The sequence below is a fragment of the Somniosus microcephalus genome, chromosome 4 (assembly GCF_052327205.1).
Source record: "Somniosus microcephalus isolate GS21.2 chromosome 4, FLI_Smic_1.0, whole genome shotgun sequence".
Lineage (NCBI taxonomy): Eukaryota > Metazoa > Chordata > Chondrichthyes > Squaliformes > Somniosidae > Somniosus > Somniosus microcephalus.
In genome coordinates, this window is record NC_140990.1 from 34,119,752 (window position 1) to 34,191,840 (window position 72,089).

At 49.0% G+C, this 72,089-nt stretch overlaps 1 pseudogene and 1 gene segment (V, D, J or C); both read left to right on the top strand.

Moving 5' to 3' along the window:
- Positions 1-15,022: 15,022 nt before the first annotated feature.
- Positions 15,023-15,491, top strand: LOC147118593 (T cell receptor alpha variable 9-1-like). The segment is given in 2 exon segments: positions 15,023-15,038; positions 15,124-15,491. Coding segments are annotated over 2 exon segments (384 nt in total).
- A 9,495-nt stretch (positions 15,492-24,986) lies between these two features.
- LOC147118594 (uncharacterized) lies at positions 24,987-29,483 on the top strand (annotated as a pseudogene).
- The last annotated feature ends 42,606 nt before the right edge of the window (positions 29,484-72,089 follow it).

Here is a 72,089-nt window from a genome sequence, read left to right on the forward strand (position 1 = left end):
CGGAAGATCTTTAAGAAGTGTTCAGACAGCGCCCTCCTGTGTTCCTACAACCCTCACATAGAGCATTGGAACAACAAACACAGAGAAACACACATACTGACATAGACACAGAAACTCATAGAACATAAGAACATAAGAAATAGGAGCAGGAGTAGGCCAATCGGCCCCTCGAGCCTGCTCCGCCATTCAATAAGATCATGGCTGATCTGATCCTAACCGCCAATCCACTATCACAGAACCATCTCCTGAATCTAACAGAATTAGACACACGAAATAGGAGCAGGATCAGGCTACACGGCCCCTGGGCCCGCTCCGCTACCCACAGGGCCATGTCCGATCCGAACCTAGACTCATGTCCAAATTCCTGCCCGCTCCCCGTAACCCTTAATTCCCTTTACTTCTAGGAAACTGTCTATTTCTGTTTTAAATTTATGTAATGATGTAGCTTCTACAGCTTTTTGGGGCAGCATATTCCATGGACCTACCACCCTCTGAGTGAAGTAGTTCCTCCTCATCTCAGTTTTGAAAGAGCAGCCCCTTATTCTTAGACTATGCCGCCTAGTTCTAGTTTCACCCATCATCGGGAACATCCTCCCCGCATCCACCCGATCCAACCCCTTCACAATCTTATATGTTTCAATAAGATCGCCTCTCATTCTTCTGAACTCCAATGAGTAGAGTCCCAATCTACTCAACCTCTCCTCATATGTCCATCCCCTCATCCCCGGGATTAACCGAGTGAACCTTCTTTGTACTGACTCAGGCAAATAAACATACACAGACAAACAAGCACAGATAAACACAGACACACACACTGAGACACAGACAGAGACAGATAAACACACACTGAAAAACATGCAGAGATGAACACAAACAGCCAGATAAACACATAGAGAAACACAGACTGAAACGTTCGAGAGTAAACTGCGGTTAATGGGAAATTCTGAGGTAGTGATAGATATTGTGACAATATCGCGTTCGATTTTCATTTCTACAAAAGGAACTTTTCTCATCGATTCCTCATTAACTGTCTGCATCGCGTTCAAAACACGGGTAAAATGGGAAATCTTTTGAAGAATTAACTTCAATCGAAGGGATTTCTTCCTGCTGAGGAGTAGTTCCGGGAGGTGCCCAGTACATTGTGGGTGAGGCCGGTAACGGTCAGACTGAATCCTCACCCATTCCCGGGATCAGATGATAAGATGTCAGGGACAAAGCAGAACAGCACAGGGAGCCGGTGTGCCGGGGCTGCAGGCAGTGAAACATTTGCAGGGATTTGGGCAAAGAGCTGGGGAGTGGGACCAATTGATTGCTCTTTTAAAGAGCGAGTTAGACGCGATGGGCCGATTGGCCTCCTTCTGTGCTGTATCATCTATAATTCTATAAGTCACTCGCCAAACGGAATTTGACATATATCGCCGTTCCACCTTTATCCCTGGGTCCAAATCCTGGAACTCCCCACCTAACAGCACTGTGGGAGCACCTTCACCGCACGGACTGCAGTGGTTCAAGGAGAAGGCCCACCACCGCCTTCTCAAGGGCAGCTAGGGATGGGCAATAAATGCCAGCCTTGACATCGACGCCCACATCTCAAGAATGGATACAGAAAACGAAGAGCAACAGCGGGTGGATTAGGACAATCACCATGTGAAATCTTTCTTGGCTTCTGTCATTCGTTCTTTCTTTCACTATGACTTTATTTTTCTCTTCCGTTTCTTGTTCTTTCTCTATTTCATTCTTTCTCTCCTCTCTCCCACGTTCTATCGTTCAATCAATTTCATTACTTCAATTTCTTCTTTCGCAATATTAAAACCGTTCAACAGTTAAATTGCATCACGCGAATATTTTCTTTTTTTGAACAAGCTGGGTGAGTTTTGAAGGGAGGGGTGAATTACCAAAGAGAAAACCCGCCCAGAACAATATTCTTCCTCTCCTCCTTTACTCTACTGAGTGACATTCTGAGTGATGCGGCTAGATGACGTAGGACGAAGTAGAGAAACTGCATCTGAAGAGTCATCGCTCCTGTTAAACTGCTGTTCGCCAATTAATGCATTCAGTACCTTGACTGGGCAAAGAATTGCACGAGATACTTCCCTCACCTTCTTTTATACCTTCCAGTCGAACACTTGCTCACTTTACTCCATATAACAGATTGCAACAGGAAATATAAATGCTGTCCCAAGGATTGTTTGTGAATATACAATAGAACCCATGCCATGCCGTCACCTTGTTATATTGTGGCTGGTGATCGGTAGGTATGGCCAAGCCTTGTATCTGTTTGCATAAATGTGATGTAATAGACTTTCTAACTGAGCAGGAACGTGCGAATTGATACATTTTGGTGGGAAGAACGAGGAGAGGCAATATAAACTAAATAGCACAATTCTAAAGGGGGTGCATGAACAGAGAGACCTGGGGGTATATGTTCACAAATCTTTGAAGGTGGCGGTTGAGAAAGCGGTTAAAAAAGCATACTGGATACTGGGCTTCATAAGTAGAGGTACAGAGTACAAAAGCAAGGAAGTTATGATGAACCTTTATAAAACACTGGTTCGGCCTCAACTGGAATATTGTTTCCAATTCTGGGCACCTCAAATTAGGAAGGATGTGAAGGCCTTAGAGATGGTGCAGAAAAGGTTCACAAGAATGGTTCCAGGGATGAGGGTCTTCAGTCACGTGGATAGACTGGAAAGGTGCGGTTTTTCTCCTTAGAGCAGAGAAGGTTGAGAGGAGATTTGATAGAGCTGTTCAAAATCATGGGGGGTCTGGACAGAGTAGATAGAGAGGAAGGGTCGAGAAGCAGAGGACACAGATTTAAGGTGATTGGCAGAAGAACCAAAGGCGACATGAGGAAAAACTTTTTTACGCAGCGAGTGGTTAGGATCTGGAATGCACTGCCTGAAAGGGTGGTGGAGGCAGATTCAATCACCGCTTTCAAAAGGGAATTGGATAAGTACCTGAAGGAAAAAAAATGTAGGGCTACGGAGAAAGGGCAGGGAGTGGGACTAACTGAAGTGCTCTTGCAGAGAGCCGGCACGGGCTCGGCCGTCCGAATGGCCTCCTTCTGTGCTCTAACCATCTATGATTCATACAAACATAGAAACATAGAAGATAGGAGCAGGAGTAGGCCATTCGGCCCTTCGAGCCTGCTCCGCCATTCAATGAGATCATGGCTGATCATCCAAATTCAGTACCCTGTCCCTGCCTTCTCCCCATATCCCTTGATCCCTTTAGCCTTAAGAAATATATCCAACTCTGTCTTGAATATATTTAATGAACTGGCCTCCACCGCCCTCTGTGGCAGAGAATTCCATAGGTTCACCACTCTCTGGGTGAAGAAATTCCTCCTCATTTCAGTCCTAAATCGCTTACCCCTTATCCTTAGACTATGACCCCTGGTTCTGGACTCCCCGGCCATCAGAAACATCCTTCCTGCATCTAGTCTGTCCAGGCCTGACAGAATTTTATAGGTTTCGATGAGATCCCCTCTCAATCTTCTAAACTCCAGCGAGTATAGGCCCAATCGACACAATCTCTCCTCATATGTCATTCCTGCCATCCCAGGTATCAGCCTGGTGAATTCTCGCTGCACTCCTTCCATGGCAAGAACGTCCTTCCTCGGATAAGGCGACCAAAACTGCACACCAGTACCTTAACCAATCGGACTGCAGCGGTTCAAGGCGGTGGCTCACCACTACCTTCTCAAGGGCAGTTAGGTATGCCCACATCCCATGAACGAATAAAAAAACTACGGATGACAGACAAATAGACGGACGGACAGAACGTACTGATAACACATTTTTATTTCTTTACGATATTATTTTTCTATTCCTCGGTTTATACACAGGGTGACGAAGAGAAAGGAAGAGAAAAGAACAGAGTAATGACAAGACATTAATACATAGACGGGTGGAAATAGAGATACAGAAAGACAGAGAGACAGACAGTCTGATAAAAAATTGTGCAGGCAGAGACATCAATGAATGGAAGACAGTTGTGTAAATAGTGGAATGTACAGACAGACACAGATGTATAAATAAATAAACCAGCCAAATAACAACGTTGGAAGGGCCCAAATAAGGAAAACCCCAAACTCCATAATGGCCGCAGTCTCCCCACACTGGGACCCCGCACTTCACCCGGTGCCTCCTCTCAGTGGCAGCTTTCAGACTGAAGGGGAGAATTGGAAATGTTTCTGTCAGCACACGGAGTCCCCGTCATTTCCTGAGTCAAACCAAGCGCCTGGTTTCAATAAGCTGCCGGTGATCATTGAGACTGTCTGTGTTTATCATCACTGCCCGCGGCCTCGGCACACAGGCTCCCAGACATCTGATCATCCGATCCCGGGAATGGGGGCGGATTCTGCCTGACTGTTACCGGCCTCACCCACAATGTCATGGACAGAAATAAACCCTTCGATGAAGGTTATTCTTCAAAAGGATTCCCAATTTAACTGTGTTTTGAAACCGATGCTCACATTTAATGAGGAATCGATTTCAGGTGTTCTTGCTGATAAAACAGAATCCATTTTATAGACATGGAAATCTGAGACGATATTGTCGCAATGTCTCTACCTCAGAGTAATCCATTAACGTCAGTTTACTCTCGAAATATTTTGCCTCTGTCTATGACTGTGTTTATCTGTCTGTGTGCCTGTGTGTTTATGTGTCTGTGTGTCTATGGGTGTGTTTATCTTTCTGTGTGTCTATGACTGTGTTTATCTGTCTGTGTGTCTCTGTGTGTGCTTATGTGTCTGTGTGTCTATGGGTGTGTTTATCTTTCTGTGTGTCTCAGTGTGTCTTTATGTGTCTGTTTCCATGTGTTTGTATCGCTCTGTGTGTCTTTGTGTGTGTTTATCTGCCTGTGTGTCTATATGTGTGTTTATCTATCTGTGTCTGTGTGTGTTTATCTGTCTGTATGTCTGTGTGTGTTTTTACCTGTCTGTGTGTCTATGTGTGTGTTTATCTGTCTGTGTGTGTGTTTATCTGTCTGTGTATCCATGTGTGTGTTTATCGGTCTGTGTTTCTTACTGGGGACTGTCTCTCCTGAATCATTGCCACCTTCCTCTTCAGACTATTGATTGTTGCTCCTTTGCCTGTTTTCTGGACAGTTTTCTCTGAGTTTGCGCACCAGCTGGGGAATGGGAATCTCGTGGGGTCACAGTTCAGCCGAGACTTCTTTATTAGTCTTGGGGCTCCGACAAGTAATGGAGCAGATTGGCTGTGGTGGGAACGAAGTGATACCGGGGACTGAATTGCTTTTGATTATTTTTCGCTTTTCACCTTACTGAGAGAGAGAAACAATAAGGGAGGGAGTGAGAAAGATACCGAGTTAATCAGCAAATGTCACCGAAACAAAGACACAGAGAGAGAGATAGAGAGAGGGAGAGAAAAGGAGAGAAAAACACCGAGCTAAATAGCGTGAGCGACAGCAAGACACAGATAGAGAGATGCAGAGAGCGACAGAGAGAGAGAGAGACAGACAGAGGGAGCGAGAGACTCAATCACATAGCTCGGCAAGGAAAGGGTTTGCAGGGAGACATCAGTCATTGTTCCACAACTAACACTGATTGGTGCACAGCTTATGTCAGTTCCGAGAGACCAGCCAATCCTGTCCCTGGGAAACGCCCCACCCCCCATTCTCCCAATAAGTGACGTCTCTCCCATATCTGAGTTTACTCTTTCATGTCAGACTAGAAGGGCCAACGTAATTAACGCGATCTGGTATTTTATGTCTAAATCTAAACCAGACACCATGTGCTCCCCATGTTCCTTACTGATAATAATGGTCGTGCTGCCCGGTGAGTACATGTGTAAGTGGTCATTGTGCGTTTCACGGATTATATTTACACCCAGACTTTTGACACATTCTGTGTTTTGTTTCAGGAACGAGTGGCAAAGAATCAGTGTCCCAGGATCCGTCTGAATTAACGGTTAAGGAAGGACAGACCATAATACTGAACTGCAGTTACTCGGTAGCTGCTGCAACTCTGTTCTGCTACATCCAGAAACCAGGGGAAGGTCCGAGATATTTACTGAGGATATATAGCTCGGGGACGGTAGACCAGTATCCAGAATTCCCAGGCCGGTTCTCTGCTGTTTTGCACAGAGACAGCAAAACGGTTCCTTTAAATATCACCGGAGTTCTTGTCTCCGACACCGCCGTGTATTTCTGTGCCATGAGCCCCAGAGATTTAGCGGATCCCGTAGAAAAACCCACACTGAGAGTTCCAGTTAGTGCTCACCAGAGGGCGCTCTCACCCCGATAAACAGCAGCAATCATTCAGCCTCCACAGTGAAAATCATAGGGAGATTCTTAAAAGAGCGACAAGTCACAACACTCAACAAGAACAGGTCAGGCCCACTGGGGGATTTTTAGGTGATTTCAACGCGTATTTATAATAAAAATGAACTTCACAAATCATGTGTGTGGCGCCGTACCTCCTCTTTTCTCCTTTCTCTATTGTGTACAATTCTAAGCAGCACACTTTAGGAAGGATGTCAAGGCCCTGGAGAGGGTGCAGAGGAGGTTGACCAGGGTGGTACCAGGGATGAGGGAATTCAGTTATGTGGAGAGATTGGAGAAGCTGGGATTGTTCCCCTTAGAGCAGAGAAGGTTAAGAGGAGACCTAATAGAAGTATTCAAAATTATGAGGGGTTTTGATCGAGCAAATATTTCCTCTGGCAAGTGGGTTGATAATCAGAGGGAATAGATTTAAAATAATGGGCAAAAGAACTAGAGGGGAAATGAAAAGATATTTCTTCACAAAGAGTGTTGTTAAAATATGCAATGCAAAGCCTGAAAGGGTGGTGGAATCAGATGTCATGGGAACTTGCAAAAACAATTGGACATGTACTTGAGGACTAATTTGCAGGGTTACGGAGAAAAATCTGGGATATGGGACTAAACAGGCACGATGGGCCGAATGCCCCATTCTGTGCTGTAAGATTCTCTGAATCTACGATGCTCCTTCCGTGCCTACCGGCAATATTGTGCAGCCCTTTACTCAACTCCCTGTCAGTGACCCGGACCCATTGATCGCGGCCTGTACACAGGGTTTATTTGATCAGAGTATGTTGCTGGGCCAGAGACAGTTTATACACAAGAATCAGATTTCACAAGCTAGTGATTGTGCTCTTTAAAACAGGCCCCAAGCACAGAGTTCCCCCAATGTCCATTGTCCTTCAGAATGTCTCTTTAATATTGGATTTTTTTCTGTCACCATTAACAATCCTGAGTTTCCGGGTTCCATTAACCAGACAAGGGTTTCGTTCGCACCCCCGGTCTCTAAAAGCGGAACCATTCCCCTATAAGGACACTGACTGTGGCCAGCTCGGGGGGTTTCCATTCACTGGCAGCCAGCTCACCACCTACCGGTCTCACAGCACCACTGGGGACACAAGGTAGTGAGGTGAGAGCATCCTGAGACAGGACAGCAGCTTATTGAGGGCGGGGATTAGAACGGGTGTCTTCAAATATCCAACCCCCCTTTTACAGTGCGGACAGCGACAATGCGGCTACTCAGCATCTGGGCTGTGTGGGAATATTTTCTGACAGGTAATTGTGGACCAAGCACATAAAAAACATAGAAGATAGGAGCAGGAGTAGGCCATTCGGCCCCTCGAGCCTGCTCCGCCATTCAATGAGATCATGGCTGATCATCCAAATTCAGTACCCTGTCCCTGCCTTCTCCCCATATCCCTTGATCCCTTTAGCCTTAAGAAATATATCTAACTCCTTCTTGAATATAGCTAATGATTTGGCCTCAACTGCCTTCTGTGGTAGAGAATTCCACAGGTTCACCACTCTCTGGGTGAAGAAATTCCTCCTCATCTCTGTCCTAAATGGCCTACCCCTTATCTTTAAACTGTGACCCCTGGTTCTGGATTTCATCTTTACTCTCATTTCCAAACATGGTTTGAATCTGAATTTTAAACACCCGCCGGCCTGATCTTTTCCTGTTTGAACTTGTTTTTCAGATCTGAGTCTTGGAGATTCTGTCACTCAGCCGCTGTCCTCAGGAGTTAAGACAGAAGGAGAATCGGTGACTTTAAACTGTAGCTGTGACACTAAATGGAGCACCTTTAATTGTTTATATTGGTACCAGAACCACCAGACACACAGCCCGAGTTTGTACTGTGGAAGAATCATGAAGGTGTTGAGCATAAAGCAGAATTTGATAAAACCCGTTTTTCTGCAGAAATCCAGACCTCGACTAAATTCACCAGTTGAACCATCTCGGGGCTGCAGCTGACCGACACTGCAGTTTATTACTGCGCCCTGAGACCACACTGATAGAAACCAGTTAAACCCTGGTACAGAACCCCCCGCCGCTTTGTAGATCAGAGGCTCCGTCTGCAGAAGCCGGATAGAAGGCTCACTTTGTGCTGTTTGCGGTGCCGGCTATCCTGAGAACTGTTTCCAACGTCTCTATTTTTCCGGATGGGTTCAGTCTGTGCAGTTTCCGCGTTGTTCTCCCTGTTACTCACTGGGGACTGTCTCTCCTGAATCATTGTCACCTTCATCTTCAGACTATTGGCTGTTGCTCCTTTGTCTGTTTTCTGGACAGTTTTTTCTGAGTTTGCGCACCAGCTGGGGAATGGGACTCTCGCGGGGTCACAGTTCAGCCAAGACTGCTTTATTCTGAAGGTGTTTGACTCCTCAATGGTTTATTAAATCGTTACTGAATGTGTTCCCGCCGGTCAGTACATTTCCTGCCGACTGGAGCACCAGGTCTGAGTGCGATTCTGACACTGAATGAGAACTGGTTTTATATTTGTTTGAAAGTTGAGGTGCCCATTACATGAAAAGGGTTTGGAAGCACCGTCCCGTCGAATATCTATTATGAAATTAGCAGCACGATTATTTTTATTAATAATGAACATGATGTTTCCTGTTCCGTGCTGTCAATTGGATTGTTGCTGATTTCTCTCTTTTTATATCGACACTCTCCTGTGAGAAGCACTCACAGTCCCCGTTTCTCACCACACTGCCCGCTGTCCCGTTGAACTTGTCACATTCCGGCAGTGTGTTTGTACGGGGCTCCCTCTGGTTCACTCTCTGTATAGAGTTAAAGGCCGATCACCTTTACTGTGTTTCAATGAGGTCTGTTCCGTGTACTCCACCACGGAGTCTGGTGCTTACTCGATACTTGTTCTTGTGAACCAGAGCAGAAAGGAGGTTGACTGCTAACAACCACCATTTCCCTCCCCGTGTGATTTATTTCCGCGCCTCATGTTAGTCTCAGGCAGACTTTAATCTAACGGGTTCAGCAGATATTTAGGGAAGGGGCTCCTATTCCCCTCCGAGCTATTGCCAACACGGCCGGATGATGGCGGTAAGATATTTTCTCGAAATGACAATATATCGGTTTGAATGTAGATGAAGATGTTCAGTTTATTTCACTCACTGTCACTAATCAGACTGAGGTGGTTGACGGGGGTCGGGTTTGATTAACTTTCTGATGGGGACACACGAGGGGAAGATTTCCTCTGGTCACTCTGTGGAATTCTCCTCTGAAATTGTTTTAACGAAATCGCAATCTCCTTCCTTTAGAATGCATTCATTATATCGTTAGAAATAGCGACCAGAAGAAACCTCAACCACAGTGTGGACACTTCGGTGTGAACACGAATGTTACAGGAGAATGAAGTTAATGTTCTCGATGAGTCGTCACACACCAGCATAAAATAAACACTCAGTGTGACAGGTTCGGCCCCGGTGAATATAATCCCACAATTAAGCAATGCTGAAGTTTTCCTCAGACCAAGGAATGCCCTCACTGAGTGACTGGCTCCACAGGTCGGTACTTTATGCTGTGACTGTCAGTATCTCGCTCAAACCCGCTATCAACTGGAAATTATAGAGACAAACCTTGCGGTAACACTGCCTGCGGCAGCCCCGCCCACAGCTTCCGTTCGCTGCTCTCGCTCTGACCCGCCTTGCCAGCCCTGTGTTTTTGGAGAGATTGCTGCAGCTGTTACGGGGCTGTAAACAGGAGGGAGGTTTTTGTACAGTGACTGTCGCGTTTCCTCTCAGTGTGCGGCTGTGTCGCACAGTAATACAGCGCCGTATCCGCGCTCTCCGTGCTCTCAATGACCAATTGGCCGCGTTTGTCCGCAGTGGAAAGATCCAATTCAAATCGGTTCCTTCTCTCCCTGCCAGCCGATATTCGCTTTATTACCCACTCCAGTCCCTGACTGGATTTCTGTTTGTACCAGTGCATGGCGCGAATGCTGGACATGTCATAGCTGCAGTTTATCTGCACCGAATCCCCGCTCCGGGCTGTTATCGCAGCGGAAGACTGTAGCACTCGGTCCGAGAGACATCGACCTGTAAAAACATTCAGATAATAAAACACAGGAGGAACGTGAAAATAAACACTGTGGGTTATTGAACTCAGCTCCTGTACCTACATGGTAGCAGCACCAGAATAACGAGTGATAGATTCACTTGTGCCGAGTAATACATCCTTGTAATAAAATGTCAAGAGGAAAGCGGCAGACAGCTCGCATCAGAAGACCCCGCACCGAGTGACAACATTGAACAGGCGGCTGATTAAAGTCAGCGCCGCCCAGTTAAAGTCTGAGTCACGTGGGTTTGCTGCTCTTGGATTGGCTGGAAATGGAGATTGTTCATCCGCGGCTCACATCCGGTCATGTCAGTTGTCTAATGACCAGCAAGTTCACCTCTTCCTTGTGGAGAGAAGTGAGGTGAACCCCATGTCTTTGTGATAGTTACTCTCTAAAGGGAAATTCCTGGCGCTGGGTGTTTGTAACCAAGTCAAGCTCTATATAACCCTTTCCTTACAGGATGGATTGAGCCTGTGGAACTGTGCCCCACAAAGAAGTCAACACATCCAGGACAGTCTGGTTAACCCTTTCTTTACACAATGAATGGAGCCTGTGGAACTGTACCCCACAAAGGAATTAACACATCCAGGACAGTCTGATTAACCCTTTCTTTACACAATGAATGGAGCCTGTGAAACTGTACCCCACAAAGAAGTCAACATATCCAGGACAGTCTGATTAATCCTTGCCTTAGAGGATGGATGGAGCCTGTGGAACTGTACCCCACAAAGAAGTTAACACATCCAGGACAGTCTGATTAACCCTTTCTTTACACAATGAATGGAGCCTGTGGAACTGTATCCCACAAAGAAGTTAACACATCCAGGACAGTCTGATTAACCCTTTCCTTAGAGGATGGATGGAGTCTGTGGAACTGTACCCCACAAAGAATTTAACACATCCAGGACAGTCTGATTAACCCTTTCTTTACACAATGAATGGCGCCTGTGGAACTGTACCCCACAAAGAAGTTAACACATCCAGGAGAGCCTGATTAACCCCTTCCTTAGAGGATGGATGTAGCCTGTGGAACTGTACCCCACAAATAAGTTAACACATCCAGGACAGTCTGATTAAACCTTTCTTTACACAATGAATGGAGCCTGTGGAACTGTACCCCACAAAGAAGTCAACACATCCAGGACAGTCTGATTAATCCTTGCCTTAGAGGATGGATGGAGCCTGTGGAACTGTACCCCACAAAGAAGTTAACACATCCAGGACAGTCTGATTAACCCTTTCTTTACACAATGAATGGAGCCTGTGGAACTGTATCCCACAAAGAAGTTAACACATCCAGGACAGTCTGATTAACCCTTTCCTTAGAGGATGGATGGAGTCTGTGGAACTGTACCCCACAAAGAATTTAACACATCCAGGACAGTCTGATTAACCCTTTCTTTACACAATGAATGGCGCCTGTGGAACTGTACCCCACAAAGAAGTTAACACATCCAGGAGAGCCTGATTAACCCCTTCCTTAGAGGATGGATGTAGCCTGTGGAACTGTACCCCACAAATAAGTTAACACATCCAGGACAGTCTGATTAAACCTTTCTTTACACAATGAATGGAGCCTGTGGAACTGTACTCCACAAAGAAGTTAACACATCCAGGGCAGTCTGATTAACCCTTTCTTTACACAATGAATGCAGCCTGTGGAACTATACCCCGACAAAGGAGTCAACACATTCAGGAGAGCAGAGGAGCGGTGTGGAGATTGTCTGTTAGACACCTGCAGGAGATATTGTAATGGAGCGCTCAGCCTTTGTCACACGGTGCCTCATTGCACAGTAATACACGCCAGCGTCTGATAGCGTGCTACTGTCCATACCGAGAATGTTATAACTTCTTGTCGGGTCGATGAAGAGTTTGAATGCTCCGTCAGTGGCGTTGCCCTGGATAGCAGATATGATAATTTTCGGGCCACGGTTCTGTAGTTGTCTGTACCAGAAGATACTGTCAGAGCCTCTGGTGGTCGCGTTGCACTGGATTTCAATCGATTGTCCCTCTTGTGCAAACACCTGCTGTGATTGGTGGATCACAGCCTCGCCGCCGATAACTGTCGACATAACAGAGACGGAAAATTAGACAAGAGAAATATATTTTAACTGCGAACGCTTTTCTGCAAATAACACTCACCGAAAATCAAAAAAGTGAAAGTTACAATTTCATTCATTGCGTTTTCCTGAATCTGCGCTCGGTAGATCAAGAATATTACTGGAAAATCGATTTAATTCCGGGCAATTCTGATGTGCAATCAATGATATTACATTCTATCAGGATGATGGTAAGTATCTCTTATATCCTCACTGAGGGCCGGGGAACAATGCAAGTGCTGACGCTTTATTCGCCCTGAAACGCCCTCTGGTGGCCCGGTTTCTCATTTATCCTCTTGAATAAAATCCACCAGGTTACCGTTAACCCATGGAGTACTGCCGGGGCAGTGAGTCAGACATTGACCTTTCACCTCTGGGACCTGGGGTCCAATCCATGCCAGGCAGAGGGCGATGAAGGTTTCCTCTCTCTCTGATGGGGGACTGGGTGGGTCAGTGGGTCAGACACTGACCTTTCACCCATTGGGACTTGGTTTGGAATCCAGTGGTGTCAGAAAGGATGGGGATCTATTGTATCTGATGGGGACTGAGCAGATCAGTTGGTTTAATGTTAATATTTCTCCTACATTCAAATAGAGCCCATAAAATGAGTAAAGGGCGCATTTGGTTTTGGATGGGAAGGTCTTGAAATTTACGGGGGAGTGTTTGAGGCTTGTTGTGGCAGGGCCGGGATATACCTGACTTGTGCTGTGTGCACTGGCTGCACAGTATCGACTACTCTCGCCTTCTAACCGCCGCCTAATCGAGTGTAATCTCCCGGGAATGGAATCCAAAAGAAGCACGTGGATATTTTCACTGCAATGAAAACTAGCGACGCATCAAAGCACCCCCTGTTCGAGTAAATACTTGTTATTCAAATCTGTCATGGAGGGAGAGACAGGGAGAGAAAATGAGGGAGAAACAGGGAAATCAACAGATGGAGATACAGGGAGATAAATTAAGGGAGAGACGGAGAGAGAAAAATGGAGAGACAGTGAGACAAATGAGAGAGAGACAGGGAGGGAAATTTACAGGGAGACAACAGAGGGACAGATGATAAGAAGTGGGAGAGAAACAGAGGGAAAGGCAGCGAGAGAGAAACAGATGCAGCAACAGGGAGACATACAGACTGAGAAACGAAGAGAAACAAATGAAGGCACAGTGAAAGAATCAGAAAGAGAAGGAAAGAGAGAGAGAAACAGACGTAGAGGCAGCGAGAGAAATGGTTGTAGGGACAGCGAGAGAAACGGATGTAGAGACAGTGAGATAAACAGAGAGCGACAGTGAGAGTAACAGATTTAGAAAGTGAGAGAAACAGATTAAGAGTAAATAAGAAGAACAGAGAGAGACCATGAGAGAAGAATTGTTTATGAATTCCAGGAAAAAAACAAATTACATAAATATATAAGATAGCACGTGATATGGAAAAGAGTTAATGCAGAAAATAACTTAAATTAAACAGTGGCAGTAGGACAAGTGTGCACAGGTTCAACTAGTAAATCGTAACTTTAGGACTGAGATGAAGAGATTGTTGGTCACACAGAGAGCGATTGACTTGGAATGGACTCTGGGCAAAGCGACAGAATCCAAGGGATGAGTTTAGTAACAAATAAAGGAAATTGTGGGGGTGGGATTTTCTGGAAGGATAAATTAAAATGGGTTGAACGGCGTTCCTCATCCGCGAGTGCCATGTAATCTTGCGATGAATCTGCCGCAGTGAACAGGCAAACACGACCAGGGTGCTCCCTCTGGTGGCGATGTGAGGTAATCGGCCCTCAGTTTGGGAAATCGTTTATTTCGCAAATTACTGATGGATGTTCTTGCATGATTACGTCACATTTTTCTTCTTCTTATTAGACACTTTAATGCAGATAATCATATACACGGTGTTAATGACAACTTTAGTGTAAATCCCGGTGATTCCCTGTGTTTATTTTTAATATCCAAGACATAACTGCTGAATGAATTCGCTCAAAACAATATGAAACCACACAGATTCCAACTCTGAGGTACCGCGTCTCATGATTCCTGCCTGTCTAATATACTGAGAGATTTGTTTAGTAACTGCTGCCATTTCAAACATGTCTCTGAGCTGCGGTAATCATATATTATCTATTATAACTGCAAATATTAATTGAGAATTTTGTCGTGTTGAAACGGGAGATTGAGACAAATTGGTTTTCTACACATTGCAACTTCATGGAACACGATAGAGAGAGAGAGAGACAGAGAGAATGGCAGAAAGAAAGAGACAGACAGGCGAACACCAGAGACAAAGAGAGAGAGAGACAGAGAAACAGAGAAAGCCAGCGAGACAGAAAGGGAAACAGACAGAAAAAGTAATTGGATCACAACTAACACTGATTGGTGCCCAACTGTCGCCTGTTCTGAGAGACCAGCCAATCCTGTCACTGCGAAACGCCCCTCAGTTTCCCAATAAGTGAAGCCTGCCCCTGACCTGAGATTACTCTATAATATCAAACTAGAAGGATCAACATAATTAAAACACTCTCTGATTTCCTGTCGAACTCTAAACCAGACACCATGTGCTCCCCGTGTTCCTTACTGATAATAATGGTTGTGCTGTCCGGTGAGTACATGTGTAAATGGTCATTGTGTGTTTCACGGATTATAGTTACACCCAGACTTTTGACACATTCTGTGTTTTGTTACAGGAACGAGTGGCAAAGATTCAGTGTCCCAGGATCCGTCTGAATTTAAGGTTCAGGAAGGTCAAACCGTAATACTGAACTGTAGTTACTCGACAACCTACACAGCCCCAAGTCTCTTCTGGTACATCCAATATCCCGGGGAAGCTCCACGATATTTGCTGAGGAGATATAACTCGGTGACGGGAGATAAGGCTCCAGATTTCACAGGGAGGTTCTCTGCTGTTTTGCCCAAAGAAAACAAAACGGTTCCGTTAAATATCGCCGCGGCTCTTGTCTCCGACAGCGCCGTGTATTTCTGTGCCATGAACCCCACACTGTTGCAGAGATATAGCGGATCCTGCACAAAAACCCACACTGAGAGTTCCAGTTAGTGCTCACCAGAGGGCGCTCTCACACCAATAAGCAATAATTCAGCCTCCACAGTGACAGCAACAAAACACAACACTCAACAGGAACAGGTGAGGTCCACTTGCGGAATTATATTAGTTTATGATTTCAACTCGCATTTATAATAAATTTAACTTCACCAATCTGATGGATGTTCTTGCATGATTACGTCACATTAAGGGGAGCCTTAAATCCCCTTGTATACTTTAAAAAAGAATGAAAGACTTCCATTTTTATAGCGCCATTAAAGACCACCGGACGTCCCAAAGCGCTTTACAGCCAATGAAATAATTTTGAAGTGTTGTCACTGTTGAAACGTCGGAAACGCGGCAGCCAGTTTGCGCACAGCAAGCTCCCACAAAAACCAATGTGATAATGACCAGATAATCTGCTTCAGTGATGCTGGTTGAGGGATAAATATTGGCCAGGGCACAGGGGATAAGTTCCCTGCTCTTCTTCGAATAGTTCCATGGGATCTTTTACATCCACCTAAAGGGAGCAGACGGGGCCTCGGTTTAAGTCTCATCCGAAAGATTTTCCAGTGCCTGTCTGCAATATTGTGCAGCCCTTTACACAGGGTTTATTTGATCAGAGTATGTTGCTGGGTCAGAGACAGTTTATACACAATGACCATATTTCACAAGGTTGTGATTGTGCTCTATAAAACAGGCCCCAAGCACAGAGTTCCCCCAATGTCCATTGTCCTTCAGAATGTCTCTATAGTGCCGGAATATTTTCTGTCAACATCTACAATCCCGAGTTTCCGTTTACAATAACCAGACAAGAGTTTCATTCCCACCCCAGTCAGTAAAAGCGGAACCATTCCCCTATAAGCACATTGATTGTAGCCCAGCTCGGGGTGTTTCCATTCACTGGCAGCCAGATCACCACCTTCCGGTCTCACAGCACCACTGGGGACACCAGGAAGTGAGGTGAGAGCATCCTGAGACACGACAGCAGATTATTGAGGATGGGAATTAGAACGGGTGTCTTCAAATATCCAACCCCCTTTTCATAGAGCGGACAGCGACAATGCGGCTACTCAGCATTTGGGCTGTGTGGGGAGCATTTCTGGCCGTTAATTATGGATCAAACGCATTTAATCTGCTTTCCTTTCCAACAGAGACACTGGAGCAGTCAGAGATCTCGGGCGTTGTGGGGCTGGAGGAGATTACAGAGATCGGGAGGGGCGAGGCCTTGGAGTGATTTGAAAACAAGGATGAGTATTTTAAAATCGAGGCGTTGTCAGACCGGAAGCCAATGTAGGTCAGCGAGCACAGGTGCGATGGGTGAACAGGACTTGGAAGGAGTTCGGATACAGGTATCAGAGTTTTGAAAGTGCTCAAGTTTACAGAGGGCGCAAGGTGGGAAACCGGCCAGTAGAGCGTTGGAATTGTCGAGTCTCGAGGTAACAAGGACACGGATGGTGGTTTCAGCAGAAGGTGAGCTAAAGTAGGGGCGGATTTAAAATGCTGTCACCCAATTAATGCTTTCGGTCCCTTTTAGTAGGAACAGACTTGCACGAGATACTTCCTCGCCTTCTGTTATACCTTCCTTTAGAACAGTGTCTTACTTTACTCAGTGTAGCTTATTGCAACGGGAAATAGAACTGTTATTCCAAGGGATTGTTGGTGGAGATATAATAGAGCCCACGTCGCTCCGTCACCTCGTTATATTGTGGCTGGTGTTCGGTAGGTATGACCATGCCTTGTGTCTGTTTGCACTAATGTGATGTTAGTAGACTTTCTATCTCAGTATTGTATTCAACCCTCAGTTAACTTTTATTCAGGGGAGATTCAGGCAATTTCAGTGTCACTGAAGGAGATGGTGTGAAAATAGACTGTAGCTACACAACAAAGCTCAATAACCCCGACCTGTACTGGTACCAGCAGCACGGGAACCTTGTTCCGTGTTTTATTTTGTATCGGGATAAGAGTGAAAAACTAAGGCGGATTTTGCGAAGGGAAGGTACGAGGCCGGCCAAACCAATACAGAAAGTAACTTATTTAACGATCACTTGAGCAGAAATGCAGGATTTTTGTCGGCTGAGCAGCACAGAGTTTAACATTAATCTGTCGCTGTTGAAAACCTCGACGAAATAAAACTGCCACAGACAAAGCCTTCAGTTCAAGGGAACCCGCCCTTGTCAATAAGAATCATGCACACACCTATACACACACACACACATATATGACCATACATATACACACACACACACATATATGACCATACATATACACACACACACGCCCATTCATGTACACACACACAGGCAACATAACCCAAGATAAACACAACTGGTTGACATGTTGTGGAGGATCTTTATTTATATTCAGCTGTGTTGTTTGAGACGGAAGATCTTTAAGAATTGTTCAGACAGCGCCCTCCTGTGTTCCTACAACCCTCACATAGAGCATTGGAACAACAAACACAGAGAAACACACATAGTGACATAGACACAGAAACTCATAGAACATAAGAACATAAGAAATAGGAGCAGGAGTAGGCCAATCGGCCCCTCGAGCCTGCTCCGCCATTCAATAAGATCATGGCTGATCTGATCCTAACCGCCAATCCACTATCACAGAACCATCTCCTGAATCTAACAGAATTAGACACACGAAATAGGAGCAGGATCAGGCTACACGGCCCCTGGGCCCGCTCCGCTACCCACAGGGCCATGACCGATCCGAACCTAGACTCATGTCCAAATTCCTGCCCGCTCCCCGTAACCCTTAATTCCCTTTACTTCTAGGAAACTGTCTATTTCTGTTTTAAATTTATGTAATGATGTAGCTTCTACAGCTTTTTGGGGCAGCATATTCCATGGACCTACCACCCTCTGAGTGAAGTAGTTCCTCCTCATCTCAGTTTTGAAAGAGCAGCCCCTTATTCTAAGACTATGCCGCCTAGTTCTAGTTTCACCCATCATCGGGAACATCCTCCCCGCATCCACCCGATCCAACCCCTTCACAATCTTATATGTTTCAATAAGATCGCCTCTCATTCTTCTGAACGCCAATGAGTAGAGTCCCAATCTACTCAACCTCTCCTCATATGTCCATCCCCTCATCCCCGGGATTAACCGAGTGAACCTTCTTTGTACTGACTCAGGCAAATAAACATACACAGACAAACAAGCACAGATAAACACAGACACACACACTGAGACATAGACAGAGACAGATAAACACACACTGAAAAACATGCAGAGATGAACACAAACAGCCAGATAAACACATAGAGAAACACAGACTGAAACGTTCGAGAGTAAACTGCGGTTAATGGGAAATTCTGAGGTAGTGATAGATATTGTGACAATATCGCGTTCGATTTTCATTTCTACAAAAGGAACTTTTCTCATCGATTCCTCATTAACTGTCTGCATCGCGTTCAAAACACGGGTAAAATGGGAAATCTTTTGAAGAATTAACTTCAATCGAAGGGATTTCTTCCTGCTGATGAGTAGTTCCGGGAGGTGCCCAGTACATTGTGGGTGAGGCCGGTAACGGTCAGACTGAATCCTCACCCATTCCCGGGATCAGATGATAAGATGTCAGGGACAAAGCAGAACAGCACAGGGAGCCGGTGTGCCGGGGCTGCAGGCAGTGAAACATTTGCAGGGATTTGGGCAAAGAGCTGGGGAGTGGGACCAATTGATTGCTCTTTTAAAGAGCGAGTTAGACGCGATGGGCCGATTGGCCTCCTTCTGTGCTGTATCATCTATAATTCTATAAGTCACTCGCCAAACGGAATTTGACATATATCGCCGTTCCACCTTTATCCCTGGGTCCAAATCCTGGAACTCCCCACCTAACAGCACTGTGGGAGCACCTTCACCGCACGGACTGCAGTGGTTCAAGGAGAAGGCCCACCACCGCCTTCTCAAGGGCAGCTAGGGATGGGCAATAAATGCCAGCCTTGACATCGACGCCCACATCTCAAGAATGGATACAGAAAACTAAGAGCAGCAGCGGGTGGATTAGGACAATCACCATGTGAAATCTCTCTTGGCTTCTGTCATTCGTTCTTTCTTTCACTATGACTTTATTTTTCTCTTCCGTTTCTTGTTCTTTCTCTATTTAATTCTTTCTCTCCTCTCTCCCACGTTCTATCGTTCAATCAATTTCATTACTTCAATTTCTTCTTTCGCAATATTAAAACCGTTCAACAGTTAAATTGCATCACGCGAATATTTTCTTTTTTTGAACAAGCTGGGTGAGTTTTGAAGGGAGGGGTGAATTACCAAAGAGAAAACCCGCCCAGAACAATATTCTTCCTCTCCTCCTTTACTCTACTGAGTGACATTCTGAGTGATGCGGCTAGATGACGTAGGACGAAGTAGAGAAACTGCATCTGAAGAGTCATCGCTCCTGTTAAACTGCTGTTCGCCAATTAATGCATTCAGTACCTTGACTGGGCAAAGAATTGCACGAGATACTTCCCTCACCTTCTTTTATACCTTCCAGTCGAACACTTGCTCACTTTACTCCATATAACAGATTGCAACAGGAAATATAAATGCTGTCCCAAGGATTGTTTGTGAATATACAATAGAACCCATGCCATGCCGTCACCTTGTTATATTGTGGCTGGTGATCGGTAGGTATGGCCAAGCCTTGTATCTGTTTGCATAAATGTGATGTAATAGACTTTCTAACTGAGCAGGAACGTGCGAATTGATACATTTTGGTGGGAAGAACGAGGAGAGGCAATATAAACTAAATAGCACAATTCTAAAGGGGGTGCATGAACAGAGAGACCTGGGGGTATATGTTCACAAATCTTTGAAGGTGGCGGTTGAGAAAGCGGTTAAAAAAGCATACTGGATACTGGGCTTCATAAGTAGAGGTACAGAGTACAAAAGCAAGGAAGTTATGATGAACCTTTATAAAACACTGGTTCGGCCTCAACTGGAATATTGTTTCCAATTCTGGGCACCTCAAATTAGGAAGGATGTGAAGGCCTTAGAGATGGTGCAGAAAAGATTCACAAGAATGGTTCCAGGGATGAGGGTCTTCAGTCACGTGGATAGACTGGAAAGGTGCGGTTTTTCTCCTTAGAGCAGAGAAGGTTGAGAGGAGATTTGATAGAGCTGTTCAAAATCATGGGGGGTCTGGACAGAGTAGATAGAGAGGAAGGGTCGAGAAGCAGAGGACACAGATTTAAGGTGATTGGCAGAAGAACCAAAGGCGACATGAGGAAAAACTTTTTTACGCAGCGAGTGGTTAGGATCTGGAATGCACTGCCTGAAAGGGTGGTGGAGGCAGATTCAATCACCGCTTTCAAAAGGGAATTGGATAAGTACCTGAAGGAAAAAAAATGTAGGGCTACGGAGAAAGGGCAGGGAGTGGGACTAGCTGAAGTGCTCTTGCAGAGAGCCGGCACGGGCTCGACGGTCCGAATGGCCTCCTTCTGTGCTCTAACCATCTATGATTCATAGAAACATAGAAACCTAGAAGATAGGAGCAGGAGTAGGCCATTCGGCCCTTCGAGCCTGCTCCGCCATTCAATGAGATCATGGCTGATCATCCAAATTCAGTACCCTGTCCCTGCCTTCTCCCCATATCCCTTGATCCCTTTAGCCTTAAGAAATATATCCAACTCTGTCTTGAATATATTTAATGAACTGGCCTCCACCGCCCTCTGTGGCAGAGAACTCCATAGGTTCACCACTCTCTGGGTGAAGAAATTCCTCCTCATTTCAGTCCTAAATCGCTTACCCCTTATCCTTAGACTATGACCCCTGGTTCTGGACTCCCCGGCCATCAGAAACATCCTTCCTGCATCTAGTCTGTCCAGGCCTGACATAATTTTATAGGTTTCGATGAGATCCCCTCTCAATCTTCTAAACTCCAACGAGTATAAGCCCAATCGACACAATCTCTCCTCATATGTCATTCCTGCCATCCCAGGTATCAGCCTGTTGAATTCTCGCTGCACTCCTTCCATGGTAAGAACGTCCTTCCTCGGATAAGGCGACCAAAACTGCACACAATACTCAAGGTGCGGTCTCACCAAGGCCCTGTACAACTGCAGCAAGACATCCTTGTTCTTGTACTCGAACCCTCTTGCTACAAAGGCCAACATACCATTTGCCTTCTTAACCGCCTGCTGCACCTGCATGCTTACCTTCAGCGACTGGTGCACAAGAACACCCAGGTCTCTTTGCACTTCCCCTTCTCCCACTCTATTGCCATTGAAATAATAATCGGCCTTCCTGTTTTTGCCACCAAAGTGGATAACCTCACATTTATCCACATTATAGTGCATTTGCCATGTTTCTGCCGAATCACCCAACCTGTCCAAATTGTACTGGAGTTTCACGACATCCTCCTCACAGCTTACCCTCCCACCCAGCTTTGTGTCGTCTGCAAATTTGGAGATATTACATCCAATTCCCTCGTCCAGATCATTAATATATATTGTGAACAGCTGGGGTCCTAGGACTGATCCTTGCGGTACCCCACTAGTCACTGCCTGCCACTCGGAAAACGACCCATTTATTCCAACTCTTTGCTTTCTGTCCGCCAACCAGTTTTCTATCCAAGTCAATACCTTGCCCCCAATCCCATGTGCCTTAATTTTGCACGCTAATCTCTTATGCGGGACCTTATCGAAAGCCTTCTGAAAGTCCAAATACACCACATCCACTGGTTCTCCCTTATCTATTTTACCAGTTACATCCTCAAAAAATTCCAGTAGATTAGTCAAGCATGATTTACCTTTTGTAAATCCATGTTGACTTTGTCCGATCCTGTCACTGTTTTCCAAGTGCTCTGCTATTACATCTTTTATAATGGACTCTAGCATTTTCCCCACTACCGATGTCAGGCTTACCATTCTATCATTCTATTTGCATTCAAAGATAACTTTTATTTCAGGGGAGATTCAGGCAGGTTCGGTGTCACAACCTCAGGCCGCGCTCTTTATGACTGAAGGAGATGCTGTTAAAATAGAGTGTAGTTACACAACAAGCCGCAGTGACCCCGATCTGTACTGATACCGACAGCACACGAAGCAGGCTCTGCGATTTATTTTGTACCGGAATAACAGGAGAAACGATGAGGCGGATTTTGCCACGGGAAGCTTCGATGCCGGCCAGGTCAACGCAGAAAAGAAGTTTCCTTTAATGATTACTCGAGCGGAAATCCAGGACTCCGCTGTATATTTCTGCGGGCTGAGAATCACAGAGTTTTAAAACTCATTTATCGCTGTACAAGCACCTCACCGAAATAAAACTGCCACAAACGGTGCCTTCAGTTCAAGGGAATCCGCCCTTGTTAATAAGTGTCAGCCATGGTTCAGCAATGATAAGCAATACACAGGGGAATAAACTTACAGTTGACTGTTAAATTGAATGTGGAAACCAATGGAATTAAGCTACAGTTTAATATTAAATTGGCTTATCTCTACAGTTAATTGGTAAAATTAATATGATTCCTAATACACTAGGCAACACAGTTATAGTTAATTTTAATTTAAACATGATAGCTAAAATACAGGGGAGCAATGTTACAGTTAATTATTTAATTGGATATGAAAAATAATACACTGGCATTAAAGATACAGTTCATTGTTAAATTGGACATGTTAAGTTATACACCGGGCAAAATGATACAATTAATTTTTCAATTGGATATGCTAACTGGCACACAGAGGAATAATATTACACTGTAAAGTCGGACATGATTACCAATAAAAGAGGAATAAAACTACAGTTAATTGTTAAAGGTATTATGATAACTAATACCCAGGGGAAGAAAGTTACAGTTAATTGATAAATTGGACACATAACCAATGCACGGGTTCGAATAATGGTACAGTTATCTATTAAATTATATATGAAAACCATCACACTGTGGATACCCTGACAGTTAATGGTTAGATTGGAGATGAAATCCAATAAACAGTGGATTAACGTTACAGTTAATTGTTAAATTGGACACGATAGGGAATAAAGTTACAATTATTTGCTCAATTGGACATGGTAACCAATACTGAAGGGAATAAAGCTACAGTTAATTGTTGATTTGGACATGGTAACTGATCTACATGTGTAAAGAGATGGGGAATTGTTAAGTTAGACATGGTAACTAATACACAGGGATAAAGTTACATTTGATTGTAAAATTGGACAGGATAATCAATACACGGTGTTTTAGCTACAGTTAATTTGTAAATTGGTTATGAATATTGATACTAAGCGCATTGCATAATGGATAATTGTTCAATTGAACATGATAATTAATACACAGGTTATTAGAGATATAGTTATTTTTGAAATAATTCATGAGAACTAATGCACAGGGTAAAAAAAGATATAGTTAGTTGTTAAACTGGCAATGATAACAAATACAGAGAGTACTAAAGGTATAGTTAGTTGTTAAATTGTTCATGTTAACTAATACAGAGGGAAATAGAGTTGCTGTTAATTGTTGAATTGGAAATCATAACCAATACACAAGGGAATCAACTTACAGGTAATTCATAAATTGGACATGAGAAACAACACAGGGGTATAAAGCTACAGGTAATTGTTAAATTGGACGTGAGAAACAATACAGGGGGATAAAGCTGCAGGTAATTGTTAAATTGGACATGAGAAACAATACAGGAGGATAAAGCTGCGGGTAATTGTTAAATTGGACATGAGAAACAATACAGGGGGTAAAGCTACAGGTAATTGTTAAATTGGACATGAGAAACAATACAGGGGGATAAAGCTACAGTAAGTTGTTAAATTGGAGTCAGGACATGTGTAGTCGGAATATGTGGAGTCAGAATTCTCCTATACAATTTCGCTGTTATATAATCCATGCAGTTATTCCACATTCTCACCTCTTTCTGTGTAAAGAATTGTTTTTTTCACCATAAAAGTATATATTTTGCCGAGCCATATTTCACCCTAGCGATTACATTTATTGTCCGCCTGTTTCCACAGGGACCAGTAGAGATTCGTCTCTCCTTTTCTTTGATTCATTCCGTCTTTCACCGATTGGGTTGATGAGCGGTCTCCACCTCCTGGGATTTCCCGGATTCGTGTCCAATCTGCTCAGAGATTCTCTCCGCTCAACATGACTCCCGCAGCCTGTCCGGACCAACAACCCGACCACCTCCCGGCTGAAGGAGGTTGGGTTTGGATTCACTCAGTTAGTGACTCGGCCATGGAGGGCTGACAGAACAACACCCCTGTGCATCAGACTAATGTGGGAGGGGCTTTCACATCGGGCTCAGAGACCCAATGAAGCGCCTAAAAAACTGCAGGTTCCTTATTTAAACCTGTCGCTTATTCACACAAGACACAACCAGAGATCCATGCAGCTCATCAATGATCTGCGTAACACTCCACGGGACAAATCAACTTGACCCCAGTAAAGTATTTCGGTCCAGGTCTGAGGTACAGTCTCCCAGAACAGCCCAAGGCTGCAGCCTCCAGCTCCCCGTCATATAAACCATCAGCTCCGGGCAGCAGAACGATGGGAATCCTCCTTGTTTTCACCCTGTGTGTCTGTTTACCCTGTGAGTACCGATCAAACAAACCGACATTGTGTAGTTTTAATATAAAGCTGGCCGGGTCCATCTGAATTGCGGACAAGCTCTGGGTTTTAGCCCCGTTGTGTGGTTCGGCTCTGATGGCCCATTAAACTCTCTCTGTTTAATTTCCAGGCTCTTTCAGCCAATCAGTGGTACAGACCCCGCCAGCGGTGACCAGGGAGGAATGTCAGTCTCTCACCATCACCTGCGTTTTCTATAATGTTTTTTCTGCATATCTTTTATGGAGTGGGGATTTCTTCAGACAAACCCAGACCGGGACAGAGTGGGAGCGGATCTCGAGCGGAGAGCGATTTGTTGTGAGGACGAATAAGCCAGAAAAGACATTTTTGCTGGAAATTCGGGATGTGCGAGTTGAAGACAGCGCCGCCTATTATTGTAAAGCTGAGTACTGGAACCACACAGTGATGGGCCTCGGCTTCCCGCGATACAAAATCCCTCACTGCAGAATCTGACAGAAACCAGTGAAGAAGTGGAGTCAATCTGCCGTTAAACCCACAGTTCCGCCTCGCAGCGTCTGCCCCGCAGTCTAGTTTATAATCAGATTGGATTATTGCCGTTAACACCATGAGTTTTGTAAATGCTGAGTGTGTGCGGGCGGTGACGTCTTTCCCGGGATTGGTGTCAATGAATGGTGATTGGGAATGACAGATCCCAGTTACAATTCCCGAACACCAGATGGGACCCTGTTCTAACAGCTGGAACCGGGAACCGCGGTCCCCGCCGTGTAACTAATGTCCCCCCATCTCACCGAGTACCGGGGGATTTGATGCTGATTTGAAACACTGTGTTTACTGGTGGGTGGGGGAATCCTCACAGTGGATGAGAACTGAGCAAATACCTGTGTACAATATAAATTCTCCGGGCTCGGAACCTGAATTTTAGGTTTGGTCTTATTATCGCTGTAATCTGGTTTAATTTCGTTGTAATTCCCTGCTTTCAGTTATCTTTATTTGACATTTGCTCCTTTTCTATGAGGCGCCCATCTCCGGCGCGTGTTCCTGAACCATTTTACTGAGAGCTCAGAGTCTCACAAAGAGCAGTTTTAACCGACCGGGACTGTGGAACACGGAATATTGTTTATTGATCCCTGGAATAATTGGGCAGCGTCGACTGTCTGGTGATGTGTGTCCGGCAGATTGAGGTGGCAGTGGTTCTTGTACCGGCGTGACTGAGAGCGGTGTCACTGTGGTGGGTTATTATACTGTGGATGGATCCGAGACAGCGGTGACTGTTACAGTTAGTAAGTGTCTCCAAACCCCACCGTGCTAGACTGTCCCGTTTAATGTTCACCGTCAGTTTATTATTGTGATCAATATTACCTCAAACCCCTTCAAATTCAAATAGCCGTTTTCTAATGGGGGGGGGGGGGTGCGGTTCATTGCAGTTTTAGATTGGGAAGCCGAATATGAACCGGGGTCGGGTCCGGGTGTGAGTCCGGAGACAGAAGGTGTGAGACCCCAACGGAGCAGGCAGTCTTGCGGGGTTTCACCCCCAACTGGACCATAATTGTTTTACCGGAGACTTCGGGGATCCCATGAACATCCCGGACTCTCTCTCACTCTGATCCCCAGTTGCTTTAAATGAGCGCAGATTCTCGACTCTCCGGCCTCCGTTTTCGATGTTAACTGTGACTGAGGGACCTCTCTCCGTCCCTGTGAGCAGGGCAGGTGGTCACAGAGCTCCCTCCGGGACAGGGGTTACCAATTTGAGCCGGGCAGTGTGAATGAGGTACCGGGAGAGTGAGCCCAACACTACAGCGGGCTCCGACACCTGGAGCGGCACGTTCAATACCTGCAGCGGCAGAAATACTGGAGCACAACACGGCGTGGCTTCAAATACAAGAGATCCGCTTGTGGGTCCAGATGACATTTCATTATTGGGCACTCATTGACTTAAATTAGTTGTATTTTATCTGATATTTAATCCAATTGCTTTTATATAAACAATCATTTTTCCTCCATGTCTCACGTAGGTCGAAATGTAAAAGCTCCGAACTACAGGTAACTTTCTATATTATTTATATTGTTCGATATTCTTTACCCCGCGAGTGGTTACAATGTGAAACTCGCTGCCACAAGGAGTGGTTGAACCGAATAACATCGATACATTTAAGGGGAATCCAGATAAGTAGGTGAAGGAGAAAGTGATAGAAGGATAGATTGATGGGGTGAGATGGAGCAGCGGTGGGAGGAGGCTCGTGTGGAGCAGTAACACCGGCACGGACCGATTGGGCCCAATGGCCTGTTTCTGTGCTCTACATTCTGGGTAATTCTCTGTAATATTTAATGTCCATGTTTGAGAGATCGGATTGCAGCAATTTATCTGTTTCCCTGGTTACTGTTAACTGAACCAACACTGGGCAGTGAGCGAGTGAGGGCGAGGTACTAATGTTCTTATAAAGGAGAACAGGAACACCCGAGGGAACAAGTACAGACCGGAGGGATGCCCATTTAGAACCAGCAAGAAATCATTCACCGAAAGGGAGAGAAATATCGGAGTTCACCGGCCGGGTGTGTGGAGAGACCGGTCTCTGGGCCCTTCAAAGCACAATCCGACACCGGGGCAGTGAGATTTACTGGAGGGATGGGCTGCGATTGGACTCCTGGCCATTTCTCAGCTTTGGATTTCTTACACTCCTGAGAAAAGACATCAACAGCAATCCACACATTCCTGGAAAGATTGAACAGGCGGGGACTTTTCTTTGGAAAAGAGGGGAAAACGAGGAGACCTGATGGAGGTGATTAAAATGATGAACGGGTTCGACGTGGGGAAACTGTTTCCATTGTGGGTGAGTCCGGAACAAGTGGCCACAAATATAAGATAGTCACTAACAGGACAAGTAAAGACATTGGGAAGAATTTATTCACACAAAGAGGCGTCAGGATGTGGAACCCGCTGCCACACGGAGTAGTTGTAGCAGATAGAGTTGCTACATTTAAGGGGAGGCTTGAAAAATACAGGAGGGAGAAAGGAATCGAGGGACACAGGGGTCAGGGTGGGAAGAGGTAATTAGAGTGGGAGGAGGCTGGTGTGGAGTATAAACACCGGCACAGACCAGTTGGGCCGAACGGTGTTTTCCTGTTCTGCAGATTCTGTATAATGTAAAACTCAGAGAAAACTCCGCCTGGAGAACACGGGAGAGAATCAGCCAATGGGCTGAAGGAATTGATGTTGTCAGAGAGCCGGAAGGGACAGTTCCCAGTGAGTAACAGTAAAACCACTGCGGAAACTGCACAGACTGAACCCAACCGACAACTGAGAGACTTTGGGACAAGTTCTCAGGCTGGCAAAAAACCGCAAACAGCACAAAGTGAGCGACCCAGATGTAGAAATAAAAGGAAAGTAACTGTCTGACTGTAAATAATTCAAATTAAAGTGATATGGAACAAACGGGCCCCAGTGATGGAAGGAAAGAGACAAATAGAGCGAGAGGCAGACAGGAGCTCCAGTGAACTGTTAAACTGCAGTAAAAGATTGACCTTTGACCCACAGATGTTCAGAGTCAGTTTGGCTCAATCGATGCTGACGAATCTCATTGCTTTCTGTTGGATCTTGCTGTGCGCAGTGACATTACACAGCCGGGTCACTCCCGGTCAAACATCATTGGAAAGTCGTTGTCTCAGTGAGAAGGAGAATGGACTATTATTTATTTCGGGTTTCTCTTTCACCGAGAGCAATAAAAACAGAAATGTAATAGAAATCTTAGAATCATACAACAGAGAATGAGGTCATTCGGCCCACCTTGCCTGTGCGGCTCTTTGAAGGAGTTATTCAATTAGTCCCACTCGCCCCGCTCTTTCCCCATAGCCCTGACTGATTTTCCTTTTCCAGTATTGATCAAATATCCTGTTGAAAGTTACTATTGAATCGTCTCCCACCACCCTTTCAGGCAGTGCATTCCAGATCATAACAACTCGCTGCGTAAATACATTTCTCCTCAGCGCTCCCAAGCCACCCCCCACCCCCGCGCCGGTTCCTTTGCCAATGACAGTGAATAAAGTCGAACAGTCTTCAGATGAAGAACGTCAATAGCGCGAAAGGCAGAACTATTCCTGTGATTGACAAGTGTCCCCGGGTAAAGAACAGCCAAATAAATAACATTTCCCCATTTTAATCCCGCAGATTTCAGTTCCCCGGTGTCCCAGGGTCCGCCTCTACAAGCTTCTGCTGCCTGTGACACCGTTCCTTTAAGCTGCGAATATTCAGGGTTCTGTCAGTACACAGAACACTGGTACCGTCAGACCCCAGGGTAGGCTCCGAAATACCTGCTTCAGAGACACACTTCAGGAGAGGTGAATAAAGAAAACGCTGCTGGGGGCCGAATTTCTGCTTCTGTCGATGGTGTGCAGAAAATCAGCAGGTTAAACGTCGCGAAATTGCAACTGAGTGACTCCGCTGTTTATTACTGTGCACTGTGACCGCGCACAACACAGTGATACAGAGCACGGAGAGAGCCAAATAAAAACCTGAACATGGTGGGGATTACAGACACACAGTGATACAGAGCTCGGAGAGAGTTCACAAACCTGAACATGGTGGGGATTACAGACACACAGTGATACAGAGCTCGGAGAGAGTTCACAAACCTGAACATGGTGGGGATTACAGACACACAGTGATACAGAGCATGGAGAGAGTTCACAAACCTGAACATGGTGGGGATTACAGACACACAGTGATACAGAGCACGGAGAGAGTTCACAAACCTGAACAAGGTGGGGATTACAGACACACAGTGATACAGAGCTCGGAGAGAGTTCACAAACCTGAACATGGTGGGGATAACAGACACACAGTGATACAGAGCATGGAGAGAGTTCACAAACCTGAACATGGTGGGGATTACAGACACACAGTGAAACAGGGCACGGAGAGAGTTCACAAACCTGAACTTGGTGCGGATTACAGACCCACAGTGATACAGAGCACGGGGAGAGTTCACAAACCTGAACGTGGTGGGGAATTACAGACATACAGTGTATAGTAATCTGGGATGTAATGCTTAAGTTATCCACCAGAGGGAGACAAATATTAAGGGATCATATTTACCAGTATTAAGGTAATGTCCTGGCACACCACTTATTAAGGTAGTGGTATTGCATTCTGGGTATGACTCAGAGGTTGATCCTCCATCTTTGTGATCGCACAGTAAGAAATAGAGTGTGTTTGCTGCAGCTGTAAGAGCTATGTTCTCTGCTAAATTGTTTAATTAAAAGGTTGGGTTTTGGTTCCTGAAGTCTGGCTTATCTCCGTTTCTGACCTTACCACTCAGATATCACATTTGGCGACGAGGCTGAACTGATCTCATCTTGAAGAAGGAAAAATAAAAGAAAAGCACTGAATCAAGGAATCATGGCTGCTATGGTAGGACAGCTCTCTGCTTTTGATGTTCAGATGCAGACCTGGAACGAATACAGTGAGTTGCTGGAGCATTTCTTTGTAGCAAATGATATAGTTGATGTTAGGAAAAGGAGAGCTATTTTGCTCCCTTCCGTGGGAAGTCAGACGTATAGTTTAATGAGGAATTATGCAGTCCTGAAAAGCCAGAGACAGTACATTTGCTGCATTAGTGGGCTTGCTGAAGGATCATTTCAATCACAGACCGAGTGAGATTGTATAGCATTTCAAATTTAATTCACAGACCAGGAAACCGGGAAAGGCTGTATTGGATTATGTAGCGGTGTTGAGAAAACTGGCACATGATTGCAATTACGGGAACAGTTTGAAAGACATGCTGAGAGATAGGCTTGTTTGCGGGATAATGGATGCTCGAATGCAGAGGAGATTATTGTCTGTGACTGGGCTTACGTATGAAAAAGCGTTGGAACTTGCTCAAGCCATAGCGACATCTAACCGAGATGTAAAAGAAATACAAAGTTCAGACTGGGCTACTACGAGACAAGTTGCAGGTCCGCTGGTGCACAAGTTAAATATGAGTCAGAAACCACAACGTGAGCATGTAAAGGCATGTTATAGATGCAATGGAGATCACCTGGCGAGGGAATGCAGGTTTCTGGAGGAAAAGTGCCACAAGTGTGGGAAAAAGGACATATAAAACGTGCATGCCGAGCAAAAGCTACCCTGGAGGTATACAAACCTAAAGGGGGAGAAAAGCAAAGCCTAGTAAGAGAAGTGAAAAAACAGGGAGCACATCACATCAGTGGAGAAGCTGAGAAAGAAGACGACAAGTTCATATTGCATAGTATGGTAGAGGACATTCCAAAAGTGGATCCTATCACTTTGCAACTGATAGTAAATGACTCTAAGGTGAACTTTGAGGTGGATACTGGATGCAGCGTAACCATAATAAACAGGGAGGAGTACTCAAAATTGTGGAACCATGCAAAAGTTCCAGAGTTAAAGTCTTGCTCTATGCAGCTTAAAACACATACCGGTGAACGAGTGGTGACATTGGGTACAGCTACTGTAACTGTGCAACACAGGGAGACAGTGGAACAGCTACCTGTAGTTGTAGTATCGGGTTCTGGACCAAACTTGTTAGGTCGGGGCTGGATACGAGAACTTAAATTAGATTGGGGAGCAATAAATCAACTAGAGGGAGGCAAACAATTGTCTTTGCAAGACGTGTTGATTGAACATGAGAACGTGTTCAAGGAAGAACTTGAAACATTTAATGGCCCCCCAGCTAAGATTTATGTAGACAAGGAGGCACTGCTAAGGTTTTTTAAACAACGACCTGTGCCGTATGCCATGAAACCGAAGGTAGAGGCTGAGCTTGACCGTCTTTTGAGAGAGAACATTCTGGAACCCGTAAAATGTTCAGAATGGGCAGCTCCCATTGTACCTGTTTTAAAACCAGACAATTCGGTAAGAATCTGTGGAGATTATAAATTGACAGTAAATAGGGTGTCTAAACTAGAACAGTATCCTATTCCTAAAACTGAGGATCTTTTTGCAAACCTGGCTGGAGGGAAGAAATTCACGAAGCTGGATATGAGTCATGCATACTTGCAGATTACACCAGATGAGGAATCCCAGAATTATGTAACCATAAATACACACAAGGGTTTGTTTACCTATAACCGCTTGCCATTTGGTGTCTCATCTAGTCCAGCTATCTTCCAGATGACTATCGAGGCTGTACTGCAAGGGATTCCATATGTTTCAATCTATCTAGATGATATTCTGGTGACGGGAAGAACTGATCAGGAGCATCTGAGCACTCTGAGAGAGATCAAAGCAGTACCACAGATGGTATCACCCCGGGTCCAGAGGTGGGCAGTGACGTTGAGGGCATATGAGTATGTCATCGTTTACAAGGCGGGCAAGTACCATGGGAACGCAGATGCCTTGAGTCGTCTTCCACTACCAGGTACACCTATCCGTGCAGCTCCAGAGGACAGAGTTTTGATGTTGGAGGACACGGACATGGCAATTGTGACTGCGGAACAAGTAAGGACTTAGACTGCTAAGGATCCAAGTACTGTCTAGAGTCCGAGAATATGTGATGAGGGGTTGGCCACAGCATCCGGGAAGGACTGATTTCACACCTTACACTGTCGGGAAAACAGAGCTGAGTGTGCAGGATGGTTGTGTGTTGTGGGGAGCTCGAGTGATTATTCCACAGCCAGCACGACAGTCTATCCTATTGCAACTACATCAGTGTCATCCTGGAGTTTCGCATATGAAAGCCTTGGCAAGGAGTTACTTGTGGTGGCTAAAGCTAGATGAGGAGATAGAAAATCTAGTCAAGACATGCAGCACTTGTCAACTACGCAGGAAGGCACCAGCAGCGGCTCCACTCCACCCCTGGGAGGGGCCGGATAAACCATGGAGATGATTACATGTAGATTATGCGGGTCCATTCATGGGAAAGATGTTCCTCATAATCATTGATGCACATTCCAAATGGATGGATGTGTATCCTGTAAATTCTGCTTCATCTATTATTACTATAGACTGCCTGCATAGGAGTTTTAGTAATCAAGGGATAGCGGAGATCGTAGTAAGTGACAATGCCACGTGTTTTCTGAGTACAGAAACAAAAGAGTTCATGAGAAACAATGGCATAGTGCACGTGACTTCAACTCCATACATCCGTCTTCAAATGGACTTGTGGAGAGAGCCGTACAAGCATTTAAGGAGATGATGAAAAGAAGTGCGGAAGGGAGTTTGGCAGCAAAGGTGTCACGAGTTCTGTTCAGCTACAGAATAACACCTCAATCTACCACAGGATTCTCTCCTGCTGAGTTGTTGTTAGGACGTCGACTATGCTCCACTCTTGACCTGGTTCACCCAGATCTAAAAAGGAAGGTGGAAACTGACAAATCAAACAAAAGGAGAACCATGCCAGAAGGACAAAGAGCTGCAGGTTTGGAGAAGGAGATGCGGTCCTTACCAGGAATTTCAGTTATGGTCCAAAATGGATTCCTGGTGTCATAGACCGGTCCAGTTTCATATACGGTCATGGTGGGAACTGGTCAGGTAGTACGCAGACATGTGGATCAAATACTGACCAGACAAAGGGAAATCGAACTGGAGGTTCCAGAGGAAATGTTGGTCCCCAGTTATCCAAATGCATTGGTGGTACCAACACCACGAACAGAGCCAGTTATGCCTGGACCCCTTCATCAAGAGGAAACTGTTAAGTCTGTGGGTTGTATTATAAATAATCACAGACTCCACTGTTAACAAAATAAAACACGTCTTTACTATTCAGAGGCTCGGGCGATTCTGCCCTAGTTAACGTATCACAACCCTTATATACTGGTGTGGTCACTATCGGTATTACAGTATACATGAGCCAATAGATAGTGCCACCCTAAAGTAGTGCTCTTAAAGGCGAACGGTTACATTCTATAGTTCCCTTAAAGGTAAACGGTTACATACACAACACTCCTCCCTTCCTAGCTTATTACTTACAGAATCCCGTTAAACATACAATCTTCAACTTTATATAAACAGTTTGCAGATATACTCTCGATGGAGTCAACGTCATATAACAATTTACAGATATACTCTCAATGGAGTCAACGTCATATAACAGTTTACAAACATACTCTCAGTGGAATCAGTTTACAGGTTCAGTCTCTGTGGGAACAGTTCATAAATTCAGTCTCTGGTATTAATTCGTTCCAGACAGCATCCTCCATAGCCTTTTTTTTTTTTTTTTTTTTAACAGCTTGTACTTTCGTCCTGTTGAACCAGCAGTGCGGACTTATACAACCCACTGGCTGTCTTGATAATGTCCCTGGATTTTTTTTTACAAATTTAGCACCTTTCGTAGTGTTCGGACTGAGGTAGTAGAAGTAATAATATTTTAAACAGTTATTATTTTCTGCTTCTTCTTTTTCTTTTCTGCCTTTTTGAAACTCTCCGAGCTCTTTTCCCGGCTGCCATCTGTAGCGCCACCAACTCTCTATGTTCCTTAGACCTTAAGTGCTTCCTCAGGATTTCAGCACTTTGGGAGTTCCCATCACAATTTGGGCAGACCACATCCTCATAACATTCGGTGTCACTCAACAGGTCAAAACCCTTCTTCAAGCAATCATATTCATCCTGCTCTTCCTCGGATGTCTGCCCTTCCTTCCCTCCTGGCCTCATTTGTGCGTTCAATCCTTTCCCTTCCTTCAGGGATTTCGTTATCAGGCTATTTAATCCTTCTGCTGAAGTAGCTGTTTCCCCATTCTCCTGTTCCCCTGGACGTAATTCAGCGTACTCCTCCATTTCATCCATCATTTTCTCCAATGCTTTCATCTTCTCTTCCTCTTGTACTTTGGCTTCCAGTGCTTGGAGAAGTTGCCTCTCGATGCTCTCCAGCTCATGTTCAGGGCCCATTCCCAGTTGAAACTGTTCTTCAAGTCGGTCAACCTCGGTAATTGCCGCCTCATATTTGTCTTGGGCTTCCTTCCATATTTTTATGAGTTCTGCCATGTCTTTCACCTCTACATCCTCATCTATGTATGGAACTTCTACCGATGAGTCTGTCTTGGCCCTGAGCTCCTCAAGAATTTCCTGCAGCCTTTGGACTTCTTGCTCATGTTCAACCTTTAGTTGCACATATACTTCCAACGAAACTAGCTTTTCGGAGGTTGCTGAGTTAACCCCCTCCAGAATTGTAGTCTGGGCCTGTTCATACTGTTTTTTCAACTTCTCGCACTCTGCTTGTAAGGAGTCGTAGAGAAGAACTGGAATAAAATCCTGGCTTCCTGAAGATTCCTCTTCATTTGTTTCTTTCGCAATTTCCTGTTGGAGTTCAGCCAAGGCTGCTATGCTATCTGCCTCTCGAAGTCTCACTGCCATCAACTCTTCTTTATTCTTGCAGTCCATCTCAGCCATTTCCCGTTTACTTTCATTTAACTGAGTGAGTAGTCCCTTATTTTGGGCTGAGAGATATTGCACCTTCTCATGTAGACCCTTGCACTCCTTCTCTGCTTGACATAGCTGATTACCGCTGATTTGGTTCTGCGTTTCAAGTTCCAACATCCTTTGCTTAGCTTCTTTCAGTTTCGCCCCTATAAGCTCCTCTTGCAACATGGCCACATTATTCTCATCAGGTAAAGAAGCGTTTCTCTTTTCCATGTCCAAGACTTGTTTCTGCATCTCCTTAAGAGCACCCTGTGATTCAACTTCTCTTAACTTTGCCTGCACTAGCTCCGTCTCTAATTGCAGAACAAAATCCTCAGTGCAGCGTGATTTGCCCTTCTGCTGTATCTCTAGATCATGCAAATATTCTAACCCCTGAACATCATCAGGGAGATGTGATCGGTAATTGGTCACGATGGCTCTATGGTCGCTCGCTGCTTGAGCCAGTAGGTTCTGTTGTCTTTCCAGACTCTCCCATTCGGTGTCATAGAACTTTTTCATTGTTTTCATCTCTTGTACGAGGCGGTAACTTAATTGTTCTAATTGTTGTTGTACTTTGAAATAGCGTTGAGTTCGAGCCCGGTGTTCCTCCGTAATGCATATGTCTGTAGCTTGAACAGACTCAGAATTCTCTGTCTTTATGCACGCCATCGATTTTCCAACCTTAGTCTGTGAGTTAATGTTAACCTTGTTTTTCATACATAAGCTGGACTTATCGTCTTCTGGCTCAGAGTCTGAGCTGCTTGTCTGCACCGAGTCCTCACTCGTCATTGCTTGTCGGTAGTGCCATTCCATGTCTATTTTCTTGATCCACTCCCGTCCTAGAAGTGGTGGTCCTCCCTCAGGTAGTACGTACAAATTCATTCTTGGGTGTACTTTACCCCTATCTCTCACCTTGACTCTTATTTTCCCCATGGGGTATACGCGATGCCCCGTGTATGTCTGTAATACGAACTTGGTATTTCTTAAGGGTATGTGAGAGAATAGTCGGTGGTAGTCCTTTTGGTTGATGACTGATACAGCTGATCCCGTGTCCAGCTCCATTCGTACTTGGACTCCAGCTATTTTTAGTGTGACCCAGATCGTCTGTAGATCAGTTACTTTACCCACATTGTGGATTCTCAGACTATCCAACTCCTGGCTGTTTGGGTCTGAGCCTGAATTTTGTTCGTCTGAACTCTTTTCAGCCACCTGATGCACCTTGTTGTACTTTTCTTGTGGTGGTGGCTTCCTTTGTTTGTTGGTCTTCTTTCTGGACCTGCATACCTTCGCGATGTGACCCAGTTTGCCACATTTCCTGCACTCTTGATTCTTAAACCAGCACTGATTCTGGTCGTGCGTTGTCTTTCCACAACGGTAGCATTTGGAAATGCTTGCAGTAATTTGATCCTTCAGCACTGCTACGATCTCTTCGAAGGTCTGGTCCACTGGTTTAACTGGTGCTATTAGATGTTTCAAGAGCCCGTATGTTTTTGCTCCCATCGAATTTAACAAAGTTATTGCCTTGGCGTATATGGCTACGCAATATATTCCTATGCGTTCCCCATACGTGGCCCTGTCTTCTATTTCAGCATTAAAATCATTAATATTTCCTCGCTTAGGCATCTTCTTCTCTTTCCGAGAACAGCACAAGTATTTCTTTACTTATTATTAATTTTCTTCTCTTCTTGAGAACACCACAAGTATTGCTTTACTTATTTCTTGTTTCTGAAAATTCTAATTAATTTTCTTCTCTCTTCTTGAGAACACCACAAGTATTGCTTTACTTATTTCTTGTTTCTGAAAATTCTAATTAATTTTCTTCTCTCTTCTTGAGAATACCACAAGTATTGCTTTACTTATTTCTTGTTTCTGAAAATTCTAATTAATTTTCTTCTCTCTTCTTGAGAACACCACAAGTATTGCTTTACTTATTTCTTGTTTCTGAAAATTCTAATTAATTTTCTTCTCTCTTCTTGAGAACACCACAAGTATTGCTGTACTTATACTTATTTTCCCTCTCTTCTTGAGAACACACCAGCCTTTCTGAAAAATCTTATTACTTTCCTGAAATTCTTAATAATTTCCAAGATGGCGGTTTCCCGCTTCTTCCTTCTTCTTCAGCGGTTTCCCCGCGAAAAATGGCGGCTTTCCCGCGCTTCTCGCTCTCCCCGCCCACTTCGATGGCGGTTTTCCCGCGCTTCTCGGCGCTCTCCGCCCACTTCAATGGCGGTTATCACCCGTTCCCCGACGCTGACTTTCAGCCCGAGTGCGGCTCTTATCAGCGGATGCGATCGATGGCCCGGCTGCGCCTCGCACTTGAAAGCGGGCCCCGGCCTCTGGCTCACCCGCTCGCGCGGATCTTGCTCGCTCCCTCCCGGGCTCTGGCTTACCCGCTCGCGCGTTTCACCGCGGCTCTTATCAGGGATTGCGATCGCCCTTATCTCCCGATCGGTGGCACTGTCTTTGCAGCCAACGCTGCGGCTTACCCACGAGGTTATGGAGGCTTCAGGGTCCTAATGCCTGTCGCTTCCAGCCTGTCGGTTCCAGACTGGTGAGGATTGAAACCTCTCTTCAACGTCCTGTCTTCGGACGAAGCCGCCGTGGAACAACTGCCGCAGGGTTCGAATCCTGACTCGTCGCCAATGTTAAGTCTGTGGGTTGTATTATAAATAATCACAGACTACACTGTTAACAAAATAAAACACGTCTTTACTATTCAGAGGCTCGGGCGATTCTGCCCTAGTTAACGTATCACAACCCTTATATACTGGTGTGGTCACTATCGGTATTACAGTATACATGAGCCAATAGATAGTGCCACCCTAAAGTAGTGCTCTTAAAGGCGAACGGTTACATTCTATAGTTCCCTTAAAGGTAAACGGTTACATACACAACAGAAACCATCGTAGCAGAGTCAGATACGCTGAGTACTGCTCAGGAGCAGCAGGTGGCTCTGCCACAATCAAGCAGGGACTTGACTGTAAGACGTTCGCCAAGGTCTCATAGGCCACCAGAGAGATTCATCACGACCTGTGAGATTCGTTCAGTATGGACTATCGTTAAAGGAGTTTCCTTATGGACTTTTTAAGAATGTTGTTAAGAAATAATTGTAAATATAAGATATAGTAATCTGGGATGTAATGCTTAAGTTATCCAGCAGAGGGAGACAAATATTAAGGGATCATATTTACCAGTATTAAGGTAATGTCCTGGCACACCACTTATTAAGGTAGTGGCATTGCATTCTGGGTATGACACAGAGGTTGATCCTCCATCTTTGTGATCGCACAGTAAGAAATAGAGTGTGTTTGCTGCAGCTGTAAGAGCTATATTCTCTGCTAAATCGTTTAATTAAAAAGTTGGGTTTTGGTTCCTGAAGTCTGGCTTATCTCCATTTCTGACCTTACCACTCGGATATCACACAGTGATGCAGAGCACGGGGAGAGTTCACAAGCCTGAACATGGTGGGGATTACAGACACACAGTGATACAGAGCACAGAGAGAGCCGTAGAAAAACGTGAACATAGAAACATAGAAACATAGAAGATAGGAGCAGGAGTAGGCCATTCGGCCCCTCGAGCCTGCTCCGCCATTCAATGAGATCATGGCTGATCATTCAAATTCAGTACCCTGTCCCCGCCTTCTCCCCATATCGCCTGATCCCTTTAGCTTCAAGGAATATATCCAACTCTTTCTTGAATATATTTAATGAACTGGCCTCCACCACCCTCTGTGGCAGAGAATTCCACAGGTTCACCACTCCCTGGATGAAGAAATTCCTCCTCATTTCAGTCCTAAATGGCTTACCCCTTATCCTTAGACTACAACCCCTTGTTCTGGACTCCCCGGCCATCAGAGACATCCTTACTGAATCTAGTCTGTCCAGACCTGACAGAATTTTATAGGTTTCGATGAGATCCCCTCTCAATCTTCTAAACTCCAGTGAGTATAAGCCCAATCGACACAATCTCTCCTCATACGTCATTCCTGCCATCCCAGGTATCAGCCTGGTGAATCTTCGCTGCACTCCCTCCATGGCAAGAACGTCCTTACTCAGGTAAGGTGACCAAAACTGCACACAATACTCAAGGTGCGGTCTCACCAAGGCCCTGTACAACTGTAGCAAGACTTCCTTGTTCCTGTACTCGAACCCTCTTGCTACGAAGGCCAACATACCATTTGCCTTCTTAACCACCTGGTTTCACGACATCCTCTTCACAGCTTACCCTCCCACCCAGCTTTGTGTCATCTGCAAATTTGGAGATATTACATCCAATTCCCTCGTCCAGATCATTAATATATATTGTGAGCAGCTGGGGTCCTAGGACCGATCCTTGCAGTACCCCACTAGTCACTGCCTGCCACTTGGAAAATGACCCGTTTATTCCAACTCTTTTCTTTCTGTCCACCAACCAGTTCTCTATCCAAGTCAATACCTTGCCCCCAATCCCATGTGCCTTAATTTTGCACGCTATTCTCTAATGTGGGACCATATCGAAAGCCTTCTGAAAGTCCAAATACACCACATCCAGTGGTTCTCCCCTATCTATTTTACCAGTTACATCCTCAAAAAATTCCAGTAGATTAGTCAAGCATGATTTACCTTTTGTAAATCCATGTTGACTTTGTCCGATCCTGTCACTGCTTTCCAAGTGCTCTGCTATTACATATTTTATAATAGACTCTAGCATTTTCCCCACTAACGATGTCAGGCTTACCGGTCTATAATTCCCTGCTTTTTCTCTACCACCTTTTTTGAATAGTGGCTTAACATTAGCTACCCTCCAATCCATGGGTACCATTCCAGAATCTATCGAGTTCCGGAAGATGACCAGCAATGCATCTACTATCTCTAGGGCCACTTCCTTACCTACCCTGGGATGTAGACCATCAGGCCCTGGGGATTTATCGGACTTCAGTCCCATCAATTTTCCTAACACCATTTCCCTACAAATACTGATTTCTTTCAGTTCCTCCCTTTCATCAGGCCCTATGTTCCCTGGCATCTCTGGGAGGTTATTTTTGTCCTCCTCTGTGAAGACAGAACCAAAGTATGTATTTAGTTGGTCTGTCATTTCCTTATTTCCCAATATAAATTCCCCTGATTCTGATTGTAAGGGACCTACGCTTGACTTCACCAATCTTTTTCTCTTCACATATGTATAAAAGCTTTTACAGTCAGTTTTTATGTTCCCAGCTAGCTTACTCTCATATTCCATTTTCCCTTTCTTAATTAATCCCTTTGTCCTCCTTTGTTGACTCCTAAACTGCTCCGAATCCTCAGGATTATTGCTTTTTCTAGCGAATTTATATGTCCTCTCGTTGGATCTTATGCTATCCCTAATTTCCCTTGTTAGCCACGGTTGAGTCAACTTTTTTGTTTTATTTTTATGCCAAACTGGGATGAACAAATTCTGTAGCTCATCCATTCGGTCTTTGAATGTTTGCCATTGCCTATCCACCGTCAACCCTTTGAGTGCCATTCCCCAATCAATCCTACCCAACTCGCTCCTCAGACCATCGTAGTTTCCTTTATTTAAATTGAGGACCCTTGTCTCTGAGTCAACTACTTCATTCTCCATCTTAATGAAGAATTCTATCATATTATGATCGCTCCGACCCATGGGGCCTCGTACAACAAGATTGCTAATTAATCCTTTCTCGTTACATAATACCCAGTCTAAGATGACCTGATCTTTGGTTGGTTCCTCGACATATTGGTCCAGGAAACCATCCCGTAAACATTCCAGGAATTCCTCCTCCACAGTATTGTTACTAATTTCGTTGGCCCAATCTATATGTAGATTAAAGCCAACCATGATGACTGCTGTGCCCTTATTGCACGCTTCCTTAATTTCCCTTTTAATGCCATCCCCAACCTCCGCCTTACTGTTTGGAGGTCGATATACCACTCCCACTAATGTTTATTTCCCCTTAGTATTTCTCAATTCTACCCATACAGATTCCACATCATCAGAGCTAATATCCTTCATTACAATTGTATTAATCCCTTCTTTAACCAGTAATGCAACCCCACCTCCCTTTCCTTTTTGCCTATCTTTCCTGAATATCGAATACCCCTGGATGTTGAGTTCCCAGTCTTGGCCATCCTTGAGCCACGTTTCCGTAATCCCAACCAAATCATATTCGTTTACCTCTATTTGCGCAGCCAATTCATCCACCTTATTACAAATGCTCCTCGCTTTAAGACACAAAGCCTTCAGGCTTGTTTTTTTAACACTCTTAGACCTATTAGAATTATTATTTACTGTGGCCACGTTTGATTTAAACCGTTGATTTCTCTGACTGCCACTTTTGTTTTTCTCCTTCCTATCTTTTGCTTTTATCCCCGTTTTCCTTTCCTCTGTCTCCCTGCTCAGGTTCCCAACCCCCTGCCATTTTAGTTTAAACCCCCCCGAACAGTGCTCGCAAACCTCCCCGCAAGGATATTTGTCCCACTCTCGTTCAGGTGCAACCCGTCTGACTTGTACAAGTCCCACCTTTCCCAGAAGCAGGCCCAGTGATCCAGGAAACTAAAGCCCTCCCTCCTGCATCAACTCTTTAGCCATGCATTCATCTGCTCTATCCTTCTATTCCTATACTCACTAGCACGTGGCACCGGGAGTAATCCAGAGATTACAAACTTTGAGGTCCTGCTCTTTAATAATCTGCTACCTAGTTCCCTAAATTCTTGCTGCAGGACCCCATCCCTCTTCCTACCTATGTCGTTGGTCACAATGTGAACCACGACCTCTGCCTGTTCACCCTCCCCCTTCAGAATGCCCTGCAGCCGTTCAGTGACATCCTTGACCCTGGCACCAGAGAGGCAACAAACCATCCTGGAGTCACGTCTACGGCCACAGAAACGCCTATCTGTTCCCCGTACGATAGAATCCCCTACCACTATTGCTCTCCCACTCTTTTTACTCCCTTCCTGAGCAGCAGAAGGACCCCAGTGCCAGGAAGTTGGCTGCTGCTGCCTTCCCCTGGTGGGTCATCCCCCTCAACAGTATCCAAATTGGTATATCTGTTTGAAAGGGGGTTGGCCACAGGGGTCCCCTGCACTACCTGCCTGCTTCTATTGCTCCGCCTGCTGGTCACCCATTTCCCTTCTGCCTGTGCAGCCCTACCCTGCGGCGTGACCAACTCATCAAACATGTAATCCACGACCCTCTCAGCATCGTGAATGCACCACAACCCATCCATCCACAGCTCCAGTGCCTCAATTCGGCCCGTTAGTAGCTACAGCTGGATGCATTTCTGGCACACGTGGTCATCAGGGAGACTGGCAGCCTCCCTGAATTCCCACATAGAGCAAGAGGAGCATAATACGGGGCTGGGCTCTCCTGGCATGACTTGCCCCTTTAATTAATTTAAATTAATTCAATACCACCAGTTAAAGATAAACTCTAGGGCGCTTATTTACCAGCTGTCCACACTACACCACAGAGACCCAAGAAGATATAAACCACAGAATTAAAGCTTGTAATGAAAAGGAGAGAGAAATGCTCACCAACCAATCACTTACCTGCTTCCTGGTGACGTCACACTTGTATTACTTTTTACCTCTCTCCCCTGCTGTTGAATTGGTCGGACCTCGTTCGCTGAATCAGCCACCGCTTTTTAACTGCCGCCGGTCACTGCTCCCTCACAGGTCCGATGCTCTGGTCGGGCCTTGCCTCGCCTCGATGCCACCGCTTTTAAACTGCCACCGGTCTCTGCTCCCTCACAGGTCCGATGCTCTGGTCGGGCCTCGCCTCACTGAATCAGCCGCCGCTTTTAAACTGCCGCCGGTCACTGCTCCCTCACAGGTCCGATGCTCTGGTCGGGCCTTGCCTCGCCTCGATGCCACCGCTTTTAAACTGCCACCGGTCTCTGCTCCCTCACAGGTCCGATGCTCTGGTCGGGCCTCGCCTTGCTGCCACCACTTTTAAACTGCTGCTGGTCGCTGCTCCCTCACAGGTCCGATGCTCTGGTCGGGCCTCGCCTCGCTGAATCAGCCGCCGCTCCCCAACTGCCGCCGGCCACTGCTCCCTCACAGGTCCGATGCTCTGCTCGGGCCTCGCCTCGCTGAATCAGCCGCCGCTTTTAAACTGCCGCCGGTCACTGCTCTCGCACAGGTCCGATGGTCTGGTTGGGCCTCGCCTCGCTGAATCGTCTGCCACATTTAAACTGCCGCCGGTCACTGCTCCCTCACAGGTCCGATGCTCTGGTCGGGCCTCGCCTCACTGAATCAGCAACCGCTTTTAAACTGCCGCCGGTCACTGCTCCCTCACAGGTCTGATGCTCTGGTTGGGCCTTGCCTCGCCTCGCTGCCGCCGCTTTTAAAGTGCCACCGGTCTCTGCTCCCTCACAGGTGCGATGCTCTGGTCGGGCCTCGCCTCGCTGCCGCCGCTTTTAAACTGCCACTGGTCGCTGCTCCCTCACAGGTCCGATGCTCTGGTCGGGCCTCACCTCGCTGAATCAGCCGCCGCTCCCCAACTGCCGCCGGCCACTGCTCCCTCACAGGTCCGATGCTCTGTTCGGGCCTCGCCTGGCTGAATCAGCCGCCGCTTTTAAACTGCCACCGGTCACTGCTCCCGCACAGGTCCGATGGTCTGGTTGGGCCTCGCCTCGCTGAATCGTCTGCCACATTTAAACTGCCACCGGTCACTGCTCCCTCACAGGTCCGATGCTCTGGTCGGGCCTCGCCTCGCTGAATCAGCCGCCGCTTTTAAACTGCTGCCGGTCACTGCTCCCTCAGAGGTCCGATGCTCTGGTCGGGCCTCGCCTCGCTGAATGAGCCGCCGCTTTTATACGGCCGCCGGTGACTGCTCCCTCAGAGGTCCGATGCTGTGGTCGGGCCTCGCCTTGCTGAATCAGCCACAGCTTTTAAACTGCCGCCAGTCACTGCTCCCTCACAGGTCCGAAGCTCTGGTCGGGCCTCGCTTCGCTGAATCAGCTGCCGCTTTTAAATTGCTGCCGGTCACTGCTCCCTCACAGGTCCGATGCCCTGGTCGGGCCTCGCCTCGCTGAATCAGCCGCCGCTTTTAAACTGCCACCAGTCACTGCTCCCTCACAGGTCCGATGCTCTGGTCGGGCCTCGCCTCGCTGAATCAGCCGCCGCTTTTAAACTGCCGCCAGTCACTGCTCCCTCACAGGTCCGAGGCTCTGGTTGGGCCTCGCCTCGCTGAATCATCCACCACTTTTAAACTGCCGCCGGTCACTGCTCCATCACAGGTCTGATGCCCTGGTCAGGCCTCGCCTCACTGAATCCGCCGCCGGTTTCAAACTGCCGCCGGTCACTGCTCCCTCACAAGTCCGATGCTCTGGTCGGGCTCGCCTCGCTGGATCAGCCGCCGCTTTTAAACTCCCGCCTGTCACTTCTCCCTTACAGGTCGGATGCTCTGGTTGGGCCTCGCCTCGCTGAATCAGCCTCCACTTTAAAACTGCCGCCGGTCACTGCTCCCTCACAGGTCTGATGCTCTGGTCGGGCTCGCCTCGCTGGATCAGCCGCCGCTTTTAAACTCCCGCCTGTCACTTCTCCCTTACAGGTCGGATGCTGTGGTTGGGCCTCGCCTCGCTGAATCAGCCTCCACTTTAAAACTGCAGCCGGTCACTGCTCCCTCACAGGTCCGATGCTCTGGTCGGGCCTCGCCTGACTGAATCAGCCGCTGCTTTTAAACTGCCGCCTGTCAGTGCTCCCTCACAGCTCCGATGCTCTGGTTGGGCCTCGCCTCGCCTCGCTGCGGCTGCTTTCAAACTGCCGCCGGTCACTGCTCCCTCGCAGGTCCGATGCTTTGGCCGGGCCTCACCTCGCTGAATCAGCCGCCGCTTTTAAACCGCCGCCGGTCACTGCTCCATCACAGTTCCGATGCTGTGGTTGGGCATCGCCTCGCAGCCGCCGCTTTTAAACTGCCGCCGGTCACTGCTGCCTCACAGGTCCGATGCTCTGTTCGGGCCTCGCCTCGCTGCCACTGCTTCAAACTGCCTCCGGTCACTGCTGTCTCACAGGTCCGATGCTCTGGTCAGGCCTCGCTTTGCTGAATCAGCCGCCGCTTTTAAACTGCCGCCGTTCACTGCTCCCTCACAGGTCCGATGCTCTGGTCGGGCCTTGCCTCGCCTCGCTGCCGCCACTTTTAAACCGCCGCCGGTCACTGCTTCCTCACAGGTCTGATGCTCTGGTCGGGCCTTGCCTCGCTGCCTCCGGTTTTACACTGCCGACGGTCACTGCTCCCACACAGGTCCGATGCTCTGGTCGGGCCTCGCCTCGCTGAATCAGCAGCCGCTTTTAAACTGCCGCCGGTCACTGCTCCCTCAGAGCTCCGATGCTCTGGTTGGGCCTCGCCTCACTGAATCGTCTGCCACTTTTAAACTGCTGCCGGTCACTGCTCCCTTACAGGTCCGATGCTCTGGTCGGGCCTCACCTCGCTGAATCAGCCGCCGCTCCCCAACTGCCACCGGCCACTGCTCCCTCACAGGTCCGATGCTCTGTTCGGGCCTTGCCTCACTGAATCAGCCGCCGCTTTTAAACTGCCTGTGATGAAATATTCCATTCACCACTGCCTGTGACTGAGATCGGTTTCAGTGTCATTTCCCTTCCCCCAGACCTCATTGTATTGTGCACTGGAATGTGCTGTATTGTATACTGGAATATGCTGGAATGTGCTGTGTGTAGGGCTCCGCCCATACCTGGCCCCGCTTGTAAGCTAGTTCAGTCTGGCCTCAGTCTCCAGAAGGAAGACATCTCTCTCTCTTACGTGTTACGTTCTAAGTTAATAAAAGCCTTGTTTTTGTTCTGCTAACTTCGAGTCTCGGAATTATTGAGGCACATCAATTTTATTAACTTATTTTTCAACACTATGGATCAACTCCTGAAACCCGAACGTTTGGATTTGGATCAACATGCTCCGGACGCATCAGCACGCTTCGGACACTGGTTTGAGTGTATGGAATTCTTCCTGGACAATTCCGCAGCCGTCAAAGACGCTACGGACGCTGCGAGGATGAGACTCGGAATTCTGCGGAATTGGGTAAGCCACCGGGTTTACCCCCTCATCCAAGACGCCGAGACGTACCTGGCCGCCTGTGACATCTTAAAGGCGCATTACCAGCAGCCTACGAATGAGGTGTATGCTAGGCACCTGCTCGCTACCCGCGCACAGCGACCTGGGGAATCGGTGGAGGAGTTCCTAAGCACCCTGAAAATGCTTGGCAAAGACTGCAAGTGCCGAGATGTAAAAGCCGCAGTTTACACTGACGAGTTTGTTCACGATGCCTTCATCACAGGCCTCAGCTCCACTTACATCCGGCAAAGACTGCTGGAAAAAACGGGGTTGGACCTGAAACAGGCTGCGGACACCGCGCGATCCCTGGATGTGGCCCAGAGAAACTCGGACGCCTACTCTTCAGCCCGCGCCATCCACGCCGCCACGTGTGCACTGAGGGCGCCGCCATCTTGGAAGGCATCTTCCCCGCCCGACAGCCCGACACTGGCTGGGCCCTGCTCTCCCCCCAGAAGCCCTACAACAGCCGCGACGTGTCAGGGACCCAACTGCTACTTCTGCGGGCAGCCAAAGCACACCAGAAACCTGTGCCCGGCGAAAGGCACCACCTGCTTTAAGTGCGGTAAGAAGGGGCACTTCGGGAAAGTGTGCAGAGGGAACCCCGCCGGAAAACCAACCGCCGGAAAACCCGCCACCACCGCGTGTGCGCCGTGGGAGCGGCCATCTTGGACGCCATCTTGCCCGACCTCGTGGGGTCCGCCATCTTGTGAGCAGACAGCGTGGACGCCATCTTGTATCGATCAGAGCCCTACAGTGGCATCGGTCACAGTGGACCAGACCAGGCCGCACCCGCTATCCAGATCAATGGTGGACATCGAGGTAAACGGGTGCCGGGTTAAATGCTTAATTGACAGTGGAAGCACGGAGAGCTTTATCCACCCAGAACTGGCACAACAACTCTCCCTAAAGGTGGTCCCTACTCAGGGTACCATCTCTATGGCTGACAAAACCCAGACATCGACCATTCTGGGTTACTGCACGGTACAATTGTGCATTAACGGAACTGTATATGATAATTTTAAAGTATTAATCATGAAGAACCTATGTGCGATCGTGATCTTGGGCCTGGATTTCCAGTGCAACCACCAAAGCATCACGCTCAAGTACGGTGGGTCCCAGCCGCCCCTCACAGTGTGCGGTCTGGCTACCCTGAAGGTAAAGCCGCCTTCGCTATTCGCGAACCTTACCCCTAACTGCCGGCCAATAGCGACCAAATGCAGGAGGTACAGCTGGGAGGACAGGCGGTTTATCGCGACCGAGGTAGACAGGCTCCTGACAGAGCGCATTATTGAACGCAGCAACAGCCAGTGGCGCGCCCAAGTGGTAGTGGTAAGGGGTAGCGAGAAGAAACGGATGGTGATCGACTATAGTCAAACGATCAACAGGTACACCCTACTAGACGCCTACCTGCTACCCCGCATATCAGAAATGGTGAACCAAATCGCCCAATACCGGGTGTTCTCCACCATCGACCTCAAGTCAGCGTACCACCAGCTCCCTATCAGACCAGAGGACCGCCCGTACACCGCCTTCGAGGCGAACGGACGCCTCTACCAATTCCTCAGAGTCCCCTTTGGGGTGACGAATGGGGTCTCGGTCTTCCAGAGGGAGATGGACCGCATAGTCGATGACCACCACTTGCAGGCAACCTTCCCCTACCTCGACAACGTCACCATCTGCGGTCACAACCAGCAGGATCACGACTCGAACCTCGAGAGGTTCCTGAAAACCGCACAAAAACTCAACCTCACCTACAACGAGGACAAATGCGTTTACAACACCACGCGCCTCTGCATACTAGGCAGCGTGGTGGAGAATGGGGAAATCGGACCAGACCCCGACCGATTGCGCCCCCTACGGGAGCTGCCCCTGCCCAACACTCCCAAAGCCCTGAAAAGGTGCCTGGGGTTATTTTCCTATTATTCCCAATGGGTCCCCAACTACTCCGACAAAGCCCGCCCCCTCTTGAAAGCATCCTCTTTCCCGCTCTCTGCTGAGGCCCACGCCGCCTTCAAAAGCATTAAGCAGGATATTGAGCGGGCCACGCTACAGGCAGTGGACGAGAACACTCCATTTCAAGTGGAAAGTGATGCGTCTGACTTCGCCTTGGCGGCCACCCTCAACCAGGCGGGGCGGCCCATAGCTTTCTTCTCGAGGACCCTCCAAGGGCCCGAGATCAGACACTCCTCCGTGGAAAAGGAGGCCCAAGCCATCGTGGAGGCAGTGCACCACTGGCGCCACTACCTAGCCGGCAAACGCTTCACCCTACTTACCGACCAGCGGTCAGTAGCGTTTATGTTCAATAATAAACAGAGGGGGAAGATTAAAAATGATAAGATTCTTAGGTGGCGGATCGAGCTCTCCACCTTCGAGTACGACATCATTTACCGGCCAGGGGCCCTTAACGAATCCCCCGATGCCCTCTCACAAGGGATGTGTGCCAGCGCCACCGGGGATCGGCTACAGACCCTCCACAACGACCTCTGCCACCCAGGGGTCACGCGGCTGTTCCACTTCATAAAGTCCCGTAACCTACCCTACTCGATTGAGGAAGTTCGGTCCCTGACCAGGAACTGCCGCACTTGTGCTGAGTGCAAGCCTCGGTTCTACCGCCCAGATAGAGCCCACTTAATCAAAGCTACATGGCCCTTTGAGCGGCTCAGCTTAGATTTCAAGGGCCCCCTCCCGTCCGTCGACCGCAATGTTTACTTCCTGAACATTGTGGACGAATACTCCCGGTTCCCATTCGCCTGCCCCTGCCCAGACATGACCAGCGCCACGGTCATTAAATGCCTCAACAGCCTGTTCTGCCTGTTTGGTATGCCGAGCTACATCCATACGGATAGGGGGGCGTCCTTCATGAGTGAAGAGCTACGCCAGTACATGCTGTCCAAGGGGATCGCCACGAGCTGTACCACCAGCTACAACCCCCAGGGTAACGGCCAAGTGGAGCGAGAGAACGGGACAGTATGGAAAGCAGTCACTCTAGCTCTAAGGACCAAGGGCCTCCCTATCTCCCGCTGGCAGGAAGTCCTCTCGGATGTGCTCCATTCGATACGGTCGCTAATGTGTACGGCCACTAATACCACGCCCCATGAACGAATGTTTGTCTTTCCCCGGAAATCCACTTCAGGCGTATCCATGCCATCATGGCTCTCCACCCCAGGTCCGGTACTCGTGCGAAGGCATGTGAGGGGCCACAAGACGGACCCTCTCATGGAGCCAGTACACCTACTCCACGCCAACCCCCAATACGCATATGTCCGGCACGCCGACGGAAGGGAGGACACCGTGTCCATAAAAGACGTTGCCCCAGCCAGCATCGACAACAACCACGGCAATAGCGGCAATGACGATCACAGCAACTCTTACCCACCCACTACCCTTTCATCACCCCCGGAAGAACACCGACCAACGGCACCCCCACCAACTACCCCTTCAACAACCCTGGCGGCACCCCCGGCAGAGACCCAGGAGGCTACCGGGGACACCCAGCCGACACCCACAGCACCGCAACAGCCACGTCGGTCGCAGAGGACTATCAAACCCCCGAACAGACTAAATCTATAGAAGGGGTGAATGTGATGAAATATTCCATTCACCACTGCCTGTGACTGAGATCGGTTTCAGTGTCATTTCCCTTCCCCCAGACCTCATTGTATTGTGTACTGGAATGTGCTGTATTGTACACGGGAATGTGCTGGAATGTGCTGTGTGTCGGGCTCCGCCCATACCTGGCCCCGCTTGTAAGCTAGTTCAGTCTGGCCTCAGTCTCCAGAAGGAAGGCATCTCTCTCTCTTACGTGTTACGTTCTAAGTTAATAAAAGCCTTGTTTTTGTTCTGCTAACTTCGAGTCTCGGAATTATTGAGGCACATCACTGCCGCCGGTCACTGCTCCCTCACAGCTCCGATGCTCTGGTCGGGCCTCGCCTCACTGAATCGTCTGCCACTTTAAAACTGCCGCCGGTCACTGCTCCCTCAGAGGTCCGATGCTCTGGTCGGGCGTCGCCTCGCTGAATGAGCCGCCGCTTTTAAACTGCCGCCGGTGACTGCTCCCTCACAGGTCTGATGCTGTGGTCGGGCCTCGCCTCGCTGACTCAGCCGCCACTTTTAAACTGCCGCCGGTCACTGCTCCCTCACAGGTCCGATGCTCTGTTCGGGCCTCGACTCGCCTCGCAGCCGTCACTTTTAAACTGCCGCAAGTCACTGCTCCCTCACAGGTCCGATGCTCTGGTCGGGCCTAGCCTCGCTGACTCAGCCGCTGCTTTTAAACTGCCGCCGGTCACTGCTCCCTCGCAGGTCCGATGCTCTGGTCGGGCCGCGCCTCGCTGCCGCCGCTTTTAAACTGCCGCTGGTCACTGCTCCCTCACAGGTCCGATGCTCTGGTCGGGCCTCACCTCGCTGCCACCGCTTTTATACTGCCGCCGGTCACTGCTCCCTCACAGGTCCAATGCTCTGGTCGGTCCTCGCCTCGCTGAATCAGCAGCCGCTTTTAAACTGCCGCCGGTCACTGTTCCCTCACAGGTCGGATGCTCTGGTCAGGCCTCGCCTCGCTGAATCAGCAGCCGCTTTTAAACTGCCGCCTTTCACTGCTCCCTCACAGTTCCGAAGCTCTGGTCGGGCCTCGCCTCATTGAATCAGCTGCCGCTTTAAACTGCCGCCGGTCACTGCTCCCTCACAGATCCGATGCCCTGGTCGGGCCTCACCTCGCTGAATCAGCTGCCGCTTTTAAACTGCCACCAGTCACTGCACCCTCACACGTCCGATGCTCTGGTCGGGCCTCGCCTCATTGAATCAGCCACCGCTCCCCAACTGCCGCCGGTCACTGCTCCCTCACAGGCCCGATGCTCTGGTCAGGCCTCGCCTCGCTGAATCAGCCGCCGCTGTTAAACTGCCACCGGTCACTGCTCCCTCACAGGTCCGAAGCTCTGGTCGGGCCTCGCCTCGCTGAATCAGCCGCCGCTTTTAAACTGCCGCCGGTCACTGCTCCCTCACAGGTCCGATGCTCTGGTCAGGCCTTGCCTCGCTGAATCAGCCGCCGCTTTTAAACTGCCGCCGGTCACTGCTCCCTCACAGGTCTGAAGCTCTGGTCGGGCCTCGCCTCGCTGAATCAGCCGCCGCTTTTAATCTGCCGCCGGTCACTGCTCCCTCACAGGTCCGATGCTCTGGTTGGGCCTCGCCTCGCTGAATCAGCCGCCGTTTTTAAACTGCCGCCGGTCACTGCTCCCTCACAGATCCGAAGCTCTGGTCGGGCCTCGCCTCGCCGAATCAGCCGCCGCTTTTAAACTGCCACCAGTCACTGCACACTCACAAGTCCGATGCACTGGTCGGGCCTCGCCTCGCTGGATCAGCCGCCGCTATTAAATTCCCGCCGGTCACTGCTCCCTTACAGGTCGAATGCTCTGGTCGGGCCTCGCCTCGCTGAATCAGCCGCCACTTTTAAACTGCAGCCGGTCACTGCTCCCTCACAGGTCCGATGCTCTGGTCGGGCCTCGCCTGAATGAATCAGCTGCGGCTTTTAAACAGCCGCCGGTCACTGCTCCCTCAAAGCTCCGATGCTCTGGTCGGCCCTCGCCTCGTCTCGCTGCCGCCGCTTTCAAACTGCCGCCAGTCACTGCTCCCTCACAGGTCCGATGCTTTGGTCGGGCCTCACCTCGCTGAATCAGCCGCCACTTTTAAACTGCCGCCGGTCACTGCTCCCTCACAGGTCCGATGCTCTGGTCGGGCCTCGCCTCGCCTCGCTGCCGCCGCTATTAAACTGCCGCCGGTCACTGCTGCCTCACAGGTCTGATGCTCTGGTTGGGCCTCGCCTCGCTGCCACTGCTTCAAACTGCCTCCGGTCACTGCTGTCTCACAGGTCCGATGCTCTGTTCCGGCCTCGCCTCGCCTCGGTGCCGCCGCTTTTAAACTGCCGCCGGTCTCTGCTCCCTCACAGGTCCGATGCTCTGGTCGGGCCTCGCCTCGCTGCCTCCGGTTTTAAACCGCCACCGGTCACTGCTCCCTCACAGGTCTGATGCTCTGGTCGGGCCTCGCCTCGCTGAATCAGCCGATACTTTCAAACTGCCGCCGGTCACTGCTCCCGCACAGCTCTGATGCTCTGGTCGGGCCTCGACTCGCCTCGCTGCCGCCGCTTTCAAACTGCCGCCGGTCACTGCTCCCTCACAGGTCCGATGCTTTGGTCGGGCCTCGCCTCGCTGAATCAGCCGCCGCTCCCCAACTGCCGCCGGCCACTGCTCCCTCACAGGTCCGATGCTCTGCTCGGGCCTCGCCTCGCTGAATCAGCCGCCGCTTTTAAACTGCCGCCGGTCACTGCTCCCTCACAGGTCCGATGCTCTGGTCGGGCCTCGCCTCGCTGAATCAGCCGCCGCTTTTAAACTGCCGCCGGTCACTGCTCCCTCAGAGGACCGATGCTCTGGTCGGGCTCGCCTCGCTGAATCAGCCACCGCTTTTCAACACCTGCCGGTCACTGCTCCCTTACAGGTCGGATGCTCTGGTCGGGCCTCGCCTCGCTGAATCAACCGCCGCTTTTAAACTGCCGCCGGTCACTGCTCCCTCACAGGTCCGATGCCCTGGTTGGGCCTCGCCTCGCTGAATCAGCCGCCGCTTTTAAACTGATACCAGTCACTGCAGCCTCACAGGTCTGATGCTCTGGTCGGGCCTCGCCTCGCTGAATCAGCCGCCACTTTTAAACTGCCGCCGGTCACTGCTCCCTCAGAGGTCCGATGCTCTGGTCGGGCCTCGCCTGACTGAATCAGCCGCTGCTTTTAAACTGCCGCCGGTCACTGCTCCCTCAGAGCTCCGATGCTCTGGTCGGGCCTTGCCTCGCCTCCCTGCCGCTGCTTTCAAACTGCCGCCGGTTACTGCTCCCTCACAGGTCCGATGCTTTGGTCGGGCCTCACCTCGCTGAATCAGCCGCCGCTTTTAAACTGCCGCCGGTCACTGCTCCATCACAGATCCGATGCTCTGGCCGGGCATCGCCTCACTGCCACAGCTTCAAACTGCCTCCGGTCACTGCTGTCTCACAGGTCCGACGCTCTGGTCAGGCCTCGTCTCGGTTCCGCCGCTTTTAAACTGCCGCCGGTCACTGCTGCCTCACAGATCCGATGCTCTGGTCAGGCCTCGCTTTGCTGAATCAGCCGCCGCTTTTAAACTGCCGCCGGTCACTGCTCCCTCACAGGTCCGATGCTCTGGTCGGGCCTTGCCTCGCCTCGCTGCCGCCGCGTTTAAACCGCCGCCGGTCACTGCTCCCTCACAGGTCCGATGCTCTGGTCGGGCCTCGCCTCACTGCCTCCGGTTTTACACTGCCGCCGGTCACTGCTCCCTCACAGGTCCGATGCTCTGGTCGGGCCTCGCCTCGCTGAATGAGCCGCCGCTTTTATACTGCCGCTGGTGAATGCTCCCTCAGAGGTCTGATGCTCTGGTCGGGCCTGGCCTCGCTGAGTCAGCCGCTTCTTTTAAACTCCCGCCTGTCACTGCTCCCTCACAGGTCCGATGCTCTGGTCGGGCCTCGCCTGACTGAATCAGCCGCTGCTTTTAAACTGCCGCTGGTCACTGCTCCCTCACAGCTCCGATGCTCTGGTCGGGCCTCGCCTCGCCTCGCTGCCGCTGCTTTCAAACTGCCGCCGGTCACTACTCCCTCACAGGTCCGATGCTTTGGTCGGGCCTCACCTCGCTGTATCAGCCGCCGCTTTTAAACTGCCGCCGGTCACTGCTCCCTCACAGGTCCGATGCTCTGGTCGGGCCTCACCTCGCTGGCACCGCTTTTAAACTGCCGCCGGTCACTGCTCCCTCACAGATCCGATGCCCTGGTCGGGCCTCACCTCGCTGAATCAGCCACCGCTTTTAAACTGCCGCCGGTCACTGCTCCCTCACAGGTCCGAGGCTCTGGTCGGGCCTCCCCTCGCTGCCGCTGCTTTTAAACTGCCGCTTGTCACTGCTCCCTCACAGGTCCGATGCTCTGGTCGGGCCTCCCCTCGCTGAATCAACCGCCGCTTTTAAAATGCCGCCAGTCACTGCTCCCTCACAGGTCCGATGCTCTGGTTGGGCCTCACCTCGCTGGCACCGCTTTTATACTGCCGCCGCTCACTGCTCCCTCACAGGTCCGAAGCTCTGGTCGGGCCTCGCCTCGCTGAATCAGCCGCCGCTTTTAAACTGCCGCCGGTCACTGCTCCCTCACAGGTCCGATGCTCTGGTCAGGCCTTGCCTCGCTGAATCAGCCGCCGCTTTTAAACTGCCGCCGGTCACTGCTCCCTCACAGGTCTGAAGCTCTGGTCGGGCCTCGCCTCGCTGAATCAGCCGCCGCTTTTAATCTGCCGCCGGTCACTGCTCCCTCACAGGTCCGAAGCTCTGGTCGGGCCTTGCCTCGCCGAATCAGCCGCCGCTTTTAAACTGCCACCAGTCACTGCACACTCACAAGTCCGATGCACTGGTCGGGCCTCGCCTCGCTGGATCAGCCGCCGCTATTAAACTCCCGCCGGTCACTGCTCCCTTACAGGTCGAATGCTCTGGTCGGGCCTCGCCTGAATGAATCAACAGCGGCTTTTAAACAGCCGCCGGTCACTGCTCCCTCAAAGCTCCGATGCTCTGGTCGGGCCTCGCCTCGTCTCGTTGCCGCCGCTTTCAAACTGCCGCCAGTCACTGCTCCCTCACAGGTCCAATGCTTTGGTCGGGCCTCGCCTCGCTGAATCAGCCGCCACTTTTAAACTGCCGCCGGTCACTGCTCCCTCACAGGTCCGATGCTCTGGTCGGGCCTCGCCTCGCCTCGCTGCCGCCGCTATTAAACTGCCGCTGGTCACTGCTGCCTCACAGGTCTGATGCTCTGGTTGGGCCTCGCCTCGCTGCCACTGCTTCAAACTGCCTCCGGTCACTGCTCCCTCAGAGGGCCGATGCTCTGGTCGGGCTCGCCTCGCTGAATCAGCCACCGCTTTTCAACACCTGCCGGTCACTGCTCCCTTACAGGTCGGATGCTCTGGTCGGGCCTCGCCTCGCTGAATCAACCGCCGCTTTTAAACTGCCGCCGGTCACTGCTCCCTCACAGGTCCGATGCCCTGGTTGGGCCTCGCCTCGCTGAATCAGCCGCCGCTTTTAAACTGATACCAGTCACTGCAGCCTCACAGGTCTGATGCTCTGGTCGGGCCTCGCCTGACTGAATCAGCCGCTGCTTTTAAACTGCCGCCGGTCACTGCTCCCTCAGAGCTCCGATGCTCTGGTCGGGCCTCGCCTCGCCTCCCTGCCGCTGCTTTCAAACTGCCGCCGGTTCCTGCTCCCTCACAGGTCCGATGCTTTGGTCGGGCCTCACCTCGCTGAATCAGCCGCCGCTTTTAAACCGCCGCCGGTCACTGCTCCATCACAGATCCGATGCTCTGGCCGGGCATCGCCTCGCTGCCACAGCTTCAAACTGCCTCCGGTCACTGCTGTCTCACAGGTCCGATGCTCTGGTCAGGCCTCGTCTCGGTGCCGCCGCTTTTAAACTGCCGCCGGTCACTGCTGCCTCACAGATCCGATGCTCTGGTCAGGCGCCTCGCTTTGCTGAATCAGCCGCCGCTTTTAAACTGCCGCCGGTCACTGCTCCCTCACAGGTCCGATGCTCTGGTCGGGCCTTGCCTCGCCTCGCTGCCGCCGCGTTTAAACCGCCACCGGTCACTGCTCCCTCACAGGTCCGATGCTCTGGTCGGGCCTCGCCTCACTGCCTCCGGTTTTACACTGCCGCCGGTCACTGCTCCCTCACAGGTCCGATGCTCTGGTCGGGCCTCGCCTCGCTGAATGAGCCGCCGCTTTTATACTGCCGCCGGTGAATGCTCCCTCAGAGGTCTGATGCTCTGGTCGGGCCTGGCCTCGCTGAGTCAGCCGCTTCTTTTAAACTCCCGCCTGTCACTGCTCCCTTACAGGTCGGATGCTCTGGTCGGGCCTCGCCTCGCTGAATCAGCCGCCACTTTTAAACTGCAGCCGGTCACTGCTCCCTCACAGGTCCGATGCTCTGGTCGGGCCTCGCCTGACTGAATCAGCCGCTGCTTTTAAACTGCCGCCGGTCACTGCTCCCTCACAGCTCCAATGCTCTGGTCGGGCCTCGCCTCGCCTCGCTGCCGCTGCTTTCAAACTGCCGCCGGTCACTACTCCCTCACAGGTCCGATGCTTTGGTCGGGCCTCACCTCGCTGTATCAGCCGCCGCTTTTAAACTGCCGCCGGTCACTGCTCCCTCACAGGTCCGATGCTCTGGTCGGGCTTCGCCTCGCAGAATCAACCGCCGCTTTTAAAATGCCGCCAGTCACTGCTCCCTCACAGGTCCGATGCTCTGGTCGGGCCTCACCTCGCTGGCACCGCTTTTATACTGCCGCCGGTCACTGCTCCCTCACAGATCCGATGCCCTGGTCGGGCCTCACCTCGCTGAATCAGCCACCGCTTTTAAACTGCCGCCGGTCACTGCTCCCTCACAGGTCCGAGGCTCTGGTCGGGCCTCCCCTCGCTGCCGCTGCTTTTAAACTGCCGCTTGTCACTGCTCCCTCACAGGTCCGATGCTCTGGTCGGGCCTCCCCTCGCTGAATCAACCGCCGCTTTTAAAATGCCGCCAGTCACTGCTCCCTCACAGGTCCGATGCTCTGGTTGGGCCTCACCTCGCTGGCACCGCTTTTATACTGCCGCCGCTCACTGCTCCCTCACAGGTCTGATGCTCTGGTCGGTCCTCGCCTCGCTGATTCAGCAGCTGCTTTTAAGCTGCCGCCGGTCACTGTTCCCTCACAGGTCGGATGCTCTGGTCAGGCCTCGCCTCGCTGAATCAGCCACCGCTTTTAAACTGCCGCCTTTCACTGCTCCCTCACAGGTCTGAAGCTCTGGTCGGGCCTCGCCTCATTGAATCAGCTGCCGCTTTAAACTGCCGCCGGTCACTGCTCCCTCACAGGTCCGATGCTCTGGTCGGGCCTCGCCTCACTGAATCAGCCACCGCTCCCCAACTGCCGCCGGTCACTGCTCCCTCACAGGTCCGATGCTCTGGTCGGGCCTCGCCTCACTGAATCAGCCACCGCTCCCCAACTGCCGCCGGTCACTGCTCCCTCACAGGACCGAGGCTCTGGTCAGGCCTCGCCTCGCTGAATCAGCCACCGCTTTTAAACTGCCGCTGGTCACTGCTAACTCACAGGTCCGAGGCTCTGGTCGGGCCTCGCCTCGCTGAATCAGCTGCCGCTTTTAAACTGCCGCCGGTCACTGCTCCCTCACAGGTCTGATGCTCTGGTCGGGCCTCGCCTCGCTGCGTCCGGTTTTAAACCGCCGCCGGTCACTGCTCCCTCACAGGTCTGATGCTCTGGTCGGGCCCGCCTCGCTGCCTCTGGTTTTACACTGCCACCGGTCACTGCTCCCTCACAGGTCTGATGCTCTGGTCGGGCCTCGCCTCGCTGCCGCCGCTTTCAAACTGCCGCTGGTCGCTGCTCCCTCACAGGTCCGATGCTCTGGTCGGGCCTCGCCTCGCTGAATCAGCCGCCGCTCCCCAACTGCCGCCGGCCACTGCCCCCTCACAGTTCCGATGCTCTGTTCGGGCGTCGCCTCACTGAATCAGCCGCCGCTTTTAAACTGCCGCCGGTCACTGCTCCCTCACAGGTCCGATACTCTGGTCGGGCCTCTCCTCCTTGAATGAGCCGCCGCTTTTAAACTACCGCCGGTGACTGCTCCCTCACAGGTCTGATGCTCTGGTCGGGCCTCCCCTCACTGCCGCTGCTTTGAAACTGCCGCTTGTCACTGCTCCCTCTCAGGTCCGATGTTCTGGTCAGGCCGCGCCTCGCCTCGCTGCCGCCGCTTTTAAACTGCTGCCGATCACTGCTCCCTCACAGGTCCGATGCTCTGGTCGGTCCTCGCCTCGCTGAATCAGCAGCCGCTTTTAAACTGCCGCCGGTTACTGTTCCCTCACAGGTCAGATGCTCTGGTCGGGCCTCGCCTCGCTGAATCAGCCACCGCTTTAAACTGCCGCCGGTCACTGCTCCCTCACAGGTCCGATGCTCTGGTCAGGCATCGCCTCGCTGCCGCCGCTTTTAAACTGCCGCCGGTCACTTCTCCCTCACAGGTCTGATGCTCTGGTCGGGCCTCGCCTCACTGCCGCCACTTTTAAACCGCCGCCTGTCTCTGCTCCCTCACAGGTCCGATGCTCTGGTCCGGCCTTGCCTCGCTGCCGCCGCTTTTAAACTGCCGCCGGTCACTGCTCCCACACAGGTCCGATGCTCTGGCTGATAAATCCCCAGGGCCTGATGGTCTACATCTCAGTGTACTTAAGGAAGTGGCCCTAGAGATAGCAGATGCATTGCTGATCATCTCCCAGAACTCAATGGACTTTGGAACAGTACCCATCGATTGGAGGGTAGCTAATTTTACCCCAATATTCAAAAAAGATGGTAGAGAAAAAGCGGGGAATTATAGACCGGTAAGCCTGCCAGCAGTACTGGGGAAAATGCTAGAGTCTATTATAAAAGATGTAATAGCAGAGCACTTGGAAAGCAGTGACAGGATCAGTAAAGTCAACATGGATTTACAAAAGGTAAATCATGCTTGACTAATCTCCTGGAATTTTTTGAGGATGTAACTGGTAAAATAGATAAGGGAGAACCAGTGAATGCGTTGTATTTGGACTTTCAGAAGGCTTTCGATAAGGTCCCACATAAGAGATTCGCGTGCAAAATTAAGGCACATGGGATTGGGGGCAAGGTATTGACTTGGATAGAGAACTGGTTGGCGGACAGAAAGCAAAGAGTTGGAATAAACGGGTCATTTTCCAAGTGGCAGGCAGTGATTAGTGGGGTACCGCAAGGATCGGTCCTAGGACCCCAGCTGTTCACAATATATATTAATGATCTGGAGGAGGGAATTGGATGTAATATCTCCAAATTTGCAGACGACACAAAGCTGGGTGGGAGGGTAAGTTGTGAGGAGGATGTCATGAAACTCCAGTACGATTTGGACAGGTTGGATGATTGGGCAGCAACATGGCAAATGCACTACAATGTAGATAAATGTGAGGTTATCCACTTTGGTGGCAAAAACAGGAAGGCAGGTTATTATTTGAATGGCAATAGATTGGGAGAAGGGGAAGTGCAAAGAGACCTGGGTGTTATTATGCACCAGTCGCTGAAGGTATGCATGCAGGTGCAGCATGCGGTTAAGAAGGCAAATGGTATGTTGGCGTTCGTAGCAAGAGGGTTCGAGTACAGGAACAAGGATGTCTTGCTACAGTTGTACAGAGCCTTGGTGAGACCACACCTTGAGTATTGTGTGCAGTTTTGGTCACCTTACCAGAGGAAGGACGTTCTTGCCATGGAGGGAGTGCAGTGAAGATTCTCCAGGCTGATACCTGGGATGGCAGGAATGACGTATGAGGAGAGATTGTGTCGATTGGGCTTATACTCACTGGAGTTTAGAAGATTGTGAAGGGACCTCATCGAAACCTATAAAATTCTGTCAGGTCTGGACAGACTAGATGCAGGAAGGATGTTTCGGATGGCCGGGGAGTCCAGAACCAGGGATCATAGTCTAAGGATAAGGGGTAAGCCATTTAGGACTGAAATGAGGAGGAATTTCTTCACCCAGAGAGTGGTGAACCTGTGGAATTCTCTGCCACCGAGGGCGATGGAGGCCAGTTCATTAAATATATTCAAGAAAGAGTTGGATATATTTCTTGAGGCTAAAGGGATCAAGGGATATGGGGAGAAGGCAGGGACAGGGTACTGAATTTGGATAATCAGCCATGATCTCATTGAATGGTGGAGCAGGCGCGACGGGCCGAATGGCCTACTCCTGCTCCTATCTTCAATGTTTCTATGTAGTGGTTCTACAGTGCCTGCTGCAAAACCAGACATTGGGATAAGGAAAGGTGAGCTTGTCCGAGAGAGTGTGAGCTGGTATCAGTGAGAAACACTGAGTGTGGGCGGACCAGTGTGAGCTCAGAGACAGTGTGAGCTGGTGTCAGTGAGAAACACTGAGTGTGAGCGGCCCGGTGTGAGCTCAGAGACAGTGTGAGCTGGTGTCACTGAGAAACACTGAGTGTGGGTGGCCCGGTGTGAGCTCAGAGACAGTGTGAGCTGGTGTCAGTGAGAAACACTGAGTGTGGGCGGCTCGGTGTGAGCTCAGAGACAGTGTGAGCTGGTGTCAGTGAGAAACACTGAGTGTGAGCGGCCCGGTGTGAGCTCAGAGACAGTGTAAGCTGGTGTCAAGTGAGATACACTGAGTGTGGGCAGCCCGGTGTGAGCTCAGCGACAGTGTGAGCTGGTGTCAGTGAGAAACACTGAGTGTGAGCGGCCCGGTGTGAGCTCAGAGACAGTGTGAGCTGGTGTCACTGAGAAACACTGAGTGTGGGCGGCCCGGTGTGAGCTCAGCGACAGTGTGAGCTGGTGTCAGTGACACACACAGAGTGTGAGCGGCCCGGTGTGAGCTCAGAGACAGTGTGAGCTGGTGTCAGTGAGAAACACTGAGTGTGAGCGGCCCGGTGTGAGCTCAGAGACAGTGTGAGCTGGTGTCACTGAGAAACACTGAGTGTGGGTGGCCCGGTGTGAGCTCAGAGACAGTGTGAGCTGGTGTCAGTGAGAAACACTGAGTGTGGGCGGCTCGGTGTGAGCTCAGAGACAGTGTGAGCTGGTGTCAGTGAGAAACACTGAGTGTGAGCAGCCCGGTGTGAGCTAAGAGACAGTGTGAGCTGGTGTCACTGAGAAACACTGAGTGTGAGCGGCGGTGTGAGCTCAGAGACAGTGTGAGCTGGTGTCACTGAGAAACACTGAGTGTGGGTGGCCCGGTGTGAGCTCAGAGACAGTGTGAGCTGGTGTCAGTGAGAAACACTGAGTGTGGGCGGCTCGGTGTGAGCTCAGAGACAGTGTGAGCTGGTGTCAGTGAGAAACACTGAGTGTGAGCGGCCCGGTGTGAGCTCAGAGACAGTGTAAGCTGGTGTCAAGTGAGATACACTGAGTGTGGGCAGCCCGGTGTGAGCTCAGCGACAGTGTGAGCTGGTGTCAGTGACACACACAGAGTGTGAGCGGCCCGGTGTGAGCTCAGAGACAGTGTGAGCTGGTGTCAAGTGAGAAACACTGAGTGTGAGCGGCCCGGTGTGAGCTCAGAGACAGTGTGAGCTGGTGTCAGTGACACACACTGACTGTGAGCGGCCCGGTGTGAGCTCAGAGACAGTGTGAGCTGGTGTCAGTGACACACACTGACTGTGAGCGGCCCGGTGTGAGCTCAGAGACAGTGTCAGTGAGAAACACTGAGTGTGGGCGACCCCGGTTGGGTAAACCCAGACACGCCTTTTGTTTCGTTAGTTGTACAGGAAGAAACCTGTGCTTAGGACAAGAAGCGAGAGTTTTCCTCTTTGTTAATTCACCTGAATATAATATCCGTGTCCCGGTTCTAACCCGACCTCTGTGTACAATTCTTTCAGCCTCCTCTTCATCTGATCGGATAATGCTCCGGATTTACAGAGTTTCCCTGCTGATCTACACTGTGATCTGCACGGATGTGAGCGGTGAAGATGAGGTGGAGCAGCTCCCTCGGCGGGTGATAGTTAGTGAAGAGGGAATTATATCCACCAACTGCACCACTACCGCTGGGTTCAACGTCCTGCACTGGTACAGACAACACCCGGATCAGACCCTCCAGCATCTGGAGATGGCCACAAGCGGGACCGATCAACACGGGAGGATCAGTGCTTCAATCGGGGGAGGCAATAAACTCAGTGCCCTGACTGTGAGAGACGCGCGAGAGACAGACAGCGCCACCTATCGCTGCTCCGTGAGCCCACAGTGTAAACAAACAGGCGGAGAGTCCGCACAGAAACCTGCCCCGAGGGGGAGCGCCGCTCTGCTGTGTTTGGAGTAACGGGACTGGGAGGGGCCCGGTTATAATATTCGGAGGGCAGAGGGACTGAGCACAGAAAAATAATAGGAAATATAGAAGAGAGAGAGTTAAAGAAATTCTGAAATGAGGATATTTTGAAACACAGACAGAGGAAAACAAAGCGAAGGCACTAAAGAAAGAATGAGAGAAAGAGAAAAATCAATGTAATAATATGTGTAGTGGACAACAGATTAGGAAAGGTGGGAAAGAGAAATCAAAGAAAGTGAGAAACAACGAGTGAGAAACATAAATCTTAAAGGTAAGAGAAAGCCATAAAGAAAGAGATTAAAAATTGTTAAATTGTCTGAACCGCCTCTCCCAGAAGCCGGACGCTGGAAAGTTCGCCATAGATAAACTCACACTTTACTCAATCTATTATCCTGACAGTGTAAAGTTCTCAGAGTGACCGCCAGAGGGCGCCGTGGTCACATGTTTCTGGCCGTCACCAGCTGGAAATGATGGAGACAAAGCTGCAGTAACACCGCCCGCGGCGGCCCCGCCCACAGCTTCCGTTTGCTGCACTCACTCTGACCAGCCTTCTGTTATCGGAGAGATTACTGCGACTGTTACTTCTTTGGCATTGGTTGGATCAGCAGTGCAGTGAGGCGGGGATCTGTATTTCTGCTCCTACAGAGGATTTCCAGGACTGTAGAATGTGCAACCGCCTCGCACCGCTCCTCGTCATTACATCACTTCTCAGTAAGTATTCCCTCCCCAGTTAAAATCCATTCTCCCCCTGACAGCTGTAACCCAGCTATGATAATTGGTTAAATGATCCTGATGATGATTGTGATGGTGATGACTATGACTATTATTTTATATTAGAATGGAGCCAGCAAGACGCAGTGGAACAGCCGGTTCCTGGAATAACGGTGGCAGAAGAAAGTAATGTCACACTAAACTGCGCTTTGGAAACAACTGCCATTAACCCTTATGGGTACTGGTACAGTCAGCACCCCGGGCAGCCTCCACAGTACGTGTTTTAGAGTCACTGTCACAATGGGATGGGGTTCACCTCACTTCCCTCCACAAGGAGGAGAGGAACTTGCTGGTCATTAGACCACAGACATGTCCGGATGTGAACCGCGGGTGAACAATTTCCATTTCCAGCCAATCCAAGAGCAGCAAACCCACGTGACTGAGACTTTAAGTGGGCGGGGCTGACTTTAATCAGCCGCCTGTTCAATGTCTTCACTCGGTGCGGTGTCTTCTGATGCGAGCTGTCTGCCGCTTTCCTCTTGACATTTTAATTACAAGGGTGTATTACTTGGTACAAGTGAATGTATCGCTCGTTATTCTGGTGCTGCTAACATGTAGGTACAGGAGCTGAGCTCAATAACCAGCAGTGATTATTTTCACGTTGCTCCTGTGTTTTATTATCTGAATGTTTTTACAGGTCGATGTTTCTCGGACCGAGTGCTGCAGTCTCCCGCTGCGATAACAGCCCGGAGCGGGGATTCGGTGCAGATAAACTGCAGCTATGACATGTCCATCATTGACGCCATGCACTGGTACAAAAAGACATCCAGTCAGGGACTGGAGTGGGTAATAAGGCGAATATCGGCTGGCAAAGAGAGAAGGGACCGATTTGAATTGGATCTTTCCACTGCGGACAAACGCGGCCAATTGGTCATTGAGAGCACGGAGAGCGCGGATACGGCGGTGTATTACTGTGCGACACAGCCGCACACTGAGAGGAAACGCGGCAGTCACTGTACAAAAACCTCGCTCCCGTAACAGCTGCAGCAATCTCTCCAATAACACAGGGCTGGCAAGGCGGGTCAGAGCGAGAGCAGCGAACGGAAGCTGTGGGCGGGGCTGCCGCAGGTAGTGTTACCGCAAGGTTTGTCTCTATAATTTCCAGTTGATAGCGGGTTTGAGCGAGATACTGACATGCACAGCATAAAGTATCGACCTGTGGAGCCAGTCACTCAGTGAGGGCATTCCTTGGTCTGAGGACAATTCAGCATTGCTTAATTGAGGGATTATATTCACCGGGGCCGAATCTGTCACGCTGAGTATTTATTTTATGTTGGTGTGTGACGACTCATCGAGAACATTAAATTCATTCTCCTGTAACATTCGTGTTTACACCGAGGAGTCCACATTGTGTTTCAGGTTTCCTCTGGTCGCTATTTCTAACGATATAGTGAATGCATTCTAAAAGAGTGAGATTGCGATGTCGTTAAAACAACTTTCAGAGGAGAATTCACAGAGACCAGAGGAAATCTTCCCCCTGTGTGTCCCCATCAGAAGGTTAATCAAACCCGCCCCCGTCAACGACCTCAGTCTGATAACTGAGAATGAGTGAAATAAACTGAACATCTACATTCAAACCGATATATTGTCATTTCGAGATAATATCTTATCGCCATCATCCGACTGTGTTGGCAATAGGTGGGAGGGGAATATGAGCCTTTCCCTAAATATCTGCTGAAATCGTTAGATTAAAGTTTGCCTAAAACTAACAACAGACGCTGAAATTAATCACCAGGGGAGGAAAATGGTGGTTGTCAGCAGTCAGCCTCCTTTCAATTCTGGTTCACGACAACACGTTTCGAGTAACCACGAGACTCCGTAGTGGAGTACACTGACAGGACTTATTGACACACAGTAAAGGTGATCGGCCTTTAACTCTATACAGAGAGAGACTGTTTTGGTTCCAGTATCTTTCGAGTACACACTGAGATACTGTTGAAAACCACGCTCCTTTATACACCATTTTTGATTACATCAAAGGAAATGTCATAGATAACCCTGTATGACGTATCTTATTTTTCAAATCCTTTGAAAACAGAATATTGATGTAAACAGTTTGCAAATGTTTACCTCAGAACGACGCCCCCTACACGAGACTTCCTGACGGTAACAGTTACTAGTATCTCCGAAGTAACAGCTTCACCAGCTGCTCTCTGTAGCTAATGGATCCCAACTAACCATGTTTATTACCCTAAAACTAAACCACTCATGGGTGACGTCAGTACTATCACTTATTCCCTTACACACTTTACATCTCAGAAAATAAGCACTGCACTCTTTTTACGACAATTCAAAGTATCCTGTTCGTATCTTGGAAAGCCTGGAAGCTTGTTAATCCAACATACAAAGAAGTTCGACTGTTAACCCGTAACTCCCCAAGATGTCCAACATACATCTCTCCAGGCTGTCCAACAGTCGTTAGTGACACAGGAGAAACTCCTCACTCGGGTTACAATCCTGTCTCTCTGAGTGTCTCACCCATTACATCTATATATATAAAGCGGCTCCTCTGTCTGTCTGTCCCGATGTCTGTCTGTCTGTCCGTTCTCTATACGTTTGAAAGTTACAGAGCGTACCGACGCGCGCGTTGCCTCAAAAGAAAGCTTGCAATTCCGGACCGGTCATAGGCGTATTTACGTTTCGGCCGGACAAAAATCCCGCCTGCGGTATCCCCAAAACGTTCAGCGTTCTGCTCATTAGCATCTCATTAGCGACCGTGTGACGTCGAGGTCGACCAATCGGACGGCGGGTTCCTTCCTACAGTTGAGTGTCGAGTGACTCGATGATTGACCAATCCTACGCTTCGGTGACCTGACCGGTCGAGCGTGTGGGCGGGCTTTATCCTTCTGAACCGAGGTGAGTGGCCGCCATCTTGATTTTTCACAATTTTTTCCCCACACTTTTAGTGTGTTAGGGAAGTAAGGTAAATATTTGAATTATGTGTTAGGGAATTAATTAACAATTTATTTGAGTTTTATATTGTGTTTAGCAACCCCCCCCCTCCTCCTCACCCTCGCGCAGGGGGGACTCGGGGCCTGAAGCTCAAAAAATTTCTCTCTCTCTCTCTCTTTCTTCCCTCTCTCTCTCTCTCTCCTTCTCTTCTTCCCTCTCTCTCCTTCTCCTCTTCCCTGTCTCTCTCTACTTCCCCCTCTCAGGTTTCACGGTGTCGGGGCCGTAGCGCGGGCGGGCCACCCGAAGTTTCCTGCTCGCTAACGGCCACCAGGCCGCCTCGCGCCGCCCGCACTGACCGCGCATGCGCCGCCCGCGAGAGCCCGCTCCCGGCACCGGCCGCCGCTCAGCATTCCCGCTATCGCAACGGCACCGGACCTCAGGCGCTAGGCAGGGGGAGGGGCCGGAGAGAGGGACAGAGGGGAGCGGGGGTGGGCGAGGGAGACAGGGGAGGGAGAGGAGGGGAGGGGAGGGGAGGGAGGGATAGGACAGGGAGAGGACATGACAGGGCAGAGGGGAGTGGGGGAGTAGGGGAGGGGAGGGAGGGAGACAGGAGAGGGGAGGAGGGGAGAGGAGGGGAGGGAGGGATAGGACAGGGAGAGGACATGACAGGGAGAGGGGGGACACACAGGGGCAGGGAGACCAAGCGCCCCAAAATTGCCCTCGCAACGCGGGGCTCCCCAGCTAGTATTTTAATATGTAAGGTATTTTTTTCAAACTGTAGCTTTAAAAAACTACCAAACATGTCACTTAGCAGCTGCTTTAAGATTTGCAGTATAAGGAAATCATTCATAAGCCTGGTAGAGAGAGATTGTGGCGGTGAAAACAAGACAGAACAAGAGAGAGGGGAGGCATTTTACTGAACACCAGGAACACAACACAAATACAAACAGGTTTGAAATGTTGATGGTTTTCGACATATCATGAATATAATCGGACTGAGTGCGGAGGAAGCAGCTAGAAACATATGATCACGGCACCCTCTGGCAGTTAAAATGGGAATTTTTACACTTTTCCGATACTTGGTGAAAACAGACAGTAAGTTTATCTATGGGCAGTTTCCAGTGCTCATTTATTGCGATATACGTGTTGCGGTGATGCTGATGGTGAATGTAGAGCCTTTTACATCAACACTTACAGCGGCAGCAACATTAATCAGATGAATTCGAGCTCGGAAATTGACAGCCTGCGCTCGCAGATTTAATCATTTTTGATCCGCAAAATAAACAACAACAACTTACAACCCGCATTCACAACAACTGACTTTCATTTCCTTTCAGTCCTACTGGCGCCAGATGCTCGGAACCTTTGTGCACAGGCTCCAGACAGTCAGTGTGTTTTTTCCTCCTGCATTTCCCGGTGTCCAGTGATTCATTTCTCTGTGTCTCCGGACTGTGGGAACCCTGATACAAACTGGTCTCCCTGCTCAGGGAGAACAAGCGACCGAGACCCAAACAGGCCGCTGTCCATCTGTTTCTCAGTCAGCAGCCTGGTTAGCTCTATGAATGTCTTTCACTCATCTGCCTGCATATATTATTAATGAAGTTAAACATGAATAACAATGAAAAGTTTAAGGTCTAATCTACCAATACCAGGTATCAGCCGTGGCTCAGTTTGTAGAAATCGCGCCTCTGAGTCAGAAGGTTGTGGGTTCAAATCCCACTCCAGAGACTTGAGCACAGAATGCTAGGCCCACCCTCCCGATGTCAGTACTCAGGGAGTGCTGCACTGTCGGAGGTGTTGTCTTTCGGACGAGTCGTTAACCTGAGGCCATGTCTGCCCTCTCAAGAGGACGTAATCGATCCCAATATTTCTAAAAAGAGCAGCTGTGACCTGGTCAATAATAATATCTCGATTAATGTCACTAAAACATATTATCCAGTCATTATGACGTCACTGTTTGTGTGCTGCTGCCGGGCCGTGACTGATCTTCAGAAGTATTTCATTGGGGACGTCGTGAAAGGCGCTTTAGTAATTCTCTTTATTGCTTACTCTGCTCGTGTAACCGCGTTTGTAAATGTTTTTATATATTAATTATTAATAAAAGGAAACACATGATAGAATTAACAGTACAAGGTCTAACCATAAACACAGGGACCAGCTGAGACTCGCCCCTGATCACAATGTTCCCCTGACGCGCTGATATGTTGAGTGACGCTCTGACAGTTTTTGTACAGGTCCAGCCCAGCTCCGTCTCTCTGTGGGCTCAGTGCACAGTAATACACCGCGGAGTCTGTCAGTTGTGTTTCAGACACATTCAGGGGGACGGTTCGACTTGAATCATTCGGCTTCGCTGATAAACGGTTCCCTGAAATTCTCTCTTCGTTCTCGCTGTGTTTTGTTCTCTGCAGCAGATACTCTATGGATCCGGTGGGATACTGACGGTACCAGAATAGTTTAGGATCGCTGGTGCTTGTAGCTGTATAATTACAATGCAACTGAACATCGTCTCCTTCACTTACTGTGGTTGCAGCCGGTGTCTGTGTAACGGAGTCTCCTCGACAATGTCCTGCAAGAGGCCAGAGCGATATTAAATTAAACAAAATAACAACAGAAAATGCTGGGAAAACTCAGCAGGCCAGGCTACATCCGTGGAGAGTTAATATTTCCAAAAACAAATTAAATTAAACAATGTCACTTCAGTATGTCTATCCCCCAGAATTAGCCCGTCACCCCAAACACTTACCTGAGAAGTGAACCCGGGCAGTTAAACAGAAATACATTTCCCCACAGCTCAGGAGCTGCAATGGAAACGTGTTTGGATCTATTGAATAAAAGCTACTTTAATGAACCTTCAGCACCTTCCAACGGGATCATTTCCTCATCTTCACCTCTTGTGGTGTGAAGGGAAAACTCCTAACGGTCTGTGGGTTTAAGATTCGTGTGTCTGTCAATGTCCGCCATTGGTCCCGGCGGGGCGGCGCGGGTCCATCTGCCATTCGCCTGTGATCTCATCTCAACTCTTCCGCCTTCATTCACTGAGGAGTTTGTCGAGTTTCCCCAAACAGTGTTGAGTGTTGAGTCAATGTGGATTCTGATGGTTTTCTTCATTTCGGATCAATCGATTGATATTCATGTATTCAGGGAACTTACCGATTAAATATAATGTACAGGATACAGATGTAAAACACAGTGTTGCGTAACTTGTGAACTTACCAGTTAAGAGAGCTGCAGCTGTGACGAATAAATAGAAAGTAACAGCCAACATATTTGCGGAGAGTTGATGGTGGATTTGAACAAAACGCTTTGAACCTGAAATTGTCTTGTCGTCAACAATTGGGAAGATGTTGATTAATATCCGGACTCGCTGCCGATTGGTACGTTCTCGACAGAGTCAGCAGCTGACATCCAATCAGCTCTCGATTCTTTGTTCTCCAATTCATCCAATCAATTTGCAGCTCCTTTGTTTTCCAATTCAACCAATCAGCTCACAGCTCCTTTGTTCGCCAGTTCATGACGTCAGAGCGGGGAACAGAGAACGGAGTGAAATTGCTCTCTTCAGAACTGGACGGAGATGAAACCCAGTGTTCGCCCTTTAGCAGCGTCAGCCTGTGAGGTGGGAGCAGTGAAGGGCAGTAGTTAATGTTGTTCTGGTATCAGTGCCGGAGACTCCCATCTAAACAAGACACCATGCGCTCCCCATGTTTCTGCTGGTCGTGCGGCCCGGTGAGTCTATTTTTTAAGGATTGTATGTATTTCATCCAGGTAAACTTCCTCTGTACCGTCTCCAGGGCCTTGACATCCTTCCTAAGGTGTGATGCCCAGAATTGTACACAATAGAGAAATGGCAAAAGGGGAGTTAAGGCGCCATAGACATAATTTGTGAAGTTCACTTTTATTATAAATATGAGTTTATATCACCACAATATTCCGCCTGTAGACCTGACCTGTAATTGTTGAGAGCTGTGTTTTGTACCTGTTTTAAGAGGGTCCCAGTGAAGGGTGAATGATCGCTGCCGTTTATCAGTGTGAGAGCGCCCTCTGGTGAGCCTCAACTGGAACTCTCAGTGTGGGTTTTTGTACGGGATCCGCTATAACTCTGCAGCAGTGTGAGGCTCATGGCACAGAAATACACGGCGCTGTCGACGACAAGAACCGTGGTGATATTTAAAGGAACCGTTTTGTTGTCTTTGTGCAAAAGAGCAGAGAACCTGTCTGGTAAATCTGGAGACTGATCTCCCGACCCCGAGCTATATCTCTTCAGTAAATATCTCGGAGCTTCACCGGGATACTGAATGTACCAGAACAGAGCTAAACTTGCTTCTGAATAACTGCAGTTCAGTATTACGGTCTGTCCCTCCTGAACCGTTAATTCAGGCGGATCCTGGGACACTGATTCTTTGCCACTCGTTCCTGTAACAAAACACAGAATGTGTCAAAAGTCTGGGAGTGAATATAACCCTTGGAACACACAATAACCATTTACACATAGACTCACCGGGCAGCACGACTATTATTATCAGTAAGGAACACAGGGAGCACATGGTGTCTGGTTTAGATTTAGACAGAATATAGCAGATCGCGTTAAATATGTAGAACCTTCTGTTCTTATATTACAGAGTGAACTCAGATCAGGGGCAGAACTCACTTATTGGAGACAGAGAGGCTTTTCCCAGGGACAGGATTGGCTGCTCTCTCATAACTGACACCAGCTGTGCACCAATCAGTGTTAGTTGTGGACCATTTACCGATGCCTCTCAACATATTTATTTCAAGCCTAGCTTTGTGTGTGTCTATCTCGCTCTGTCTCTTTATCTGCATGTCTCTCTCCTTCTTCTGTCTCGGTGTCACTCACATTTTATTTTCGTGTCATTCTCTATCTCTTTCTCTCTGTCTGTCTGTCTCACTATTTCGGTGTCACTCACTCTGTTACATAGAAACATAGAAGATAGGAGCAGGAGTAGGCCATTCGGCCCCTCGAGCCTGCTCCGGCATTAATCAGATCATGGCTGATCATCCAAATTCAGTGCCCTGTCCCTGATTTCTCCCCATATCCCTTGATCCCTTTAGCTTTAAGTAATATATCGAACTCCTTCTTGAAAATATTTAATTAATTGGCCTCAACTGCCTTCTGTGGTAGAGAATTCCACAGGTTCACCACTCTCTGGCTGAAGAAAGTCCTCCTCATCTCAGTCCTAAAAGGCTTACCCCTTATCGTTAGATTGTGACCCCTGGTTCTGGACTCGCCCGCCATCGGGAACATTCTTCTGGCATCTGGTCTGTCTAGTCCTGTTAGAATTTTATAAGTTTCAATGAGATCGCCTCAAATTCATCTGAACTCCAGCGAATATAAGCACAATCGACCCAATCTCTCCTCATACATCATTGTTGCCATCCCAGGTATCAGTCTGGTGAAACTTCGCTGCACTCCCTCCATGGCAAGAACATGCTCCCTCAGATAAGGCGAACAAAACTGCACACAATACTCAAGATGTGGTCTCACCAAGGCCCTGTACAACTGCAGCAAGACATCCTTGCTCCTGTACTCAAATCCACTTGCTATGACGGCCAACATACCATTTGCCTTCTTACCGGCCTGCTGCACCTGCATGCTTACCTTCAGTGACTGGTGCACAAGGACACACAGGTCTCGTTGCACTTCCCCTTTTCCCAATCTATTGCCATTCAGCTAATAATCTGCCTTCCAGTTTTTGCCAACAAAGTGGATAACCTCGCATTTATCCACATTACACTGCATCTGCCATGCTTCTGCCCAATCACCCAACCTGTCAAAATCAAACTGGAATTTTTCTGCATCCTCCTCACAGCACACACGCCCACCCAGCTTTGTGTCGCCTGCAAACTTGGAGATATTACATCTACTTCCCCCGTCTAGATCATTAATATATATTGAGAATAGCTGGGGTAGAGAATTCCACAGGTTCACCACTAGTCACAGGTTCACCACTAGTCACTGCCTGCACTCGGAAAAAGACCCGTTTATTACAACTCTTTGCTTCCTGTCTGCCAACCAGTTCTCTATCCAAGTCAGTACCTTACCCCCAATCCCATGTGCTTTAACTTTGCACGCTAATCTCTTATGCGGGACCTTGTCGAAATCCTTCTGAAAGTCCAAATACACCACATACACTGGTTCTCCCTAATCTTTTCCA